This window comes from Oncorhynchus kisutch, linkage group LG23, assembly GCF_002021735.2.
Source record: "Oncorhynchus kisutch isolate 150728-3 linkage group LG23, Okis_V2, whole genome shotgun sequence".
In the NCBI taxonomy this organism is placed as follows: domain Eukaryota; kingdom Metazoa; phylum Chordata; class Actinopteri; order Salmoniformes; family Salmonidae; genus Oncorhynchus; species Oncorhynchus kisutch.
Genome location: NC_034196.2, coordinates 7,932,935 through 7,993,882, shown reverse-complemented (window position 1 = coordinate 7,993,882; position 60,948 = coordinate 7,932,935). Strand labels below are relative to the sequence as shown.

Genomic DNA, 60,948 nt, shown 5'->3' with positions numbered 1-60,948 from the left:
TGAAGGAGGGATAGCCCATAAATATGAGCAAAGGGACATTTAATTAAATAAGCACTTCTTAAGAGTCCTCCTGGGCCCAATGCTTTTGTTTAAGCATGATTGATTGACTGCTATCTCTCCTGACCAGAACCATTAGTTTCGCCACTCCCCCTCCCTCCCCTCTTTTCTCTCTCCATCCCTCTGCAGTCCCCTCCCCTCTTTTTCTCTCTCCATCCATTATTTTGTTACCTCTCCTCATGCTCTGTTTTTCCCCGTCTCCCTGTACCTCTCCCTCAGTCTCCCTGTACCTGAGCCTCTCTCCCTCTTTACTCTCCCACTCTCTATCTCACCCTCTCCCTGGGGACTAATATTTATCCTAACTGCTGACATGATAATGAGCCCGTAGTAAGTCCAGCCATGCCCTGGGGCTAGCAAAGGGCTGAGGGGCAGGGCACTCCTTTCTTCTGTGTGTGTGTGTGTATAAATATAAAGGTGCTGCTGTGACATATGTCACCCACTCTCAACTAACCGTAATCATGGTGTGCTGTCATTGATCACTGAAAAGCCTGCTTTAACAGGCAATATGTTCACAATCGTACCTTGGGCCAAAGCTCTAGTCTGTCATGCTCTGTTCTCTCCTTCCCAGTTCCCAACCCCTCTCCCACCTATGTATTTTTTAGTTTATTTCTCCCTCCCACCCTCCTATTTTTATTTATTTATTTCTCCCTCCCCCAGTCATGGTCTGCTATGCTCTGCTGAGTTCTAGCTGTGAGATGTTGAGCTGCAGGGGAGCTCAGTCTGACTGGGGGCAGCTGAGCCGTGGAGTCTGCACACAGACAGACAGATTAAGAGTAAGGGGAGAGAGAGTGTAAACATTTGAGGGGTTTGTGGTGTTACCGTTTCCCTCTGATCATGTTCAGTTCCTACAGTACGTGTGCAGCCTGTCCCATCCTAGTCGTCCATCCTCCCTCCACTGGGAGCTCTGGACACACAGTACAGCATGGGGTTCACAAGGGCAGCACATAGGCATGGACCGTGTGTGAGTCTGTGTGTGTGCACGTGGATGCGTGCTGGGGGAGCCAGGCAGGCTGGCAGACCCATTATAAATGCAGCGCTGGGGAGCAGGCCAGGGATTCACAGTAATTAGATGACAAAACGGTGTCGGCTGGAGATGAGAGAGAGGGGGTCATACACACACACACACACACACACACACACACACAGCTTCCACCGCAGGGCAATCTGTAAGTGTCAATCACCAGACTACCACGGGAAAAGAGAGGGAGAGGGAGGGAGGGCAAGAGAGGGGAAGAGGGAGCCAGAGAAAGAGAACACGAGTGGGACAGAAAGGGGAGAGAAAGTGAGGGGGAGGGAAGAGAGCAGGGGTGAAAGAGGCAAAGAGGGGGAAGGCGTGGGGTAGTAGGGAGTAAAAAAAAGGGGTGAGAGGAGCGATGGAGAGAGAAAGAGGGGCATGGATGTAGAGTAAAGTTTAAGGCAGAGAGACAAAACGAGAAGACAGAACATAGATATGTGGTGAAATCAGATAAGGAAACAGAGCTGAAGCCTGTACTAGTCAAGAATCAGGCCTTGTAATGTATTCTGCTTGTTTACTGTAGGGTCACAATACAACACATAAAGCCATGCAGCATTACATCATTGTAATAATCATCATTGTCGTAATCACCATTGTTCCAAAGTTAGAAATCGCTTTCAAGATACCCAAGGACACCCAAAATATAAGAAAATAACCATTATAAACATGACATCACTACAGCAAGTTCAAAAAGTAAATTACACAAAGAAAAATGATCACTCATACAGCAGGACAAAGAAATGATGCTGCTACTACTACTACCACCACCACCATTACACTACTACATAGAGCCACGACAACATGGAACTCTTTTCCACATGAAGTACCTGATGCAAGCAGTAAAATCTGATAAATAAAAAAAACTGATAAATACACACCACCACACCTATTACTACTACCACTACCACCACCACCACCACTACTACTACCACTACTATTATCTACTTTATAGGTCTAAATACATGTGGATAGCGTTAAGGTCACGTATGTGTTGGTGATGATGAAAGGTGAAGTGTGCTCCATTCCATCAGGTGATGGAAGAGGATCCTCAATGTCTGCATCTTCAAAGTCTACCCACACACACGCAGTGAGGATATAATAATAATATGAAGGATATATTTAAGTGATAATACCCTCGAAGCCGGTGCTTGGCGGATATATTGGCACGGGTGTCGTTAGGCCTGAGATGAAGTCGTGGGGCGGCAAACCGTGCCAATATATCCTCCAAACACTGGCTTTGAGGGTATTATCACTTTTATACAACGGGTTACCAACATATTCAAATAATGATTGACATATTTTCATTAAATGTTCCATTGCCATACTGGCTGGCAACGTTCTTATCCCTTGCTTGCAAGCTACCCAACTACGGCTACCTTACAGCCACGTCAAAAAGTGCAGCAAGATTAACAGCAAAGTAGCTGCATTTGCCTTTAAGCGGTTTTCTAGTGACATTAATTTGGATACATCCATAACAATGGGATAATGAGGCGAGATTCCGCCTGTCATAGAACATGTGCTCATTCGTCAGGACCCTGTAGTTCAGAGGAGCTAGCCAACAACACAGCTAACACAATTACTTCAAACTGAAGCTGGAAAGGCTGCAAACTAGCTGCACTTTGTTTCGTGGTATGTTTTTTTTCAATTGGCATGTGTGTGTGTGTGTGTGTGTGTATATATATATATACATATATACACACACACACACACACACACACACACACACACACACACACACACACACACACACACACACACACATATATATATATATATATGCTAGCTGATTCATGATTTCGATTGGCTGAGAAATGCTGCCTGTCTGTCTCCTCCCCCGATACGTTCACTACTATGGGACAGCTGGAGATGAAATTGAATATTGAAACAATGTTGCAAAAGTCTGCGAGACAGACAGTAAGGTTTAAATCTCCGCTGTTGAAAACTAAATGTTAGTCTAAAAGAAATGTGGGATAACGTTGAAATGCTTTTTATAGTGGAGATCACATTTATAAACTACCTGGCTGGGCTGATGAGACTGGATTGCGCAGTCAGATGGAACAGAGTAAATAGGCATTTTAACGTCATAGATTTAGCCGGTGGTAACTTATGGAAGACACACCAATCAGCATTAGACCCACCCGGTGTATAAATTAAGGACATATTTCAGCCCATGTTTAGATTGTTGCTCGTTTTGTGAGTTGTAAGACTGATTTTTGTTTTTCCTTTTCCCCAATTGTTTTCTCATTATCTGGGTTTATTGTTGGCCTTGTATATTTATTATGTTTTTACATTGTTGGCCTTGTAAATGTATTAGTCCATGATTGTTTTGTACACACCACACAAGCACTCATGCACAGCTCAAACCAGAAGTAAAATAGGACTTGCAATAGCTCCTCCCTTATGATAAGACACCTTCCTTTACATGATGTGTTTTCTTTTCACAATAGCAATGGCCGTTTCTTCTTACTTTTTGATAATGAGGCAAACAACTCAAACCACAAAACATTCTATACATCATTTGAAGAGGCTGGTCCTTGGTCCTCTCTTCAGCCTCCTGTTGTTTAGCATCTGGCAACACATATAAAGATATATATTTAACAGACAGATAAGATGCAGTGCATTTGGAAATTATTCAGACCCCTAGACTTTTTCCACATTTTGTTACGTTACAGCCTCGTTTTTTCCCTCATCTACACACAATACAAATGACAAAAAGAGTAATACCTTATTTACATAAGTATTCAGACCCTTTGCTTTGAGACTCGAAATTGAGCTCAAGTGCATCTTGTTTCCATCATCCTTAAGATGTTTCTACAACTTCAATAGAGTCCACCGGTGGTAAATTCAATTGATTGGAAAGGCTCACATTTTTTTGGTACCCTTACTCCCAGATCTGTTCCTTGACACAATCCTGTCTTGGAGCTCTATGGACAATTCTGACCTCATGGCTTGGTTTTTGCTCTGACATGCACTGTCAACTGTGGGACTATATATATAGTCCCAAGAACACAGTTTGGAACCACCAAGACTCTTCCTAGAGCTGGACGTCAGACCAAACTGAGCAATCAGGGGAGAAGGGCTTTGGTGAGGGAGGTGACCAAGAACCTGTTGGTCATTCTGACAGAGCTCCAGAGTTCCCAGGTGGCGCAGCGGTCTAAGGAACTGCATCTCAGTGCTAGAGGCGTCACTACAGACCCTTGTTCAATTCCAGGCTGTATCACAACCGGCTATGATTGGGAAGGTCGTATGGTTTAGCCAGGGTAGGCTGCCATTGTAAATAAGAATTTGTTCCTGACTTGCCTAGTAAAACAAAGGTTTAAAAAAAACATTTAAAAATAAATGACTCTTTGGCCTGAATGCTAAGTGTCACGTCTGGATCAAACCTGGCATCATCCCAACGGTGAAGCATGATGATGGCAGTATCATGCTGTGAGGATGTTTTTCAGCGGCAGGAACTGGGAGACTAGTGAGGATCGAGGGATAGACGAACGGAGCAAAGTACAGAGGATCTTTGATGAAAGCACTCTGGAACAGGTTTAGGATGTCAGACTGGGGTGAAAGTTCACCTAACAGGACAACAACCCTAAGCGCACAGCCAAGACAACGCAGGAATGGCTTCGGGACAAATCTCTGTCCTCAAGTGGCCAAGCCAGAGCCCAGACTTGAAACCGATCGAACATCTCAGGAGAGACCTGAAAATAGCTACGCAGCGACGCTCCCCATCCAACCTGACAGAGTTTGAGAGGATCTGCAGAGAACTGGAGAAACTCCCCAAATACAGGTGTGCCAAAACTTGTAGCTTAAAACCCAAGAAGACTTGAGGCTGAAAGATTTATGAGGAGATTTGAAGGAAAACAACTATTTAATCCATTTTAGAATAAGGCTGTCATGTACCAAAATGTGGAAAATGAAAGGGTCTGAATACTTTCCGAAAGCACTGTAGATAGATAGAAGTAGCAGAAACACACACACTAGACGTACTTTGCTGCAGGCGGTCAATGAACGGACTTGCTAACAGGACACCCAGCAGGGTGAACAGCAGTATCACACTCAAGGTCGTCATTCTTTACTACAGCACATAAACACAATTTTCATTCATTATCAATAAGACAGTGAATATTCAGATTTCAGATTCAGACACCTGCCACATATCAGGTGGAGTAGAGTAGACTATAGTTAAATTAAAAGGCAAACTTACCTCAAGAGTTTGAGGTTTCGGTTGATAGCTGACTAGGATGGCGTTTCTGAACCTTTCCGGAGATCAAGTTGGATGTCTTCTACTTTATATAGTGGGGTTTCATCCTCCCTATCTGCAGCCAACTGCCACACCCCTTACACACACCTTGCTATGTGACGCTCGCTATGTGTACTTACCTATACAATAAAAAAAATTTTTTAAATCAACAAGTTCATTTACAACTGCGACCTGGCCAAGATAAAGCAAAGCAGTTCGACACATACAACATGGAGTAAAACAAACATACAGTCAATAATACAGTATAAAACAAGTCTATATACGATGTGAGCAAATGAGGTGAGATAAGGGAGGTAAAGGCAAAAAAAGGCCATGGTGGCAAAGTAAATACAATATAGCAAATAAAACACTGGAATGGTAGATTTGCAATGGAAGAATGTGCAAAGTAGAAATAAAAATAATGGGGTGCAAAGGAGCAAAATAAATAAATTAATTAAATACAGTAGGGAAAGAGGTAGTTGTTTGGGCTAAATTATAGGTGGGCTATGTACAGGTGCAGTAATCTGTGAGCTGCTCTGAAAGCTGGTGCTTAAAGCTAGTGAGGGAGATAAGTGTTTCCAGTTTCAGAGAATTTTGTAGTTCGTTCCAGTCATTGGCAGCAGAGAACTGGAAGGAGAGGCGGCCAAAGAAAGACTTAGTTTTGGGGGTGACTAGAGAGATATACCTGCTGGAGTGTGTGCTACAGGTGGGAGATGCTATGGTGACCAGCGAGCTGAGATAAGGGGGGACTTTACCTAGCAGGGTCTTGTAGATGACATGGAGCCAGTGGGTTTGGCGACGAGTATGAAGCGAGGGCCAGCCAACGAGAGCGTACAGGTCGCAATGGTGGGTAGTATATGGGGCTTTGGTGACAAAACGGATTGCAGTGTGATATACTGCATCCAATTTGTTGAGTAGGGTATTGGAGGCTATTTTGTAAATTACATCGCCAAAGTCGAGGATTGGTAGGAAGGTCAGTTTTACAAGGGTATGTTTGGCAGCATGAGTGAAGGATGCTTTGTTGCGAAATAGGAAGCCAATTCTAGATTTAACTTTGGATTGGAGATGTTTGATGTGGGTCTGGAAGGAGAGTTTACAGTCTATTTAAGAGCAATTGGAGGCCACGGAAGGAGAGTTGTATGGCATTGAAGCTTGCCTGGAGGGTTGTTAACACAGTGTCCAAAGAAGGGTCAGAAGTATACAGAATGGTGTCGTCTGCGTAGAGGTGGATCAGAGACTCACCAGCAGCAAGAGCGACCTCATTGATGTATACAGAGAAGAGAGTCGGTCCAAGAATTGAACCCTGTGGCACCCCCATAGAGACTGCCAGAGGTCCGGACAGCAGACCCTCCGATTTGACACACTGAACTCTATCAGAGAAGTAGTTGGTGAACCAGGCGAGGCAATCATTTGAGAAACCAAGGCTGTCGAGTCTGCCGATGAGGATGTGGTGATTGACAGAGTCGAAAGCCTTGGCCAGATCAATCAATACGGCTGCACAGTAATGTTTCTTATCGATGGCGGTTAAGATATCATTTAGGACCTTGACCGTGGCTGAGGTGCACCCATGACCAGCTCTGAAACCAGATTGCATAGCAGAGAAGGTATGGTGAGATTCGAAATGGTCGGTAATCTGTTTGTTGACTTGGCTTTCGAAGACCTTAGAGGATAGATATAGGTCTGTAGCAGTTTGGGTCAAGAGTGTGAAGAGGGGGATGACCACTTGAAGACCCCTCTTCAAGCGATGACCCCTCTTCCCCTTTGAAGAGGGGGATGACCGCAGCTGCTTTCCAATCTTTGGGAATCTCAGACGACACGAAAGAGAGGTTGAACAGGCTAGTAATAGGGGTGGCAACAATTTCGGCAGATAATTTTAGAAAGAAAGGGTCCAGATTGTCTAGCCCGGCTGATTTGTAGGGGTCCAGATTTTGCAGCTCTTTCAGAACATCAGCTGAACGGATTTGGGAGAAGGAGAAATGGGGAAGGCTTGGGCGAGTTGCTGTTGGGGGTGCAGTGCTGTTGACCGGGGTAGGAGTAGCCAGGTGGAAAGCATGGCCAGCCGTAGAGAAATGCTTATTGAAATTCTCAATTATGGTGGATTTATCAGTGGTGACAGTGTTTCCTATCTTCAGTGCAGTGGGCAGCTGGGAGGTGTTCTTATTCTCCATGGACTTTACAGTGTCCCAGAACTTTTTTGAGTTAGTGTTGCAGGAAGCAAATTTCTGCTTGCCTTAGCTTTTCTAACTGCCTGCGTATAATGGTTTCTAGCTTCCCTGAACAGCTGCATATCACGGGGGCTGTTCAATGCTAATGCAGAACGCCATAGGATGTTTTTGTGTTGGTTAAGGGCAGTCAGGTCTGGGGAGAACCAAGGGCTATATCTGTTCCTGGTTTCTTGAATGGGGCATGTTTGAGATGGTTAGGAAGGCATTAAAAAAAATATCCAGGCATCCTCTACTGACGGGATCCTTCCCGGATACCCCGGCCAGGTCGATTAGAAAGGCCTGCTCGCTGAAGTGTTTCAGGGAGCGTTTGACAGTGATGAGTGGAGGTCGTTTGACCGCTGACCCATTACGGATGCAGGCAATGAGGCAGTGATCGCTGAGATCTTGGTTGAAGACAACAGAGGTTTATTTAGAGGGCAAGTTGGTTAGGATGATATCTATGAGGGTGCCCGTGTTTAAGGCTTTGCGGAGGTACCTGGTAGGTTCATTGATAATTTGTGTGAGATTGAGGGCATCAAGTTTAGATTGTAGGATGGCTGGGGTGTTAAGCATGTTCCAGTTTAGGTCGCCTAGCAGCACGAGCTCTGAAGATAGATGGGGGGCAATCAGTTCACATATGGTGTCCAGAGCACAGCTGGGGGCAGAGGGTGGTCTATAGCAGGCGGCAATGGTGAGAGACTTGTTTTTATAGAGGTGTATTTCTAAAAGTAGAAGTTCAAATGGTTTGGGTACAGACCTGGATAGTAGGACAGAACTCTGCAGGCTATCTTTGCAGTAGATTGCAACACCGCCCCCTTTGGCAGTTCTATCATGTCTGAAATGTTGTAGTTTGGGATTCAAATTTCAGAATTCTTGGTGGTCTTCCTAAACCAGGATTCAGACACAGCTTGAACATCCGGGTTGGCAGAGTGTGCTAAAGCAGTGAATAGAACACACTTAGGGAGGAGGCTTCTAATGTTAACATGCATGAAACCAAGGCTATTACGGTTACAGAAGTCATCAAAAGAGAGCGCCTGGGGAATAGGAGTGGAGCTAGGCACTGCAGGGCCTGGATTCACCTCTACATCGCCAGAGGAACAGAGGAGGAGTAAAATAAGGGTACGGCTAAAAGCAATAAGAATTGGTCGTCTAGAACGTCTGGAACAAAGAGTAAAAGGAGGTTTCTGGGGCGATAAAATAGCATCAAGGTATAATGTACAGACAAAGGTATGGTAGGATGTGAATACAGTGGAGGTAAACCTAGGTATTGAGTGATGGAGAGAGATATTGTCTCTAGAAACATCATTGAAGCCAGGAGATGTCATTGCATGTGTGGGTGGTGGAACGAATAGGTTGGATAAGGTATAGTGAGCAGGACTAGAGGCTCTACAGTGAAATAAGCCAATAAACACTAACCAGAACAGCAATGGACAAGGCATATTGACATTAAGGAGAGGCATGCTTAGTCGAGTGATCAAAAGGGTCCAGTGAGTAGAGAGGTTGGTTGGGGGTCACGGCGATTTAGACAGCTATAGCCAGGCCATCGGTAGCAAGCTAGCATGGGATGGAGGTCTGTTAGCCACCTCTTGCGTTCCGTCAGTAGATTAGTGGGGTTCCGTGTGGTAGAGGGGATTAATCCAAATCACACAAAAAAAAAAAAACAATAGATATAGTTATAGAGGCCCAAGAAGAAAAATAAATAATAATAAAAATAAATAAATTGTCCGATAAGACAGCTAACGGTTAGCCGGATAATGTCACGACGGAGGAGCCAGCCGGATAACTCCTTCGGGTAGATAACGTCGGCAGTCCAGTTGTGAAGGCCCGGTGGGGCTCCGCGTAGGCAGTAAAACGGGTCCGGATAGGTGATTGTAGCCCAGGAGTGATTGATGGAACTCCTCAGCTGGCTAGCTCCGGAATAATTGATGTTTGCTCTGGAATCGACGAAAGCCGATAGTCACACGGATAGCAGCTAGTTAGCTGTGAGATCCAGGTATGAATGTCCAGAGTTAGCGGTTGAAATCCAGGGACATGGAGAGAAAAATTGGTCCGGTATGTTCCGTTCCGAGCCACGCTGCGCCGTACAAAACTGGCGATAGATTTTCGAGATAAAGGATAGCTGACCACAAACCGTGGTTAGCTGAATACTAACGATTAGCCAGTAAAGAAGCTAACTAGCTTCTGATTAGCTTCTGGCTAGCTTCTTGGAGGATTACAGATTTGAGGTAAATAACACTTTTTTAATAAATATAAATTGGTGAGGCGGATTGCAGGAGAGTGTTTTGAAGAGGAGTTTATGGAAAATTAAAAAATATATATAAAAAGGTATGTGAAAAAAGTTGTGTGTGTGTGTAATATATATATATATATATATATATATATATATATATATATATATATATATAGGACACGACAAGACGAGGACAAAAGACGTCTGAACTGCTATGCCATCTTGGAAACCAGTCTTGAATATGTAGTCAGGCTCATCATGTTGCATGCATCTTGTTATTTTTATTACAGTTGAAGGGAAAAACAGAACACTACCATATATTTGTCACATCTCCCATTGACATTTATGAATGATTAACATGAAAGTCAAGAGTTGTGCACGCTAATGTCAACTCTGAACCGGCCCTTTAGGACCACATATCTGACCCAAACTAAATAACATGACTTGTTATTCTTGCCATAAAGGACCAGTGCCATCAAAAATATGATTTGCCCGTGTTTTATATATTTCCATACTATGAGGTTGGAATAAGACTGTGAAATTGTGAAAATTATGATAATGAAATTTTAATGTACGAGCTGTTTGAAAAGACCGCCTGAAATTTCAGCGGGATGGAGTTTTTGCCTGCCTGGTGACATCACCAGTTAGTTAATAGTTCCAAAACCTCTCTGCCAATAACAGCTAGTTTTCTGTTTTCCCCTCCCGGACCACCCACAGACAGTCCTAGCAAATTTCTTTTTTGAGAAATTGCTCTTTTCTAATAAGCTATTTTTGTGTATTATTGACCATTTTAATTGAAATCAAATCACAGTAAGGTACTTAATTGTTACCCAGAAATAATTTAAATATTGAGAAAAACAGCTGCATTGGACCTTTCTCTAACATGAACCCTAAATGAAACCATATGACAACCAAAGATTGACAGTCATGTCAATAGCAAAATAGCAAAATGTCAATAATGTGAAAGAAATCACAAGATCAGGTTTTGGTTCAACTTGCTCAACCAGTGGAGACTGCTCAGACGAAGGGGAGGACCAAAAATATTGCGAAACATTAAAAACAAACAGCACTCTGTAGGGTAGCACCGTGTTGTAGCCAGAGGACAGCTAACTTCCGTCCTCCTCTTGGTACATTGACTTCAATACAAAACCTAGGAGGCTCATGGTTATCACCCCTTACATAGACTTACACAGTAATTCTAACAACTTCCGGAGGACCAGTCTCTATAATGCTCTTGCATTATAAACTGAGATGTTGACCACCCATTCAAAGTAAATAAATCTGGTACTGAAAGCATAAGCTACAGTTAGCTAGCACTGCAGTGCATAAAAAAAAATGTGGTGAGTAGACTCAAAGATAGACAATAGTTGAACACTTTAAGAAATTAAGGAGAAGCGAGAGAGAGAGATCTAACTTTCACTTAGCTAGTGAATGCAGCTAGCTAGTTTAGCCTACTCAAACACCCGGCTCAAACACAGGGATGCCATGTTAGCTAGCTGCCTATGGCTATCCAGCACTGGAACTTTTCTAAGTCAAGGTAAGCTTTGGTTTTATTAATTTATTGCCATCAGGGCCCGCCGGTGTAACCTCTAAACTGCTTGCTGTACACTGTACGATTGTAGAGGGTTTAGTAACGCATTAGTTCTAGTAGCTATGTTAACCATGACATCAGCTAATATGGTGACAACGATGTAGGCTGTGTGTAGCGGTTAGGGGTTATGATACGAAGGTTTGGCTTGGAAAGGTTCTCGCCTGGTCAGACAGCTGATGTGTTGTGCACTGAAGTCCACAAGCGAAAGGAAATGGTGAGAGGAGAGCGCATAGATGCTAGAAGGAATTAATGAGCAAAGTGATCTCAATGCTTATATGTGGCTGCTATGAAAGTGATTTCGTGTGATCATGGGTGTGTTCATTCTGCCGATTCTGTTGAAAAACGTGTCATAAAAGGAAGCAAACGGAACAGTGAAAAACATACCGGAGTTTGTCCTATAGAAACTTTTGTTTGCAATTGTTGGACTAATGATTACAGCCTAGATCAGCTAGTTGCCTTGTGCACCTACGTTGTAAACGTCCATTCATAGGCTAGGTTGAAGCAACGTTATGATGGGTATAGGGAAAATATTAGTATCATGTAGTAGCCTAAACCTATCGATGTTACATTGAGCTGGATGAACAGAATATGAATGACAGCTGTGGTCATGGCCTTATTTCTATTACAGCATATTAATGCTGTAATAGAAATAAGGCAATGACCACAACTACAAAAAACAATCGTCCTCCCTCATCTTCAAAACGGCACAGACCGCCACTGTGCTCAACATTTCTAAAAACAAGAAAAGATTTAAAGATAAAACAGTCGATCAGGTGAGTCTTCTCCTCTAACACAGGAGAAAATAAACAAACAGTTCCTGGTAGAGATCCCATCCCGTCAGGCTGTTTACCTATCAACCTCCTCCCAGATCCCCCTTGGCATGGAATAAGCCTACCAAATGGAAACGCGAATAGAGTAATGGGTCCACAGTTTTCGATAACAATTAGATGTGACAATAAGTCAGTCAGCAGGAATGTGCAGTATTTTAGTCTGTTGGCTGTTCAGTATCCACAGAGTGTAGAACCTGTATCAGATGCTTGAGGCCTGGGGCTGTATCTGAAATGGCACCCCTGCAGTATATAGTACACTACCTTTGTCCAGAACCCCATAGGATCTGATCCAAAGTAGTGCACTATACTCCCTATGCATTGTATATGGACAGTGAAACATTTGTTAATTTGGCTCTATACTCCAGCATTTTGGATTTAAGATTTTTTAAAATTCATACGAGGCAACAGTACAGAATGTCACTTTATTTGCAGATATTTTGTTATACCCATCTGTTTTACTGCTTAGAAACAAAAGCATTTGATGTATCATGACATACGTAGGAAGACGTGTGCTGAAAGATTGGGGGGAAAAACAGGATACAAAATGTGAATTTGATTCCAAACCCCAATTTACAGCACTTCTGTAGAATGGCCCATAATAGGGAATAGTGTGCCATTTCAGACGCAGGTATTCAAATACTACAGTACCACCTATTGATAAACGCATGACTAAGCGAAACTGGAAGTTAGGATTTTGCCCCAGAGTGATGTACCATGGGAGGATGCCTGATACTGTAGGGGGCCCCGAGGGTTGGACCTCTACCAGGATCTAACAGTTGATTTTTCTTTGTTTGTGAGGAAACCTGATCTACTGTTTGTCTTCAAGTATTTACTTGTTAGGTGAAAAGCTAAAAACATTGTCTTGTTCTTACCCACAGTGTCTTCAAGAAGTAATCGCCCACCTTGATTTTTCCCACATTCTGTGTTACAAGGTGAGATTTAAATTGTAGTATTCAATCACCTGAGTCAACACATGTTAGAACCACCTTTGGCAGCAATTACAGCTGTGAGTATTTCAGAACTTCGCAAACCTGGATTGTACAATATTTGCCCATTATTTTTGAAATTCTTCAAGCTCTGTCAAGGTAGTTGTTGACCATTGCTAGAAAGCCATTTTCTAGTCTTTCCATATATTTTCAAACTGATTCAAGTCAAAACTGTAACTAGGCCACTTAGGAACATACATGTCATCTTGATAAGTAACTCCAGTGTATATTTGGCCTTGTGTTTTAGGTTATTGTTCTGCTAAAAGGTGGATTTGTCTCCCAGTGTTTGGAAACCAGACTGAAACAGGGTTTCCTCTGGGAAACCATGCTGATGACAAGCATACCCATATTGCAGCCACCACCAAACTTGAACATTTTATTAAGAGTGGTACTCAGTGATGTTGTGTTGGATTTTCCTCAAACAAAAGGTTTGTATTCAGGACACAGAGTTCATTTCTTTGCCACATTTTTTGCAGTATTACTTTAGTGCCTTATTGCAAACAGGAGGCATGTTCTGGAATATTTGTATTCTGTACAGGCTTCCTTCATTTAGGTTAGAATCGTGGAGTAAGTTACAATGTTGTTGATCCATCCTCAGCTTTCTTTCACAGTCATTTAACTCTAACTGGTTTAAAATCACTATTGGCCTCATGGTGAAATCTGAGAAGTTTCCTTCCTCTCCGGCAAATGAGTTACGAAGGACGCCTATATCTTTCTGAATACTTTCCGAAGGCCCTGTACCTTTAATAAAATAATAAAATGACCCATGTACTGTATATTGATTTCCAAAGCAGCGATTCTAACTAGTGGGTTTCTGCATGCATCTCTGGTAGATCAGCGTGGTTAGATCGTCAGGTAGGCAGGCCTGTGTGTGTCTGTTCTATTGAGTGGGCACAATGTGGAGCTCTGTTGGCATATCTCCAGCAAGCAGTGTGTGTGTGTGTGTGTGTGTGTAGGGACATGAGTCCAGACAATGGGTGAGCAGAGCTTCCCCGTGTTTGTGCACAGAGCCAACACACATTGAGCATGCTGACAAAACATAACCCTCTGTATGTACTGTAACACACAGACACAGGAGCACAGGACAGGGACATACACTGCTTTTCTCAAGAGACCGCTGTCTTGCGTCATCTACGCACACACAGCATTCGTATCTAAATAGTACACGTAGTCTTTAAAAATCAGTATTTTCCTTTAGTGCTGGTTAATTTGTTCTCCATAAAGAAGTGGATTATTGAAATGAACTATGAAACAAAGGAATGTAAAGGCTTCACAAGCTCATAAAGTTTACCCTCTACTGCACCACAACTGAAAGTTTGTGTGTAACAATGTAATTAAATCCCACAAAAGGCAAATTTATAAAATATCACTCGGGTAATTGAACATGCACACTCGTATGCACTCACACCCTTTGAAATGTGTTTTAATTGGAAAGTCAAATTCTACTCGCTATCCTACCTTCCACAAACAGTAATCCACGGAAAACAGTATATAAGGTGGATAAAGTCAGACGGTGACAAACAGACACCTTCTTTACGTGACATTCAAGCTAATTCTAAATCCAAACGAGGCAGGCAGCTAGGTGCCACATTAATGGAAAAACACATGCTTGTGTGTATGTTTGCAACCTGACAGCCCGCCACACGGCAGGGGTCTCAGTGAGTGTGAACTCTGTACACCACAGCTGCAGACAGCAGACGGAACCAACAGCTTCCTGCTAATAAAGAGAATAAATAAATACTGCTTAAGACTGCGTGTTTACCCCGCCAGTCCACGTTTATCGATGCTCTCCGATCGAAAGCTGCAAAAGAGCTCCAATGTCACTGATGAGGAGACAGAGTTTGAGTATGGGTAGAGGTGTGTAACCCCAAAACCACACAAGGGTCATTCGAGACTCAATAGTACCTTAGCCCACTGAACTGATTCCCAGGCATTAGCTCTGGTAGTGCTAACACAAATCTAAGGTGAAGTTACTCAACACCAAAACATTGTTCACCAAACCCTCTTGCTTATACATTGGCTATACTGGTCACTCCCTAGCAGTGAACAGAACACATTAGCAACAAGATTGTCAGATTAGCATTTGTTTATTCTTCCCTATCATATTAACCATATTGCTGTGAGTGAAGTCAAAAATCAATCACTGATAGTTATCAATAAGTCTAAATACCTAAGAGTTTCTCTATAGAGCATTATTTCAAGATAATGTATGCCTCACGGTTTAGATAAAACAAGAAGTTCTAGAGAGAGAGAGAGAGAGAAACAACTGTGGCAATAACACTGTGTGTGTGTGTGTGTGTGTGTGTGTGAGTCTCGAGCAGGTTCCGAAGGTCGAGACAAACGACAGAGAGAGGAGGATGAGGGATGGGTGGTGGGTTTGGATGAGAGTGGGGCCAGAGAGGGGAGGAGAGAGAGAGAGAGAGAGAAAAAGAGTGAAAATGAAGATAGAGGGGGAGGGGGGAGGAGGAGGGGGGGGGGGGGTAAAGAGATGGAGAGAGACTGCCTGCATACACTGTCAAGACAGTTAATATAAGGTTTGGAGATAAGGTCCTGCAGACAAACATTGACCAAATCAGCCATTTCAGTGTGCGAGCCTGAACTGCCAGTCACAATGACAGACAACGCAACAATCAGCACTCACTCTCCGATAAGAGCTCCACTGGGCGCGTGCAGCAAACAGCCAATCTACTGCGTGCCTGGCAAGGAGGGCGATAGAGAGGAGGGAGGGAGAGCAGACAGCAAGAGAGAGAGATGGGCAATAAATCTACAGAGAAGATGTGGACAAAGAATGAACAGCACAGTGAAGGAGGGAAGAAGAGCAGAGAAAGAGAGAGAATGAAAAGGCAAAGAAAATCTTTCCAACAACCATCCAGAGAGAGGGAAAATAAAATAGGTAAAACAGGAACGGTGTGAGATCGGATCTTAAAATAGGGCCTCTCCTTGGTCTCTTGTCACCTGGGCACAGCAGACATTTATGATCCTATAGTTGACTTGTTCATTCTTTAATAATCAAGTCTACTTTGCCGTACACAATGGCGTCATTTTATTGCCTCAACTGATTAATGGTGCGTGCATGTGTGTGTGTGCGCGTGCGGAAGGGTGGGATAACACTCCCTATCTATTGATAGTCTCATACAGTATGCCAGAGAAATCCACACATAAAATAAACACATATTGAATGCCAGGGTGGATGCCTGAGGGAAGCCAAGTGAACTACCCACTGGGTTGTGTTGTGTTCTGGGACCTTGGAACCAGACTGACCCCTTCTGGTTGGAGCAGGAACTACAGCTGAGATCCCCACAGAGGGTTGGGAAACACTCCTAGTCATTTACCTCCGTCAGACACACTTAGACTCAGTCGAGCAAAACAGTGGACAATAACTACCGCTGCCTGGAAGAACTATCTGTGTTCCCTTCGAGTCAGAGAGAGCGAGCGAGAGGGGCCTCGGTGTCTCAATCACACACACCTAATGCTATTTTTCTGTCTACTGATAACAGTATAAGAAAACAACATATTGATGTTACTACCATTGTGTGTGCGTGGTGAGAGAAAGACAAAAAATAAAGGAGAATGAAAGAAGTGTGAATTTGTATACTGCATGCGTGTGTGTGTGTGTGTGTGTATATAGAGTGGTAGGTTAAAGGGTTAAGTCCTGTCCCAGGCTGCATGCGGCTTTCCCTTGCTGTGTCAAGCCCCATTAAACCAGCTACACCACAGCAATATGGTGCTATCAATTACACACACCAGACCAGCAATGAAGAGAGAGCGGCTGGGAGAGAGGGAAGAGGAGTCGGTGAGAGAGGCAGGAACACACAAACAGGAGAAAACAGCCACATAGAAGACCTGCAGCTTGGCTCGCAAACATCCCGTACACACCAGTGGAGGCTGCTGAGGGGAGGATGGGCTCATAATGTCTGGAACGAAGCGAATGGAATGGCATCCAAAACACACGTGTTTGATACCATTCCACCTATTCCGCTCCAGCCAGTACCAATGAGCCAGTCCTCCCCAATTAAGGTGCCACCAACCTCCTGTGGTACACACGGACATCCCTCTCGCTGCTGCACTCTAGACAGCTGACGATAAGGCTCTGCTGGGCTTATCTGATGGCAAACACACACAGGGCTGTGCTCCAGTGGGGAATAGGACAGGCTGCGGGGAGAGGAAGCAGAGTTGAGATCACTCAGAGAGATGTGGGTCCAACACTACAGGGACAAGGCAGATCTGGAGCAATCACTCTGGCACACACATTTTTTATTTTACACAGGCCACTCTACAAGGTTTACTTGATATACAGATACAATCAAATGATGCACGCCTTCGATAAAAAAACTAAACGGGGGAAAAGGTAAGTGTTTGCCAGTCTGAGATTTCACAGTCAAGCCACTCTGGCTACTAGATACACACCGAGGAAATCCAAAGTGTAATTTCAGAAAAACTTTAAATTTTTTATTAAGAAGGAAATCATAAATTGAAATATGTTCTGCAAGATATAAGATGAAGAGTAGCCTGTGATAATACAGCTGAGAAACCAACAGGTCCAGTAACATCACAAGAGGCAGATTATGTGGAAGTGACAAGATGCAGGAATGAGTTGTAATCTATTATAACTCAGCGAATTCAGGTGATTTGAAATCATAGTGATTATAACATCACATGTAAAACTCATTGGGGGGGGGGGGGGGGTCCCTTACACAGGCAGGGACCATTCAAAAAAAGGCACACATCTTTCTTTTGAAATCGACATCTTTCCAATTCAAATGTGGATTCATCTCCTGAATTGAGACCCTGATAGTACCTGTGACTAAACATAGGTGTCAGCGGTGAAATGGTTAATCTCTCCAACCACAAACCGTACACGTTACAGTGCAAACTAAATCAACAGAACACCACCCTAAAGGGCACCCTGTACTCCCTTTGACCAGTGCCAATAGGGCTTTGGTCAAAAGCGTGCACTATATAGGGCATCATTTACCATTCAGGACTGTCTAAAGTCTATTGGTTGCAAACGAGGCCAATAAGGATGCCTGATTTAGAGTAGTACGAGGTACATTCAGGAAGGTGCAATGTTCTGAACGTTGCAAATACCTGGCTAACAAACCATTTCTGACGTTGCACCCTACTGAACACGGCCCCTGGGGCAAGCCAGCCTTCATTTTTGGAGAGCACCAGCACAAACCCAGTCAGACATATCTACGAAGCATGCATGTACAAAACCACAAGACACAGAGGGAACCACAGCAGCCGAATGTGGCAGAATGTGAGTGCCACCAAGTGGTGGACTTCCATTTTCAACCCACATCTGAAAACGCTACAACAGGGTCAAGACAGGCAATATACTATACTCGACGCCGCAGCTCAACGACACCTACTCTGGCTCCCTCTGCTGTTGCAGCATATCTAGAACACATTCCAACAGAAAACGAACAGAACTAACATGGCTGTGGAGTATTCTGTACATCAGTTTCATGGCGTCACAATAAGCCTTTAAAACACTTTGGGGGAACCAGAATAGAGTAGCAACAAGACCTAATGGAACCCATCCACAAGTATAGCAGTGGTTGAAAGAACAGGTATTTCAGCAACAACCACATGGTGAGCATCTCAAGAGTACAGAGTGGCATCCTCTCCTCGCCTCCTTTCCTTCCCCTGCACTGATCTAGAAGTGGAGAGGTGAAAGCAAAATCCCCTGGTAGGTTTCTGCCACATTGCCTTCACTTACCCCTAGTTCTCAGACCAGTGCAGATTAGGGAGAGGAAGCCGCTCCACCAGGTGTTGTACGCTGTAGCTCATTGTATGTGACATATCCCGGACACAGCGAACACACATCAGTCATACAAAAATTGATATATTTCTGCCTTTTACAATAGATGTTATGAAGGCAATTAGATTAACAGAGGCAGCGTTGGTGATAATTTTTTTTTGTACTAGGGAGAAACCAAAAACTCATGTCGCCCAAAACACCATCTGTGAGACTGACATTCTGACATCAAGGTTTACATTATAGAAACATAATTACTAGAATGGGGAGACCCTATTTCAAGTCAATTACTAATTATATACACGTCTACGGTTTACATCAAACAGTTGCATTGACACGATCTGCCAAGGCTAGAACAGGTTTCCTTCCATACAGAGGGAAAACACCTTTACAGTCAATGCAACTGCCTAGAACCATCTCGTAAACGCTGGGGAGCACCATCCAATCCTTTAGCACGGGTCATATTCATTAGTGCACAGCGGAGTGTTTTTTACATTTTATCGAACAAGTTCAGGTCGTCCGTTTGGTGCCTAGTGAAGACGGCCCTAGTTAAGGTTCTATAGATTGTTGTACCATGGTTATAGGTCAATAGCCCATTTGATGCATTCTGCTTCACGTCTTTGGATCAATGTGCCCTCTACTAGTGAATCAACACTCAATGACAGCATACGATTCACATTGTATTAACGGAATTTGGGTTGCAACTTTTTTTTCTCCCAATAGTGAAAGTTGTCATTTTACAAAATGTTTATATCAAAAATATCGATGGTACATAAACTCAGTTACTTCAAAATTCTGGTATAATCTAGTTGTAATAATCTATTGTAATATACATATTTTATCCAATTGCAATTAAACACGCCATGAATTATATTACAAAGTATAAATCGGCATCTTAAATTATGAATGGGAAAGACAATTAGGATATCAGAAACGTTTTATTTTATTCCTAAATTAAAGACCAATAATGTCCAAATCGATTGTTCCTATTCAAAACACATTCTATGGATATATTCACTGTAGTATCTGTGTGTACATATCAATATGCATGTGTGTGCATGTGCGCGAGTACATGCCGTGCAACCTGAAGATCATGATTTGACGTTCATTCACAGCTTTTCGAAAGGCGCATCGGAAAATATCATTTCATCACTCCAAGAGATACGATAGCTAGGTGGCGTGCACCACGGAGAAAACTGAAGGCATTCTTTCAAAGTTTCCTTCCTTAAGAGTTCCATATAGTCATAAAAAAAAGGTTTATTAGCAAAACTGGTCTTCGGAAGCTAATTGGTCTTGCTGGCTTTCATTGGAACAGAACTTTAAATGACTTTTTTTAGAAAATACCTCCTGCAAGAACTAAACTAAAGAGGTGCCTTTCGACCAAAACTATTTAAATATTGTAACGACTATAAATATAACAGTGGCACGTCAAGACGAGTATGGGACCAGGCTATAGGAGAACATGGAACTGGGTTTGACCGTGAAAATCTTTGAGTGACAATCACATTCAAACCACAACAGACCTGTTAAACTCAATGTCAGTCCTATAGAACAAGGCAGTAAAAACAAGATTACAATGACATATGAACAACATTAAAAGACTTCACATTGACGAATTACAACAGCGAGTGCTGCGTTTTCCTGTACAAACACTTTCTTTGTCGTTTTCTGTAAAGATAAATGAACTACCTAAAGTAAATGCATCTAAACATCATACTGAGATAATACAAGTAAACTTTAGACCCCTTACAAACCCTAAAACCAGACAGAAAACATCCCCGTGTGTGTGTGTGTGTGTGTGTGTGTGTGTGTGTGTGTGTGTGTGTGTTGTGCATGCCTGGTGTTCTTAGATCTTGCCGTGTCGTTTCCCTCTGGCTTTATTTGGAGTCTGGACCGGTCGGCTCTTCCTTCTCAATGCCCTCTGGTCAATCACTTGTGGCTGCTCCTCTTCCTCCACCTCTTCCTCAGCCCAACTCTTCTCTACAGCCTCTTCTTCCTCCTCCTCTGTAGTTGTAGCTTTCTCCTCCTCTTCCACTGTGACCTCTGGCTGCTCGATGAGTCTCTTAGATTTACGTTCAGGCGCCGCCGGGCCACTGCCCCCAACTCTCCTCCAAAGGGCCTGACCCTTGCCTCCCTCGTCGGAGCTCTCACTTCCCTCCTCAAACTTCTCTGTAGTCGTAGCATTCTCCATCTCCTCTACCCCTTTATTTTCCTCATTCGCGACCAGGACCTCTTCCTTCGCCACCTCCTCCTCCTCTCCTTCCTCCAGAGGCTGGTAGGACAGGTCTCCTCCCAGCACCTGGACCACCGTTTCCTGGCTACTGCGGTCCACCGCTATGACCTCCACCGATTTCTTCTTCGCTTCTGGTTCCTCCATTGTGCTCTCCTCCACCTCTTCTCTCTTTACCTCCTCTCCTTCCACGGGCGAGGGGGCCTCCTCTGGAGCGGAGGCCGGCTCTTTTACTAACGGGAGAGGAGCCTCCTCCTCCACCACAGCCAACCCCTCCGACGCCACAGGAGTTGCTACTACAGTGTCCTGCGCCGTAGAGGACAAAAAGAGAACAATTTGCATTTGTTAAAAATGTATTCCCAAATTCCCTTTGTACACAGTACAAATCCACTGCTTTCCCCAGCTTTCCTCCCTCTACCTCCTCTCCTTCTTCCATGGGTGTAGCCTCCTCACGCACATCCCCAGAGAGTGAGGGCTCTGCTGGGGATGGTTCTGCAGGTGAGGGGGCCTCCTCTGAAACAGACGCTGGACCGTCTACTAACGGGAGAGGATCCTGCTCCTCCACAGCTTCAGCCAACCCCTCTGGCGCCACAGGAGCTGCTTCTAATATGTCCTGTAGGGGACAAAAAAAGACAGAAAAAGGTGCATTTGTTAAAAACGACCCAATTCCCTTTCGAACACATACCATAGAAAGAAACATGTCCACGGTGCAAAAATTAAAAACTGTCCAACAATGAAAGGCTCCCATCGTCTCATCTGTGAACCCCTTGCTCCAATAATGGCCTCATCCCACACATTCCAACTGTCATACAAGGTTAATCCTCCTGAGGAATTGAACCACATACTTCAGCCTCGATGGACTCTTCCTCCTTTGCTGCCGCCTCCTCCACGTCTTCCTCTGTCGTTCTATTCTCCAGTACAGCCTCTCCCTCCACCTCCACTCCATCCTTTACCTCCTCCCTCTGGCCATCAGTCAGTTCTCCGTTCATCTTGACTATCTGTTTTTCCCATGTCTGAATCTGTTATTCAATGTGTTTTTATGGGATAATTGAATTAAAGCCAAATCAATGCGGTCTGAAATGGGACTCTATTCACTATATAGTGCACTAATTTTGGCCATAGGGAATAGGGGGTGCCATTTGACACAACAAGTGTGACAATCTATGAGTGACTGGTTATTCTCTAACAGTAACCATAGTAACACAACACAATGATGACAATCAAAACAGCCAAATGAACCTTTGTTTTCTAATGCTGTATTCATATATTGACCCCCCCTCCCCCATATCTTCTCACCTGAGCTTTGGTCGTCGCCGTCTCCTCCTCCTCCTGGGCCACAGCAGCCTCTGCCTCTCCAGACTCCTCCCCCTCTCTTCCTTCCGCCTCCTCCTGTCCTCCGTCCTCTACAGCCGTGTTGGTGGGCTCGGACTTTGCATCCACCATTCTAAACGCATTGACAAGTGGTATTATTATAATTTTAGAGCCAAAAGGAAGCTTTCATACTTGAAAACCATATATAGGTTGGGTTACAACCTGAAAGAAAAGGTCACATTTCAGTGTTGAAAATACTATGGGTATGAGTCTTGATTGACTGACTTGACTGATGAGTAAAATAGTCACTGAATTTATGAGAATTAAGGAGCACTTCTGCCCTGGAAAAAAAGGCTGTATACATTGAATTCTACACGTGTCATGAATACTTTAATGTAGGTTTCTATTTCACTGAGACTCCTTGTCTAACCTGTTCATCTTCAGAGGCTGGCTCTCCTCCGTGGAGTCTTCCGTCTCTTCTCTGCCACGCTTTTTATGTCCGCTACTCCTGCTACGCGTTGACACGGGTGAGCCATCCAGCGCTAGAGAAAGAGTAGCCATTTTCATTCCAATGTGTAGTCACACACACACACAAAAAAAAACTATACAATTCTCTGTATTCAGAAAATCTCAAATTGTTCTGATTGGTTATTTATTTCAGGACTCCATGGAGATCCTAAAGTCTTCTGAGCAACTTACCTTCTATTAACTTCAGGGGAGTATTTACCACCAAAACATCCTCCTATAAAACAAGAAATAAAGACCAAAATCAACTCCCCCCTCATTACTTGATTATAATGTCCCTACACTACAGAACTGAGGTTGGAAGATATTCTTAAATTAGGAACAAATACATTCAAAGAGCTGTTGGAGGAGACCCAAAGAGAAAGTATAGCAAAGGAGGAGATTTTTAAAAAAAGAGGAAGAAACAAGAGACCAAGTTGGATAGATAAGAGATAGAGAGCCGGAGACGTACGGTGATGTCCAGAAAGTTGTCCTCCTCCATGCTGACGTCTGTGTGGTCCAGGGAGGCTGCTCGTCGGTCTCCGTTAGAAGTCACCGCGTGGAGCACCGCTTTATGGGAATCGGCACAACAATCATAAGTCAATTAGCTGCCCGTCATGTGAGTCTGACCACTGTCTGTCTGATGTCACCAAGTCCCCAGCCCACATCACAGCGGAGCTAATCTGGGTCTCCTGCCATCATCCTGCTATGGTCCCGATGGATCAACTGGTTGTATTCAGTGAGGTCGCAGATAGAAATGTAGCTGGATGGAAATGTGAATGAATAGAGCTGACGTCGCGATTCCCTACTCTATATGACGATCATATCAGTTCTACATTACTAATTTCTATCTGAAGGTACTGTAACTTCACATCTTCCTGAACAGGCCATTGGTGTTAGAGCATGGTGTTGAAAGTGCATCCCTGTGTACCTTTCAGTGCTAGGGCTTTCATCTTGCTGGCCACATTCTCTCTTTGGTAAGGTCCTCCCACTCCCTCTACCACCCACAGCAGATCCTGGTCAGCTGGGTACCGACACAGGTACCGGCCACACACTGCAGGTCAGGGAGAGATGACACACTGATTCACCGGTTTATCTTGGGGACGGAAAGTTGTACAGCTCTAGAGTGTAGTGGAAAATTACTACCACCCTGTGTACCTGTTGAGAGAGAGACTAATACCACCCTTTATACCTGGTTAGACTACTACCACCCCCCTTTATACCTGTTTAGAGAGAGACGACTACCCTGTATACCTGTTTAGAGGGACTACTACTACCACCCTTTATACCTGTTTAGAGAGAGACTACTAACACCACCCTTTATACCTGTTTAGAGAGAGACTACTACCACCACCCTTTATACCTGTTTAGAGAGAGACTACTACCACCACCCTTTATACCTGTTTAGAGAGAGACTACTACCCTTTATACCTGTTTAGAGGGACTACTACTACCACCCTTTATACCTGTTTAGAGAGAGACTACTAACACCACCCTTTATACCTGTTTAGAGAGAGACGACTACCCTGTATACCTGTTTAGAGAGAGAGTAATACTACCACCACCCTGTATACCTGGTTAGAGAGAGACTACTACTACCCTTTATACCTGGTTAGAGAGAGAGACTACTACCACCCTGTATACCTGTTTAGAGAGAGAGTAATACTACTATCCCTTATACCTGTTTAGAGAGAGACTACTACCACCACCCTGTATACCTGGTTAGAGAGAGACTACTACTACCCTTTATACCTGGTTAGAGAGAGAGACTACTACCACCCTGTATACCTGTTTAGAGAGAGAGTAATACTACTATCCCTTATACCTGTTTAGAGAGAGACTACTACCACCACCCTGTGTACCTGGTTAGAGAGAGACTACTACCACCCCCATTTATACCTGTTTAGAGAGACGACTACCCTGTATACCTGGTTAGAGAGAGAGTAATACTACCACCACCCTTTATAGCTGGTTAGAGAGAGAGAGAGAGAGACTACCACCACCCTGTATACCTGGTTAGAGAGAGACTATTACCACCCTGTATACCTGTTTAGAGAGAGAGTAATACTACTATCCCTTATACCTGTTTAGAGAGAGAGACTACTACCACCCCCCATTTATACCTGTTTAGAGAGAGACTACTACCACCACCCTGTATACCTGTTTAGAGAGAGACTACTACCACCACCCTGTATACCTGTTTAGAGAGAGACTACTACCACCACCCTGTATACCTGTTTAGAGAGAGACTACTACCACCACCCTGTATACCTGTTTAGAGAGAGACTACTACCACCACCCTGTATACCTGTTTAGAGAGAGACTACTACCACCACCCTGTATACCTGTTTAGAGAGAGAGTAATACTACTACCACCCTGTATACCTGTTTAGAGAGAGAGTAATACTACTACCACCCTGTATACCTGTTTAGAGAGAGAGTAATACTACTATCCCTTATACCTGTTTAGAGAGAGAGTAATACTACTACCACCCTGTATACCTGTTTAGAGAGAGAGTAATACTACCACCACCCTGTATACCTGGTTAGAGAGAGACTACTACTACCACCCTGTATACCTGTTTAGAGAGAGAGTAATACTACTATCCCTTATACCTGTTTAGAGAGAGAGTAATACTACTATCCCTTATACCTGTTTAGAGAGAGACTACTACTACCACCCTGTATACCTGTTTAGAGAGAGAGTAATACTACTATCCCTTATACCTGTTTAGCGAGAGAGTAATACTACTATCCCTTATACCTGTTTAGAGAGAGAGTAATACTACTATCCCTTATACCTGTTTAGAGAGAGAGTAATACTACTATCCCTTATACCTGTTTAGAGAGAAATACTACTATCCCTTATACCTGTTTAGAGACAGACTACTACCACCACCCTGTATACCTGTTTAGAGAGAGAGTAATACTACTATCCTTTATACCTGTTTAGAGAGAGAGAGTAATACTACTATCCTGTATACCCGTTTCGAGAGAGAGAGAGAGTAATACTACTGCCCTGTATACCTGTTTCGAGAGAGAGAGTAATACTACTATCCTGTATACCTGTTTCGAGAGAGAGACTACTACTACCACCACCCTGTATACCTGTTTAGAGAGAGAAATACTACCATCCTTTATACCTGTTTAGAGAGAGACTACTACCACCACCCTTTATAACTGTTTCGAGAGTGAGTAATACTACTATCCTTTATACCTGTTTAGAGAGAGACTACTACCACCACCCGTATACCTGTTTAGAGAGAGACTACCAGCACCCTTTATACCTGGTTAGAGAGAGAGCGTAATACATGGTTAGAGAGTACAACTACTACCACCAACCTTTATACATGGTTATAGAAAGAGACTACTACGACCCTTTATAGACGGTTAGAGAAAGAGAGTACTACTACTACTACTACCAACCTTTATACATGGTTAGAGAGAGAGGGTACTTCAGGCCAAGCTGGTTGTCTTTGAAAGAGTCCACAAAGTCCTCCAGCATCTGCAGGCCATGGCCGTTTCCACGGTGACACTTCCTGACAAATATGGAGTCCATGACAGGAAGCTGGTAGCGCTGGGTCACAAAGTTATTACACAAGCTGTCTGGAGAGTGAGAGGTAGAGAGATTTACTGTTAGTTCATGACTAAGGTATGTTATAATTGATTGATACATTGATTGTCATATAAAAACACAGGATAATCAAACGAGACATTGCAAGAGATCAAAACTGAAGTCTGTACTTGCTCAAAAAGCAGGGATCTTTTAATGTTGACTGTAATATACTGACACGGTTTTACAAATCTTTTATTGAGAGTATTTTAACTTTTTGTATTGTTTGTTGGTTTGGCAATGCCACTGTCAGCCAGAGAAATATGTTGAGAAGGATTGTCACCATAGCAAGCAAGGTACTTGGAGTCAAACAGACAGGCCTGGATGAGATTTTTAAGGTCAGGGCCCGCCGCAAGGCTCACAAAATCCTTTTAGACCCAAGCCACCCCATGTACCCAGACTTTGAACTCCTCCCCTTGGCAGGAAAAACAGAACTAAATCATTTGTGCCAGGTGTGATATCCCTCCTAAATAGCTTGGACTAAATGTTCCTATCGACCCAGGAAGGCCAGCAGGCTAGTCTCTTTTTTTATTGGTATGTAACTGTTATGGAAGTTGTGTTAACAAATTTGTTTTGTATTTAAAACATGTATATGACACTGCAACAAAATGTCCCCATGGGGACAATAAAGTCAGTAAAGTGAAGTCTGGATTCTTAATACACTGCTGGAACACTTCTCCGATTAGAGAACATTAAAGTCAAACAAAAGTGGAAAAACATCTTCTGGCGATCTGCCCGTCTCAATGTGGATCTAATGAAAATGTTGGACAAATTAATTCCAGCTCATCGGTTGTACTACGATGTCCTGCTCTGCAGTGGTCCTGTGTCTTCACTGAGCATCACTAAAAACACAGGGAATGATACTTCGTACCAATAATACTGAACATTGTGATGGGTTCTGACTTGTATTTTTTTTTTAAACAGAACAATTTAAACTATGTGCAACTATATTTCTGGTATAGTATAAAGTCTATATCTTGGCCATTACAGAAATCATCTTCAGGAGGTTGAAGCTAACGAATAGCCTTGTGTAAGTTGGGGATACTGTCCAGTCTCCACTAACTAGCTAACGTCACCGATCAAATAAGAGCGGTTTTGGTTTAAACAAAAACTTGACAGTTTGACCAGACAGAGACCGCTCACCTCTGGGTTTGACTGAGTAGAACCCGACAGCGTTTCCGTCCTTCCAGAGGAGCTTGGCGAAGTCGTGCTGGCCGTGGCACAGGAAGGGCACCTCAGGTTTGTCCATCTCACCCACGCGGTACACGATACGGTTCAGAATGTACAGGACGAGCCGCTCACCAAGACTCCTCACCTGGGGTGGGGACAGAGAGACAGAATGACACAAAAAAAAAAAGGTAGCACACACACCTCTCCCCAGGAGTTTCCCAACAGCAACAATGCACAATCCTCACTACTCAATCTACATACACTGTAGTAGGACAAGATTCAGAATGGACTTCAGTACATGGCATTATCGTCTTTCACCTCCCACTAAAATGGTTGTGACAGCATTTACTGCTCCGTAGCTCTGCTAACCCCTTGTAAACATAAAAGTTATTTCTAACTGTAGGGTTTAAATCATGGCCCTGAACAGTATACCGCTCCTAGTTTCAAATGTGTGTGTCTCTCTCTCTTAGGGTTAAGACAGCATCGTCTATCGAGGACGATTGACAGGCATTGTCGACGGTGACGACATCGTGATGTGACATAGATATAGATATCCTAGCCTATTTGAACATGACTGGCAACTAAGTAAATAGCGGAGTTGGGCAGTGCACAGCAGGGCCATGTTGAGAGGCCTATTCCTTTGCAATAACCTGCATAATATATATATATATATTAATATATATATAATATTATAAACCATTTACAGAATGCACACGAACAATGTTCAAGGAGAGAGATTCACCAATGTGGAGTAAAATGTCAAGTCAGGATTTATTTATTTTTCTCCCTTGACTATTAGAGTTTCTGGGCCTAAAAGCCAAAGACATTGTTATTTTGTATAGCAGACACACACATGGTCTAATTGTTAAAGCCTACCTTCCTCTTTTCTCTCCAATTGATAGGAGGATGACTTGACATATCAAGCTTCTCTTTCAGGTTATGCACCCTGGATTTCTCTAATCTATTTCATGATTAAACAATTACGTTAATCTAACAGAATTTAAAATAGTCTAAAAGTTCTCAGTTGTTTTTGAATGACCTTTAACATGGTAGGCCCGAGGAAATAACGAGCAAGATAGAAGAAAAAAAACTAGTAGTTCAAACAAACCTTACAGTTGAGCAAAGCTTAGGCTTTTATGAGACAAGAAAATCCTCTGTGCCGTTACAACACCAAAACGGCCAAAAGCATAGACTAATCCTACTGAAATATCATAAAAGAGACGAGATAGTTATGAGTATTTCCCATATATTACAAGAATTTGTCAAATGTTTTTAAGTTAAAAAAAAATAAAAAAATTGGTCTGGCCACATTGTCTAAATGGGCGATTTTATAAGTATAGAATCACGCTAGAACAGTTGATTTTGCGCACACACACACTGTGTTTCTCCATTGTTCCATGCTAATCATAACAAGTTGCAGCGTAAAGCCAGGCAGCGAGCCATGAGTTTGTTCTGACTGGTGTCTTTGTGCTTGGTCCTCTACACAAACACACCAGAAATGCAGTGCTTGGCATTCTGTCCAAAACAACGTTATTATGCATCTGATGGGGTAGATAAACATGCCAAGGGTAATGTGTGTGTGTGTCATCCATCATGTTGTTGTAGTATCCTGTGTAGGGTTGAACCCAAGTACAGTCGTGGCCAAAAGTTTTGAGAATGACACAAATATAAATTCAAAGTCTGCTGCCTCAGTTTGTATGATGGCAATTTGCATATACTCCAGAACGTTATGAAGAGTGATGAGATGAATTGCCAAAAACTGTGTGTGTGTGATATATATATATATATATATAAAAAATTAAAAAAATCACACACACAGTTGAAGTCAGAAGTTTACATACACCTTAGCCAAATACATTTCAACTAAGTTTCACAATTCCTGGCATTTAATCCTAGTACAAATTCCTTGTCTTTATGTTAGTTAGGATCACCACATTATTTTAAGAATGTGAAATGTCAGAATAATAGTAGAGAATGATTTCATTCCAGCTTTTATTTCTTTCATCACATTCACAGAGGGTAATACGTTTACATAAGCTCAATTAGTATTTGGTAGCATTGCCTTTATATTGTTTAACTTGGGTCAAATGTTTCAGGTAGCCTTCCACAAGCTTCCCACAATAAGTTGGGTGAATTTTGGCCCGTTCCTACTGATTGAGCTGGTGTAAAGGAGTCAGGTTTGTCAGCCTCCTTGCTCGCACAAGCTTTTTCAGTTCTGCCCATAAATGTTCTATAGGATTGAGGTCAGGGCTTGGGGTCATTGTCCATTTGGAAGACCCATTTGCGACCAAGCTTTAACTGATGTCTTGAGATGTTGCTTCAATATATACACACAATTTTCCTCCCTCATAATGCCATCTATTTTGTGAAGTGCACCAGTCCCTCCTGCAGCAAAGCACCCCCACAACATGATGCTGCCACTACCGTGCATCACAGTTGGGATGGTGTTATTCGGCTTGCAAGCCTCCCCCTTTTTACTCCAAACATAACGATGTACATTACGGCCAAACAGTTCTGTTTTTGTTTCATCAGACCAGAGGACATTTCTGAAAAAGTACGATCTTTGTCCCCATGTGCAGTTGCAAACCGTAGTCTGGCTTTTTTTTTTTTATGGTGGTTTTGGCGCAGTGGCTTCTTCCTTGCTGAGCGGCCTTTCAGGTTATGTCCATATAGGACTCATTTTACTGTGGATATACAGTGCCTTGCGAAAGTATTCGGCCCCCTTGAACTTTGCGACCTTTTGCCACATTTCAGGCTTCAAACAAAGATATAAAACTGTATTCTTTTGTGAAGAATCAACAACAAGTGGGACACAATCATGAAGTGGAACGACATTTATTGGATATTTCAAACTTTTTTAACAAATCAAACTGAAAAATTGGGCGTGCAAAATTATTCAGCCCCCTTAAGTTAATACTTTGTAGCGCCACCTTTTGCTGCGATTACAGCTGTAAGTCGCTTGGGGTATGTCTCTATCAGTTTTGCACATCGGGAGACTGACATTTTTTCCCATTCCTCCTTGCAAAACAGCTCGAGCTCAGTGAGGTTGGATGGAGAGCATTTGTGAACAGCAGTTCAGTTCTTTCCACAGATTCTCGATTGGATTCAGGTCTGGACTTTGACTTGGCCATTCTAACACCTGGATATGTTTATTTTTGAACCATTCCATTGTAGATTTTGCTTTATGTTTTGGATCATTGTCTTGTTGGAAGACAAATCTCCATCCCAGTCTCAGGTCTTTTGCAGACTCCATCAGGTTTTCTTCCAGAATGGTCCTGTATTTGGCTCCATCCATCTTCCCCGGGTACACCTCCAATTGACTCAAATGATGTCAATTAGCCTATCAGAAGCTACTAAAGCCATGACATCATTTTCTGGAATTTTCCAAGCTGTTTAAAGGCACAGTGAACTTAGTGTATGTACACTTCTGACCTACTTGAAATGTAATAGTGAATTATTAAGTGAAATAATCTGTCTGTAAACAATTGTTGGAAAAATTACTTGTGTCATGCACAAAGTAGATGTCCTAACCGACTTGCCAAAACTATAGTTTGTTAACAAGAAATTTGTGGAGTGGTTGAAAAACGAGTTTTAATGACTCCTATGTGTATGTAAACTTCCGACTTCAACTGTACACGCACTACCAGTCAAAAGTTTAGACACCTACTCATTCAAGGGTTCTTCTTTATTTTTACTATTTTCTACATTGTAGAATAATAGTGAAGACATCAAAAATATGAACACACATATGGATTCACGTATTAACCAAAACAAAGGGTTAAACAAATAAAAAATATCTATTTTAGATTCTTCAAAGTAGCCACCCTTTGCCTTGACAGCTTTACACACTATTTGCATTCTCTCAACCAGCCTCATGAAGTAGTCACCTGGAATGCATTTAAATTAAAACTGTGCCTTGTTAAAACGTTCACTGCACCTCAGATTGCTTCCCAAGTAAATGCATCAGAGTTCAAGTAACAGACACATTTCAACATAAACTGTTCAGAGGAGACGTGAATCAAGCCTTCATGGTCGAATTTCTGCAAAGAAACCTTGACTAAAAAGGAACCAATAAGAGACTTGCTTGAGCCAAGAAACGAGCACTGGAAATTAGACCGGTGGAAATCTGTCCTTTGGTCTGATGAGTCCAAATTGGAGATTTTTGGTTCCAACCGCTCAGACTCAAAATTGAGATCAGATACATCTGGTTTCCATTGATCATGCTTGAGATGTTTCTTCAACTTGCTCGGAGTCCACCTGTAGTAAATTCAATTGATTGGACATGATTTGGAAAGACATCTGTCTATATTAGGTCCTACAGTTGACAGTGCACATCAGAGCAAAAAACTGAACCCAATCAAACCTCTCTGAAGAGACCTGAAAATAGCTGTGCAGCAACACTCCCCATCCAACCTGACCGAGCTTGAGAGGATCTGCAGAGAAGAATGGGAGAAACTCTCCAAATACAGGTGGTCCTAGCTTGTAGTGTCATACCCAAGAAGACTCAAGGCTGTAATCGCTGCAAAAAGGTGCATCTACAAATTACTGAGTAAAGGGTCTGAATACTTAATTAAATTTTATATTTTTGGGGGCAAACATTTCTAAAAACCTGTTTTTGGCTTGTCATTAAGGGATAGTGTGTACATGGATGAGGGAAAAAAACAATGTTATCCATTTTAGAATAATACTAACGTAAGAAAATGTGGAAGAGGTCAAGGGGCCTGAATACGTTCCGAATGCACTGTACGACCTATGTCAATTTAGTCATCGTCTTTTGTTTGGAGCGCTCCTGTCAATTAATTAACGACGCGCGAATAATTATGGATAGAATTAGGCCTATAGGCTACCTGGCCTGCATATCAAATGTGCTTATTGGGGATCTGATAGTATTTTGAATTGGTTTAACGCACCACCACTAATGAGCTGTGGAGCTTCAAAGTAATGTTGTTTTCTTCCCATCAAACAGCAAGCAAACTAAGTCTGTTTTACATCCATTGAGATTAACAATAGTTCCTCAATGCGTTTGAAAAATCTTTCCAGTTCTCTCCGTTTCCATAACCACCTAGCGTGAAAGGGAAAAATGTCATGCTCCGATTCAGTGGAAACATCATAAAAAAGACCTACCTGATGATTTCTTATCCCTTGCGCAAATAGCCTACAGCTGTGGCTGGCACAGGAAACAGAGTTTTGTTATTTAGACCAATTGATTGGACAGACTACTTCCGGTCGACCAAGGTGTTTTTTTTTGTGGGGGGGGGGCAGCCCTAATCCTGTGTGTCCTCTCATATTGTGTCAGATTCAGAGCTTTTCCTTACACCAGACATAACCGAGATCCTACCTCAACAGAGTGTGTTTGTGTGTTTCAATGTGCTAGCTTTACATTAATCTTGTAGTGTGTGTGTGTGTGTGTGTGTACCTTGACCAGGCCAGTTCTGGAGGAGTCGGAGGTTCTGAGGATGTCCTCTACTGACCACCACTGTCCTGCCAGGTACAGAGCTACCGCTGGAGACATTGAGAATAGAGTTCGATGAGTATGACATATGGTTAGAATCCAAACTTAAGCTGTAGGAAATATAAACCCCCAGGCCATAACCTAAACTCTAGTAGATCTGAATGGATCGGCTGTGTGTATGCTGGTCGTTTCAAACCAAATAGCTTACACCAACAGTATCTATCTGGGGTAAACTATCAGCTTACACTGACTTTATCAAAGGATAGGGGTGCTCGGGATGGGTTTTCAGACTGTGCTGAGGTTGTGTGTAAAAGTGTTGTGTGTACCTGTGAGCTGATCATCTGGGGAGAACAGGGCCATAACCTTGTGCTTCAGGTCTCCTCCATAGATGGGAACAAAACCAACGTTACACAGACCGATACTGATCTGAGAGGGAGAGAGAGAGAGAGAGAGAAAGTGTGACATGGTGTTAGAGTTGACTAAACTAACAGTGTGTGTGTGTGTGTGTGTGTGTACACCTTTCTGTGGCTGGGCAGGGTAAAGCTCTCGGTCTTGTCGGGGCTGACATATCGTAGCTGGTTCATGTAGCCCTCTGCTGCCTGCTCCACCTCCTCTTGCCTCACTGAATCCAACACGTCCACAGGGAACTCCATCCCTACAGGGCAAAGGTCAGGAGTCACAGGGTCACTCATGCCAAATAAAATATATAATGTCTGGTCCCGTTGATGAAAACACTGGGAACGGATTATTTTAAAACAAGCCTAACTTTACACCTGTATTCTGTCTTCCCCTAGGCCCAACGTAAAACCACCTTCTCTTCATATCCAAAATAAACCAAAATCAATGAAAATGGAGTCGCACAATGTATAAAGTGCTGAAATACTAACTCTGTGGCTCAGTCATCAGACAAGGCCTACACAATAAAAGCCATGCTATTCTGATGTTACCACGACATCAACAATTGTTATTTTATTCGTCACATGCATCGTAAACGGGTGTAGACTAACAGTGAAATGCTTACTTCAGTGACACACTTCCAATGCTGCCCTCCCTTGAAGGACGAAACATCCCCACCTATAAAACACCTATGTATAGAGCCCTCAACATGGACAACAATAGAGAATAGGCTACTTCCATCTGGCCACTACACAACCAACCACATGCACACTGAAGAGGATGGGAGGAAAAACGCTGACATTTTGTCAGCAAATTAATCGTACTGTTTATAGTATTTAGAAATTACAGTCACCACGGTCTCATTGCAGAAAGGTCCCTCACATGATAATTATTAATATGAAGGAGATCAAGACTATGATATAGATGAATAGTCAGCTATTGAATTAAGGGACAAACAAAAGAACATTCAAATAATCAGATATGGAAATTGAAAACAAAAGGGTCCATTGTGCTAAATGTTATGAGGCAATACTTTCCCTTCAGGATAAGTTAGATATTACTGCACAGTATGTTTTACGAGCAAAAGAGAGAGGGTGTGTGTGTGTGTGCTTTCTACCGATGCTGGTTCACTGGTTTCTTATTAGACACTGGAAGGACCACGTCCCCGGAGGAGACTTTACAATGGGACTCAGGGTCTGTTCCGTGAGCCGAAGTAGACACACACACACATCAGCACTAATGAAAACCAGTTCATGTCTTCTGTGACGCTGGCCTGTTGCCAGTTTACAGACTGACCTCTCTCACACTGTCACAACTCGGACACACGCACAAACCAGAGAGAGACACACACACACACAGGTTCCGCCCGTCCCAGAGAGTTGGCAGTAGTCCCAGCCATCCTGAGATGTTCTGTGACTGTCTGGCACCCCCGATCTGAGTCAGCCTCACACCACCAGGACGACACAGAGAAACGACAGAAAAAGAGGACAGAAGACTGAGAACTAAAAGGAGGGGTCACACAACCAACAGGCTACTATAACCCCCATTCAGACATACTTTTTGTTGCCAGAGCCCCCCCCCCCACACAAATTCCATTTCGTTTTTCCATGTTTTTGTTTCCCCCAGTTTCAGGTTCAGTCAACAAAGATCACTGCTGCTAGACACCTAATTGACCTGAGTGCTTTCATACGTTAAGGGAACATTTTGACAGTCGCCATATGGTTAGTGAGAAAGTCCATATTGCAAATGTACGGTCCCTTACTAGACGTCTGAAAACGCTTGTAAAATTCGCAGACGGCGTCGGGCCGTGCGGCAGGGCCGGCTCTACCGGGAAGTCAAACAAACTCTTTTGGTCATTTCTCCACTGTCCCGATAAATCCCACAAGAATGGAATCATATTGCAAATGTACAAAACATCACGAATCACGACGTGGCCTTATCTCCAAAACAGAAAAGACTTTGAAGATGAAACTTGGTGAGCCTAGGTTTGGCATAATGGGCAGTTGGCCCCGAACAAGATGGCGTCTAGGCCTCAACAGTTTGAGTTATGGCCATTTTTCTGGGATTAAAGGTCCAAAATGAAAATAGAGCAATAATTTTTCCACTTCACGTCAAAGTCAAGGAGCCTCCGGTGTCAATAAAAAAAAGAACCAGCCATTTATCTATCGTCATTTAAGAGAAATCGTACAATGTCAAATTGGTGATGTTCAAAAAAAAAAAATCTCTGCGAGATTTGTGATTTTCTTAAATAACACACACTCACTAAACCCTCCGTAAATAAGTCAGACTTAACTCAAAATTCTATAATTGCCTACCCCAAGGAGGATATGTGTTCACTTTCAGCTTCCTGTGTAAACCGGAAGTGCCTTAAAATGGTGTCATAGGTGCTGTTTCCAAGGGTTAAACATCATGTGTGATTAGGCAACCCCCATGAACTGTAAGTCAGTCATTTCTCCCAACAGATGTCAAAGAAAAGCTCTCTCACTCACACACACACACAGCAAGGAAGGAGTGACAAAGTGGGGTGCTTAAAGACACACAGAGCCTGCAATGGCATTTCCATATTTTCTAGGCCGTGCCGAGTTCAACGAGATGCCCCGCATGACCGTAGGTCGCTCTGAGTGCAGCGACCGTGAAAAAAAGTAGGCCCAAAATAAAGCCTGGCCCTAAATGGTCATTTGCTTTTGGGTGACAGTGAGAGAACAGTTAGGGTGAGAAGCACAATTCGACCTTGGGTACAATCCTGAGGTCCTCCCGATCTGTGCAAGCCTAACCTTGACCGTGTGGCATTAACCCTTAACAGTAAAACAGGGTTTTTTGATCTCTCCCCATAGGAATACATTGCCTGCACCCCTAAATTCAACCTGAAGCCTGTGTGGGTTATGAATGCCGTATGAACCGGTCTTCGGTGACAGTCCATCAGGCCACTATGAGGTTTACCTGTGTTAATTCTAAGCTTCCTGGACCAACCGGAAGTGGTTTAAAAAAAAAATCACCCTAAAAAAGTGTATATCCATACCCTACCTGCAGTTTGACAGAAATAGTGCATTCAACCCTGTGTAAATCAGTCAGTTCTTAACGTAAAGACTTAAAACTCAGGATTCTGTAAGGTCATACCCCAATGAGGATATGTGTTTACTTATAGCTTCCTGTGCCAACCGTAAGTGCCATAATTGGTGTCACAGGGGCTGTTTCGAAGGGTTAAAAAAGTCAGATCTTTCCAAAACTTCATGTGTGATTAGGCAACCCCCATGAACTGTAAATCAGTCATTTCTCCCATAAAATTTCAAAGAAAAACTAAAATCACACACACAGCTTGGAAGGAGGGACACATTGGGGTGCGTAGAGACATACACTGCCTGCATTAGTTAACCTTGTTCGAACTATTAAAAGAACCGTCAGACCTAGAGTTCTGAAACTTTAGAAACCTGTTCTAGACCTCAGGTCGATGGTGCGTGGTGAGTTACGTGGCTCTAGAAGGTTCTCGGACCGAGAAACAGCCTCGTACATTTGCAATAACTTCAATTCATTTTTGCATCATGAAAATTACGACATTTAGAAATGTCCCAGAGTCGCAAGACTAGGTGCATTGCGACCGTCTCAGCCCATAAAGACAGACCTGTTTCTGTCCGATAGCTCATTCAAGGACCCCGTAGCAAGGCATGGAAAATAGTGGATTTTCAGCGCCAATTAGGGTCTTGCTCGGGCACCAAATGACCTATCGAGCCGAAACTTGGGATTCGGGGTCGCCTCAGCTAGGCCTACACATATCATCAGAACTGGACACGCAACTAGAACGTAACTACGTGTTTCACGTTTTTATTATGGTTTGAACAGAAGGCGTTGTGAATTTTGGGCCAGCTCTGAAGTATGTGATAGTTGGCTACTAAACGAGTTGGAAAAAGTGGGTTTGGTGTCAGAATGATATCTAATTGACTGATGGACGGTGACTTGCTGGTGACTCTTGTCCATTTGCAATATGTTTAAACAGTGAGGTACCATCACTAAAGTGACATTCTGAAATCAACCCTAACGAGCCATGGAGAGGAACCAGAATCACTGCCCAGCCATCCCGAGTTCATCGGGGCAGTCAATTTTGCATTTCTGCAGGATTTTTGAGCATGTCAAATTTCTTATGGCATTTGGCCCCAAAAAAGTGACTTTTGACTTCCTATGAAATCACATTGCAAATGGACAAAACACATGCCTTATGCGCAGGTAAAAGGAAAAAAAAAAAGTATATTCATACAGTTTACACATGTGTAATTCTCTGCCACCAGAGATTCTGGGTTTGAGCCCAGGCTCTGTCGCAGCTGGCCGCAACCGGGAGGCCCATGGGGCGGTGCAAAATTGGCCCAGTATCTTCCGGGTTAGGGAGGGTTTGGCCGGCAGGGATATCCTTGTCTCATCGCGTGCTAGCGACTCCTGTGGCAGGCCGGGCGCAGTGCACGCTGACCAGGTCGCCAAGTGTACAGTGTTTCCTCCGACACATTGGTGCGGCTGGCTTCCGGGTTGGATGTGCATTGTGTCAAGAAGCAGTGCGGCTTGGTTGGGTTGTGTTTCGGAGGACACATGGCTCTCGACCTTCGCCTCTCCCGAGTCCGTACAGGAGTTGCAGCGATGAGACAAGACTGTAACTACTACCAATTGGATACCATGAAATTGGGGAGAAAAAAGGGGTAACATTTTTTTTTTTTAATGGGTAAAAAAAAATAAAAGTAGACATTGAATAGCCCTTTGAGCATGGTGAAGTTATTAATTACACTTTGGATGGTGTATCAATACAACCAGTATTGATACAGGTGTCCTTCCTAACTCAGTTGATGTAGAGGAAGGAAAACGCACAGGGATTTCACTGAATGAGGCAAACAGTGATTTGAAACCAGTTAGAGTTAAATGGCTGTGATAGAAGAAAACTGAGGATGGATCAACATTGTAGTTACTCCACAAATACTAACCTAAACGGACAGGGTGAAAAGGAAGCCTGAACAGAACACAAATATTCCAATATATGCACTAACAGCACTAAAGTGATAAGTAACTTTTTTTGCAGTAACTTTGTCATGAATACAAAGCATTATGTTTGGGGCAAATCCAACACGTCACCGAGTACCACGCCCCATATTTTTAAGCATGATGGTGACTACATCATGTTATGGGTATGCTGGTCATCAGCAAGGACTAGAGTCAAAAAGAAAAGCGCTAAGCACAGGCAAAGTCCGAAAGGAAAACCTGGTTCAGTCTGGTTTCCAATAGACACTGGGAGACAACTACCTTCCAGCAGGACAATAACCTAAAACACAAGGCCAAATATACACTGGGGTTACTTACCAAGACAACATTGAACGTTCCTGAGTGGTCTAGTTCGTGTTTACTTAAATCTACTTGAAAATCTATGGCAAGTCTTGAAAATGGTTGTCTAGCAATGATCGACAACTTGACAGAGCTTGAAGCTGTAATTTCTGCCAAAAGGTGGTACTAACATGTATTGACTCAGGGGGTTGAAAACGTATCAAATAAAGTGTTAATTTTTTGTCTATTGACAAAAGTAAATATTATATCGCTTTTAATTCCACTTTGTAACAACATAATGTGGAAAAAGTCAAGGGGTGTGAACACTTTCTGAAGGCCCTGTATGAGTGACTATTTACTAGTTGTGCACTCATTCTCAGAGACTTTTTGTTTGGGGGATAATCTGTAGACCGGCGGCGACTCGTCAAATTTGTATTTTGTGGGTGGGGCAGCTCTAAAATGCAGGTGTTTCAGCCTGGCTCAGTGCTTTTTGTGGTGGTTTTGGCAAGCCAGCAGAAAATAGAGCGCTGCACCGTGATTGGCTCAGTGTTCTGTCACTCATGGGGACACTACGTCACTGCCAAGTCCAAGGGAAGAGCTACAACATTCTAACCCCTTGGGTGCTACCTTTGATGGGCACTTCTAATGTAACTCTAAGAAAGCTCAAGGTCATTGGCCACAGAACATGATTTGACATCATTTTAGGTCTACAGTAGCTTTGATTAGACTGATCATGTTCAAGAGAGCACAGCAAGGTGAGCCCAAAAATGTATTATGCTGCTTTATAAATTATATATTCTCAAATCAAATGTATTTATATAGCCCTTCGTACATCAGCTGATATCTCAAAGTGCTGTACAGAAACCCAGCCTAAAAGCAAGCAATGCAGGTGTAGCAGCACAGTGGCTAGGAAAAACTCCATAGAAAGGGCCAAAACCTAGGAAGAAACCTAGAGAGAAACCAGGCTGTGGGGTGGCCAGTCCTCTTCTGGCTGTGCCGGGTGAAGATTATAACAGAACATGGCCAAGATGTTCAAATGTTTATAAATGACCAGCATGGCCCAATAATAATAATAATATTATTATTATTATTATTATTATTATTATTAAAGACAGAACAGTTGAAACTGGAGCAGCAGCACGGTCAGGTGGACTGGGGACAGCAAGGAGTCATCATGTCAGGTAGTCCTGAGGCATGGTCCTAGGGCTCAGGTCCTCAGAGAGAGAGAAAGAGAATTAGAGAGAGCACACTTAAATTCACACAGGACACCGAATAGGACATGAGAAGTCCAGATATAACAAACTGACCCTAGCCCCCCGACACAAACTACTGCAGCATAAATACTGGAGGCTGAGACAGGAGGGGTCAGGAGACACTGTGGCCCCATCCGAGGACACCCCCGGACAGGGTCAAACAAGAAGGATATAACCCCACCCACTTTGCCAAAGCACAGCCCCCACACCACTAGAGGGATATCTTCAACCACCAACTTACCATCCTGAGACAAGGCCGAGTATAGCCCACAAATCTCCGCCACGGCACAACCAAAGGTGACTCAACCCACTCAAGTGACGCACCCCTCCTAGGGACGATATGAAAGAGCCCCAGTAAGCCAGTGACTCAGCCCCTGTAATAGGGTTAGAGGCAGAGAATCCCAGGGAGATATGTATACTGAAGCTAAGAAAGTAATACTCAGTCTATGTTGTGCAGTAAGATGTTAGTAGCCCATGTGCCTATAACATGTAGCCTATACCCTGTTTTAGGGAAATGTAATCCATGAGCTGTCATTGTCTGCTTATACACCACCCTTTATTCATCCTTGGGGTAGAAGGAGAACAGTAAAAACGGCCCATGTCCCGAATTATTTTGGTGTACATTTCAAAGGTCTAAAATGGGTGACTATGTCCATCCTAGCTCGCTCATTCATGTCTTAATCGAAATTACAAATTGCCTCTTATCCGCTTGCTGTCCCCTTATGCAATAGTTTGTACATCTCAATTGCCATTAGAAACCACATTTGTTTAAGCAAGTCATCCATATCAGCTGTTTACCATAATTTTTTTTTTTAAGGTAGCAAATGAGGCTGAATGAACTGTTTCGCTGCCAGACAAGGCTCTGCTGATAGCCAGGTGTAGCAGTGTTAAGATGTTGGGACAGCTTTATGTAGGCAGTTTGTGGGCACCGCTCGTCACCGTTATAGTGCAATTAATGTATTGTTTAGTGTTGTGGGATGCATGCCAGCAAAGCCACAACTCTACAGCAGTGCTGAAATCGCCACTGCTGTAGACACTGCAGGAGTCGTGGGACGGTTTTAAAATGGCCTTTTGTCTGGCATCTCGCCAACAGACTGTCAGCAGCGTCTCTAGTTGCCCAATTGAGCCATCCCGAGCTGGGTTAGTTCGTTTCATGTCTCAGGCACTCGGCCTGTGCCACGAGAGAGCAGAATTAGCCGTTTGGGAGAATGGTGAATGTGCTGCTCAGGCAAATCTGGGGGATGCAGGTGAGCAAACCCGTTCATGATTCTACTCATTAACCAAAGAGGCAGAAACGATTAAAACTCAGTCCGATCAAGAATATAAGCTTTCTGAGTTTTGATCCACTCTGGGTGTAATATTTTTAGATGTTGACCTGTAATTGATTGTGTCCACATTTATCCTTTTCTTTTCAAATTTGAAGGGAAAAAAATGACAGAAGTCCAGACCTTGGGGTCCTCATGTAATTACAGCCCTTATGACATGTTCGTTACTTTGGGTGAATGCGTTTCCCTTACAGGCATCTCTCAACTTGAGGCAGCCCCCTACTGCCTTTCTTTCAGCTAGCACTACAACTATGCTCCCCCTCACATGCTGACCACAACGCTCGCGTTGCAAAATACATTTACACATACATGTTATCCAATCATTGCACGGGTCAGCCAACGTCTGCGTGGACAGGCGCTAAAATAGAACTTGGTTCCATTCGTGACGCTCCACACGCTGCAAGTCCAGCCTCTCCAATCTACTCATTGGTTTTTAGGAGCATATACCCACGTGTGAGATTGAAAGAAACTGGAGGTCCACACTCCAGTCGGTTGTGGTAATGCACCTAAAGTTGGTTGCCAACCGCCATTATAAAGTCCAAAATAAGAAGATGAGGCCTGAAGGACAGAGGAGAGATGACTAGAAACAAATTTGGTTTACTGTTAATTGTGCATTTCCGGACCTTGTGCATTTCAGGTAAAATAACGACCCAATGTTTATATCCCAGGACAAGTGAGCTAGCAACAGCAAGCTAGCTAAATAGGACAAGTGAGCTAACAGCAAGCTAGCTAAATAGGACAAAATGAGCTAGCAATAGCAAGCTAGCTGGCTAAATTGCCATATATGTTTAATGCTTTTCAACCAGTCACCAAATTAATACAATTGGTTCAGAGTTTGTTTTGATACTTCAACCTGCGTGTCCTGATGTGGGTGGACAAAATCAACTTGCGTGCAGTCTGGTCAGCATGTTAGCCCATTTCTTGACCAGAATGATTTGGTTCCAACTGCTTTCAGCCGAACATGTTGGGGTTGCGCTGACACGGGTCACTATACCTATAACCTCGGGGGACGCAGCACCCCGCCAACATGGGGCAGCAGGTAGCCTAGTGGTTAGAGCACTGGGCCAGTAACCGAAAGTTTGCTGGATCGAATCCCCGAGCTGCCAAGGTAAAAATCTGTCGTTCTGCCCCTAAACAAGCCCGTTAACCCACTGTTCCCCGGTAGGCCATCATTGTAACTAAGAATTTGTTCTTAACTGACTTGCCTAGTTAAATAAAAATATGATCCAGGTTTGGGGGTAGGTCTCTTTTGCACAGACACACATCAACCCTCTCCCCAACATCAGAAACCCACACTCTCTGAATAGCCCCCCCACCCGCATAACTCTACCATAGCATTCCAGAGTTTTGCTGTGTGCTCCATTAGGCCAGGGAGTGTGGCGTTTAAAAAAAATCTGCCCTGTTCCCTGCTGACATTTTGTGCTGCTCCTTGTGAACCATATATGGTTGCTCACATGTTACACACTACTGTCACACACTACTGTCACACTGGGGAAATGAGTTATTATATCCCCCTGCTTATTATCAGCGTAACTATAGTAGGTTATTAATTTCTGAATAGTTTGAGGGAAACCTACTGCTGTTATTGCTTGGAAATGGAGAAGTCTGTGTGTAAGTGATCTTATGTAGTGTGTCTATGTGCAGTGGATATGTGAATTCACGTTAAACTTTCATCTCCACTAAACCTCTCTCTGTAACTGGATCCTGGACTTCCTGAAGGGCCGCCCCCATGTGGTAAGGATAGATAACAACTAGCTGAATTTTCCCGGAAATTTTCCATGGGGAGTTAAGACGGGAAATTTAGCTTAAATTCATCCAAAAAGGTTAGCTTATAACAGTGAACCTTTTTTTGTGTGAGACACAAAGCAATTCTAGGTATTGTGGTGTATTTTGGTTAAACTATCCCAAAGTCAATGGAATTGCAACCCTCTGCATGCACAGTGCATTCTTTCATCACATGTACAGCTGAATCTCAAGATCTTGCACACTAATGAGATGCTATTGAATCCACACTGTCTGAGCCAAGGACTACATGCTTTCTGGTAAGTTTTGATTACAATACTGGGTGGGGTGACATGATTTCTTGTTAACTAGTAAATAGTAGCCTACAGCAAAGTCTGTTTAAAATCATTTCTAACCATTTCTAATAGTTAGTTTTTGCTACCATGTGGGTTTTTCGCTTGCTTGAGCCTGCTAACTGAGCAGTGTTAATTCACCTGTTTCCATACAAGTTTCATTTAAAAACATTACAAAAGTTGTTTAATCTAACTGCTTAACTATTTCTGTACATGGAACTGTATTTGTTTTTACTCTTTTCTAATCTTTACAGGAAAATGCCACGGGCACTATCTGATGTGGAGACATTTCACTGCAGCTAATGTAGAAGGAAGAGCTGTGTACATTTGCAAATACTATGCCAAATCATGTGTGAAGAATGCAACAAAGATGCAGCATCATCTGGCCAAGTGCATAAAGTTCCCTAAGCACTCACAAGCAACATCTGACAAAAGTCCCTCTACTTCATGTCGAGGTGAAAATGATGAATCAAACACCTTATCGATAACAGCTCATGGTCCTCCTGGAATCATACGTTTTTTGACTCAATGGAGGAACGTAGTCAGAGAAATGCTGATGAATGTCTTGCTCAAGCTGTGTATGCAACTGGTTCACCTCTGATGCTCACAGGCAATGAGTATTGGAAAAGATTTCTGAACGTTCTTTGCCCAGCATATACCCCTTCAACCAGACATGCTTTATCTACTAATTTGCTGGATGCAGAGTTCAATGTAAAAGTCAAGCAAATCATAGAGAAAGCAGACTGTATTGCAATCATCTCCGATGGGTGGTCGAATGTTCATGGGCATGGAATAATTAACTACATCTCCACCCCTCAACCAGTATTCTACAAGAGCACAGACAAGGGAAAATAGACACACACATTGCAGATGAGCTGAAGGCAGTCATCAATGAGCATGGACCACAGAAGCTACAGTTGAAGTCGAAAGTATACCTACACCTTAGCCAAATACATTTAAACTCAGTTTCACAATTCTTGACATTTAATCCTAGTAAAAATTCCCTGTCTTAGGTCAGGTAGGATCACCACTTTATTTTAAGAATTTGAAATGTCAGAATAATTGTAGAGAGAATGATATTTCACCTTTATTTTCTTTCATCACATTCCCAGTGGGTCAGAAGTTTACATAAGCTCAATTAGTATTTGGTAGCATTGCCTTTAAATTGTTTAACTTGTGTCAAATGTTTCAGGTAGCCTTCCACAAGCTTCCCACAATAAGTAGGGTGAATTTTGACCCATTCCTCTTGACAGAGCTGGTGTAACTGGGTCAGGTTTGTAGCACTCCTTGCTCGCACACGCTTTTTCAGTTCTGCCCACAAATTCTGTAGGCTTGAGGTCAGGGCGTTGTGATGGCCACTCCAATACCTTGACTTGGTTGTCCTGAAGCCATTTTGTCACAACTTTGGAAGTATGCATGGGGTCATTGTCCATTTGGAAGACCCATTTGCAACCAAGCTTTAACTTAACTGATGTCTTGAGATGTTGCTTCAATATGCCTCATGATGCCATCTATTTTGTGAAGTGCACCAGTCCCTCCTGCAGCAAAGCACCCCCACAACATGATGCTGCCACCCCCTTGCTTCACAGATGGGATGGTGTTCTTCGGCGTGCAAGCCACCCCCTTTTTCCTCCAAATGTAACGATGGTCATTATGGCGAAACAGTTCTATTTTTGTTTCATCAGACCAGAGGACATTTCTCCAAAAAGTACAATCATTGTCCCCATGTGCAGTTGCAAACCGTAGTCTAGCTTTTGTAATGGCGGTTTTGGAGCAGTGGATTCTTCCTTGCGGACGGGCCTTTCAGGTTATGTCCATATAGGACTCGTTTTACTGTGGATATAGATACTTTTGTACCCGTTTCCTCCAGCATCTTCACAAGGTCCTTTGCTGTTGTTCTGGGATTGATTTGCACTTTTCTTACCAAAGTATGTTCATCTCTAGGAGACAAAACACATCTCCTTCCTGAGCGGTTTCATGGCTGCGTGGTCCCATGGTGTTTATACTTGCATACTATTGTTTGTACAGATGAACGTGGTACCTTCAGGCGTTTGGAAATTGCTCCCAAGGATGTACCAGACTTGTGGAGGTCTACATTGTTTTCCCATGGGGTCTTGGCTGATTTCTTTTGATTTTCCCATGATGTCAAGCAAAGAGGCACTGAGTTTGAAGGTAGGCCTTGAAATACATCCACATGTACACCTCCAATTGACTCAAATGATGTCAATTAGCCTATCAGAAGCTTCTAAAGCCATAACATCATTTTCTGTAATTTTCCAAGCTGTTTAAAGGCACAGTCATCTTAGTGCATTGTAAACTTCTGACCCACTGGAATTATGATACAGTGAATTAAAAGTGAAATAAGCTGTCAGTAAACAATTGTTGTAAAAATTACTTGTGCTTTGCACAAAGTAGATGTCCTAATCGACTTGCCAAAACTAACAAGAAATGTGTGGAGTGGTTGAAAAACGAATTTTAAACGATTCCAACCTAAGTGTATGTAAACTTCCGACTTCAACTGTACATGTTGGGCCCCAAGTATGCTGGCAAAAGCATCCTGTCTGGTGCAGAGATCAACAAGGCCTATGGTGTCATCACTACCGTGTCTCGCCACGTTGGCCTGGATGAGGGCAAGGTTCTTGGCAGTCTGGTGAAGTCCACTTCCAAGCAAGGGCTTTGGGATGGAGATGCAATATGGCAGTCGTGCTAACATATCTCATCAGCCACCTGGTGCAAGGGACTTTGTGGCTCCGAGGCTCTTTCCCTGTGGCCTCCATCATCCTCCAAATCCCACCATCAGCCACCTCAGAGGTCCTTCTTTGGAACACACACACACCAAAGCACGCAACAGGCTGACCAATACAAGGGTTGAAAAATTGCCATCCGGGCAAATTTGAGGCTTTTTGAGCCTGACAATGAGCCATCCTCAACAAGGTTAGAAAGTGACAGTGAAGATGAGGCCTCAGAGTCTGATGTTCAAGAGGTGGACATTGAGGAGGTCCAGGGAGAAGACATGGAAGCCTGAGGAAGACAACCAAAGCTTTAGTTTCTAGATTATCATTTTACAGATGCATGTTGAAATCATTTTGGGAGATGAATGATCCCCCAATGATCCGTCTCAATTTTCCATTGTTGTTCAGTGAAATCATCCCATGTGAAGAGTCAACTCATTTAATTAAAGTTCAATCTGTAACTAAATAGTTTTTTTATTACTTATTTTGGAAGGATGTCTAATTATGATAAGGTAAAAGGTTTGTTTCTGTCTCCATATGATATGGTGAATATATTCAATGCAAAAAACATTACATTTAAATGGTGTTAATATTCATTCCCATATATTCCCACCTCTGAATATAAAAAAAGTGCAACCCAAGTAACACATCAGCCCTGCTGATCCTCAACACAGGTGCCCCTCAGGGGTGCGTGCTCAGTCCCTTCATGTACTCCCTGATCACTCATGACTGCAGGGCCAGGCACAACTCCAACACCATCATTAAGTTCACTGATGACAACAGTGGTAGGCCTGATCACCGAAAACAATGAGGCAGCCTATAGGGAGGAGGTCAGAGACCTGGCAGTGGGTGCCAGGACAACAACCTCTACCTCAATGTGAGCAATACAAAGGAGACGATTGTGGACTACAGGAAAAGGAGGACCGAGCACGCCCCCATTCTCATCGATGGGGCTGTAGTGGAGCAGGTTGAGAGCTTCAAGTTCATTGGTGTCCACATCACCAACAAACTATCATGGTCCAAGCACACCAAGACAGTCGTGAAGAGGGCACAATAAAACCTTTTCCCCCTCAGGAGACTGAACAGATTTGGCATGGGTCCCCAGATCCTCAAAAGCTGCACCATAAAAAAACATCCTGACTGGTTGCATCACTGCCTGGTATGACAACTGCTCGGCCTCCGACCGCAAGGCACTACAGAGGTTAGGGCGTACGACCCAGTACATCTATGGGGCCAAGCTTCCTACCATCCTGGACCTCTATACCAAGTGGTGTCAGAGAAAGGCCCAAAACAATTGTCCAAGACTCCAGCCACCCTAGTCAGACTTCTCTACTGCACGACAAACGGTACTGGAGCACCAAGTCTAGGTCCAAAAGGTTCTCGACAGCTTCTACCCCCAAGCCATAAGACTCCTGAACATCTAATCAAATGACTACCCAGTCTATTTACATTGCCTGCCTCCCTTATGCTATTCTGTTTATTTATTATGCACAGTCACTTTAACTCTACATGAATATTTTACCTCGACTAACCTGTGACTCTGTACATAGCCTCGCTATTGTATATAGCCTCGCTATTGTATATAGCCTCGCTATTGTATATAGCCTCGCTATTGTATATAGCCTCGCTATTGTATATAGCCTCGCTATTGTATATAGCCTCGCTATTGTTATTTTACTGCTGCTCTTTAATTGTTACTTTTATTTCTTACCACGCATTTGTCTTAAATGCATTATTTCATTAAGGGCTTGTAAGTAAGCATTTCACTGTAAGGTCTACACCTATTGTATTCGGAGCATGTTACAAATACTATTTCATTTGATAAAAGCCAAAAAGAGCTCCACACTAATTGCACTAAAAACATCTAATCCAAACTGACCATCAAACAACCAAATAGAAACAAAAGCACAACCTACACCTATCCACTGCACACACAGTAAATACCTGATGTAGTCGACTCTCGACTGCAAGTTTGTGTGCATGCCCGGCTGTGCACTTGTGTGTAGCATGTTACATAACACTGGTCTATAGGGGCAGAGCAGGAAACAGACACCCAGTCGGGGCCTCAGAGCTTGCTCATAGGTACATATAGGATGTCACACAGCAGATGTAGCCACCACACAAAGTTAATAGTGTGTGCACTCAGACAAATACCAATGTCGAAGTGGAAGATCTTGAGCAGTTTTGCTTGTTTTAACACACACACACGTTATAGAAACATTGTTTTGCTCGCTGTAACATAATGGATTGCTTTCCTTACATACCCTCACACATCCCCGCTCTCTGGGAGATTGATATATAAAAACACACCTCTCTGAAGTTACATAACATTCCTTAACCAGACCTTCACTCTGTGTTCACGTTTCTAAGTAGCCTAGCCCTATCTGGTGGCAATAATGTTAAACGTCAGAAGAGGGACCTATCTCCTATACTATAATTTAGCCTTGGTGAACGAGAAGAGTACAATACACACACGCACATCAACTTTACGATCTCTCGTAGGTTATAGGAGAGGCGTGGCAGTGTTAGGGCCGATTCAGCAAAAACGAGCCACTATGTAGGCCTATCGAAGTTCCTCAAACACTATGCGAAATGCAATTAGATCTAGTAACCCAGGTGAACGAACAATAACTTCGGACCTAATCTTCTGCGAATCCTGATTTCCCACAGCACGTCACCTGATACTTATGATTCGATTTTCAAATTCCTTACAGTGCTCTTGGATGCCGCCACTTGTGAAAACACCGGCCCTATCCAAACGTATCCATCCAGCACAGTCCTAAATTCAAAATCACCCCATACGTACATTTAAAATTCGAAAACGGTAGCTTTTCTCAGTTATCCATTCTGTAATCCTGTCTAAAGTGATGCTTCCCCTCATCAGCAGGGCCGAAACAGCGGACACACCAACCATCTCATCCCGGCGCGTTTCAGGACTCCAAACACTCCCGCAACAATCTACAAATGTCTCCAATTTAAAATACATTGTGTTGTTCGTGAAATAATCGGAAACCCACCTTAATCCTGCCGATGACACGTAGGCAGTTTCTTTTACTTCTATTGCACAAACTACACGGTTTATTTCTTGAATCTTTTTTTTAAACCCACGAACGCCTCGGGTGCTAATAGCTTGTAGCCTGCGCCACAGTGCATACGCTCCCCATGATGCGCGCGTTCCGTTCTTTGGCTGCTGGGAATGATGTCTCAAATATTTATTTAAAACATAAGGGCAAAGTGCAAGATTGTTTTTTTATAGTGGCCTATATCCTCTAAATTCTTTCCAAGTTAGAACTTGATTTTCACTGTTTCTCTATCATAAAAGCATTTATTTGAAGTAATCCTAGACTAGGCGACATATTAATATATTCACAACATGTGTGTGTGATACTGGTGCTTTACAATTACACAGAGATGATGTGAAAAGATCTGATGTGATTGGTCGAAATACCAATTAGTGGAACAAAAAAGATCAGAATTGGGCTGCCTGTGTAGACGCAGCCTTTGAACAGTAGATGGAGTCAAATCACTGAGAGATGCTTCTCTTTTCAGCCCAGCAACAATCATGGGCATAGTAGGCTGCATTTACACAGCCAGACAGATCACATCAGATCTTTTCACGTCAAAGCTCTTTTTCAGAGCTGATCTGATTGGTCGAAAGACCAATTAGTGAGAAAATATCCGAATTGGCTGCCTGTGTAAACCAGGGGCCTCTTTTATAACCAATGCGTAGCCTACATTTCACACTAAATATCTGTGTGTGCCATTTCTGAATAAACCTGCGCAAATTCAAAAATATTGAGATTTATCTACTTGGGGCACACCACACATAAGCATGTTTTCTGTTATAAATCAGACCCATCCTGAAACTGTGCAATAACACCTGAAAAACGCCCATTATTCACCTTTTATACTGAACAAAACTATAAAGCAACATTTAAAGTCTTGGTCCCATTTTTCATGAGCTGAAATAAAAGATCACAGAAATGCTTTTTTTCTCTCATATTCTGTGCACAAATTTGTTTACAACCCTGTTAGTGAGCATTTCTCCTTTCCAAGACAATCCATCCACCTGACACGTGTGGCATATCAAGAAGCTGATTAAACAGCATTACACAGGTGCACCTTGTGCTGGTGAAAATAAAAGGACACTAATATGTGCCATTTTGTCACACAACTCAATGCCACTGATGTCTCAAGTTCTGAGGGAATGTGCAATTGGCATGCTGACAGCAGGGATGTCCAACAGAGCTGTTGCCAGAGAATCCACCCCAGTGGGTGGGCCTAGCCCTCCCAGGCCCACCCATGGCTGCGCCCCTGCCCTGTCATGTGAAATCTATAGATTAGGGCCCAATGAATTTATTTAAATTGACTGATTTCCTTCTATGAAATGTAACTCAGGACAATCTTTAAAACTGTTGCATGTTGCGTTTGCATTTTTGTTCAGCATGTTGACAATAAAGCCCCTATTTGCTGTATACTTTGGAAGTATTGAAATTAGGGCAAGACGGTTTCGAAAGGAAATAGCAATTGCGAACTTGATCAAATGTCTCTGGAGGTGTTGGCAGAATGTTTTTAACTTTTAAAGGGACATTTGCTGTAGCTTATCTGACCATTTCTGGAGAAACAAAATATTGCAAATTGTTGTGTAACTGTAAACAGATAGTTTGAATTCAATAGCGTTTTTTATTAACTTTTTCCCGAACCTAAATATGCGGCATTGCCCAGGAATTTTGAAAACGTATCTAGTATGTCTATTAAAAAATGGTAAACTACAGTGGTTGCTAGCCTAAAAACTTCAAAGCAAAATATAAACTGCCTCTTCATCTGTTAAATTCTACTGTATGTTATAAACCTTACTCTCTCGTAAATGGATCTGACCACAGAGCAAAATACTTTAAATAGTTTATCTATTTACTATTGTAAAGTGGGTCCAATTAAATGAGAGATGGGATGTTGTAGGCCTATAGGCTACTTTGTGAGCATGAAACCATCACAGTCAGACAAGGTGAGGAATTTATTCTGAAATGATAATGGAAATGAATTAGGAAATAGCCCAGCTAGCGCATACAATTCTAAGGACCATGAGTTTTGTGAGAGCATGATTGTCCCATGGTTGTTTTGCATACAACCTTCCCACAACATTCTGGGAATGGTGCAGGATAGATGCTTGGCTTTGGAACATCCTCAGCACATTTAAGGAACTTGACCAAAAAATATATATATTAGTATTAAAAAATATTTAATTACTTAGTTACATTTCATTTCAATTTTGGTAATTTTCTAGGAACATTCTCCAACTGATTTGACATTGGGAATGTTCTCAAATAGTTCAGAGAACGCTAAGAAACAACATTCCTCTGTGGGAAGTTGTCGCGACTTCTGCCGAAGTTGGTCCCTCTCCTTGTTCGGGTGGCGTTCGGCGGTCGAAGTCACCGACTTTCTAGCCATCGCTGATCCTCTTTTCATTTTCCTTTGGTTTTGTCTCGTCTTCCATCACACCTGGTTCCAATCCCATCATTACATGTTGTGTATTTAACCCTCTGTTTCCTCTCATGTCCTTGTCGGTGATTGTTTATTGTAAATGCTTGTGCACGGCTGTCCTGGTGTGCGGTGGGTTATGTACCCATTTGTTTTATTATTCTGTTTTCCAGTGTGTTTTGTTAAATAAACTGCGCCGTTGGAAACACAGTTATTTCTCTCCTGCGTCTGACTTCTCTGCCGCCAGTTCGCACCCCTTACAGAATTTCAGTACTTCAGTGTAACAGTTCTTACAGGTTTCCTCATGGTTCTATTTATATTACTGTTCTCAAATGAATCCAAGAACATGGTGGCACGGTGGACTAATTCCGTGGATAGAGAACAGACGATTATAGGGTTGAATGTCACTGATGCTGTCGCAATAAATAAATCAATATGTTTGCATGATTAACGCCTAAGGAAATGCATTTCCATGTGTACTATCTGTGCTTGGAGTTTTAAAAAAGTGAATCAAAATAAGATAGCAGTGTTAGTAAAAGTCTTATTGAAAGTCTTAAGGAAATGATTAAAGGGATGGGCAACTTGCGGCCTGCAGATTAATTTCACATTTAGTTTTAAATAATAACTCAGGGTCTCAACTTACTGTTGATTGTTAGAATAATAGAATGAATACACAAGGTGCAATTTCGAAATTCGGTTGTGCATCAGCAGTCATTCAATTAGCCCATGACGGCTAAATGTTTTTAGATTGGTAAATTAGTCTCGTGGCTTGCTGTCTAAACTTAGTGAGCATGGTTGAATTACTGACCGGGGTGGGGCCCATTGATCATCAGTTATCATATTACAAACCGCAAACATTTGCCTCCACGCTATGGCAGAATGAGTATAATTGCAGAACATTTGTGGTAAAACTGCACCATTTTTCTCTACGCCCCACGGCAAAATGAGTAGAATTGCAGCAAACTTTAAAACTTCGCTGTCACAAGGGGTGCCGCTAAAATATTTTGCTCATGAGTCACTACAGGCACCACTTGAGATTCAGTTTTTATGTTGCCCCCACCCCCATCAAAGTTGCCCATCCCTGTTCTAACTATTTCGAATGCAAAGATGCAAAACTTTTTTAACTTCACTCTTCTCACCAATAGCAAATGTGTCACACCTTGATCTTTTCAACTGTCTTTGTGCTCGTCTCCACCCACATCACTGGATTATTGACCCCTGCTTGCCCTGACCCTGAGCCTGCCTGCCGTTTTGGACCCTTTGCACCCTCTTTGGATTCCTGACCCTTGCCTGCCTTTGACCTGTTGTTTGTCTGCCCTTGTATTAGAAATACACTTTTGTTTCTTCGACACTGTCTGCATCTGATTGATACCTTAAACCAAATAAAATGATTATATCTGGTTATTATATTTATGTTTAGTCTTTTTTATGAATAAGTGTGTCATCATATCACCCATTTGCACAAACACAATACTAGGCTATTTCCCTGATTGAAATGCAGAACTTTAACCACTCAAAACTAGAAATCTAAAGTTTGTGAAAAGCTAAGCACATTCTCATGTCAAGTTCAGTTTTTATAAATGCCAACTTTGTGAAAACTGGCGCGCATGCATGGTTTAGCAGATATTTTGTACTTACACAACGTTTATAAATGAGGCCACTGGTACATGCAACTGTAAAAGCCAAATAAAAGTGGTTCTGAAAGACACACACACACAACCCCCCCCTCCCCAAATACACACACCCCAACCTATACCTTCTCCCAGCCACAAAATAAAGAATGAACTGCTACCCTAACCCTACACTCCACCACATCGTCACATTACCCAGCCAGCCAGACAATCAATAGTGTTGTGTTCGGTCTTCCTTAATTACTTAAATCTCTTCCAGGAGTGAGCAGCAGCGACAGAGGCCAGGACTTAATAATAACAGCGCTAATATGATACGGAGGTGCTCACAAACACCCTAGTGTGTAGGCCAAAGACAGGACAGAGAGGTGGACTGACAGGGTTCTGTTGCAAGGTGGCCGGAATGTCTAGTGTACAATGGTATTATCGTAGTGTTTTTCGGGCTGGGGCCTCCTAACTCTCAGCCAGGGTAAATCTACCTGAATTACTCTGCAGATTCCAGAGGAGACTCTCCACCTTCACTGCATTTACTGGAAGGAATTTAATTAAGTGATAAGAGCAAGGAGAAACCTAAGGGAGTCCAATATCAACATGCACAGGGCTTTCGGAAAGTATTCAGATCCCTTGACTTTTTCCAAAACATTTTACGTTACAGCCTTATTCTAAAATATATGAAATATTTTTTACTCTCATCCATCTCAACACACTAACCCATAATTACAAAGCAAAAAATATATTTTAAATTATTTCGCAAATGTATAAAAAATAACAATATCCCATTTACATAAGTATTCAGACCCTTTACTCAGTTGAAGCACCTTAGGCAATGATTACAGTCTCGAGTCTTCTTGGGTATGACGCTAAAAGTTTGGTACACCTGTATTTGGGGAGATAATTATTCTCTGCAGATCCTCTCAAACTCTGTCAGGTTGGATGGGGAGCATCACTGCACAGCTATTTTCAGGTCTCTCCAGAGATGTTAGATCGGGTTCAAGTCCGGGCTCTGGTTGGGCCACTCAAGGTCCCAATGCCAGTCCTGCATTGTCTTGGCTGTGTGCGTAGGGTCGTTGTCCTGTTGGAAGGTGAACCTTTGCCCCAGTCTGATGTCCTGAGCGCTCTGGAGCAGGTTGTCATCAATGATCTCTCTTCATCTTTCCCTCGATCCTGACTAGTCTCCCAGTCCCTGCTGCTGAAAAACATCCCTGCAGCAAAATGCATCCTCCAGATGTGACGCTTGGCATTCAGGCCAAAGAGTTCAACCTTGGTTTCGTCAGACCAGAGACTCTTGTTTCTCATGGTCTGAGAGTCCTTTAGGTGCCTTTTGGCAAACTCAGGGAGGTGACCAACATCCATTGGGTTCTTGGTCACCTCCCTGACCAAGGCCCTTCTCCCCCGATTTCTCAGTTTGGCTGGGCAGCCAGCTCAGAATGTTGGTGGTTCCAAACTTCTTCCATTTAAGAATGATGGAGGCCACTGTGTTCTTTGAGAAATAAACCATTTTGAAAACGCAATTAAGGGAATTAACTGGAATGATATCTTGTCCTATACAGACGTGGAAGTTGATAGTCAGGTTTTTCTATCCACAATCCAGACTACAATAAATGGTTTCCTAAAGAAAATCAAATCCAAACCTGGCCAAAAGAGCACTCTTCCTTGGCTAAATGGAGAAATTTGGAAATTGATGAAAGAACTAGATGATGCTCTAAAAATAGCCCTAAAATCCAAATTGGAGCATGACAGACGTAGGTTTAACATGTTGAGAAATAAGGTGATGAAAGAAATCAGACAGGCCAAGGCAAACCTTTTATTAACATAATTGTTGAAGCAAAGGGAAATTCTAAATTGATTTGGGAGAATCTAAAAAGGTTAACAGGGAAAGACCATAGTAACACTGCAAAAAGACTAGAAATAACAATAGAATAGAATAACAATCTAACATAGGATGCAGTCAAAATAGCAATAGCCTTCAATTCCTACTTTATTGACTCTGTCAGGGTACTGTCACAGAACCCCTCCACTGGTTTCTTGGGCTCAGTGATAGTGAATGACGCTCAACCTGTCTTCATCATAAGGGAGGTTTCTGAGTCAAAGGTGAACACGGTGATTAGCTCACTAAAGAACTCTAAAGCCACAAATGTGTTTGGGCTGGACTCTACCTTTCTTAAAAACTACAAAGAGTCACTCATTGGCCCCATTACTAAGGTCACCAACACATCTATTGGTCTCGGGGTGTTTCCAAGGGTATGGAAGTCGGCCACAATAACGGCCATCTTTAAATCGGGCGACCCTGCTGACGTGATTAACTACAGGCCCATTAGTATACTACCTGTGGTGTCAAAGGTTGTTGAAAAGTGTGTAGTAGAACAACTGATTGCCCACCTCAACAACAGCCCCTTCACATTACACTCCATGCAGTTTGGCTTTAGAGCGAAACACTCCACAGAAACAACCAACTGCTTTCTTCTGGAAAATGTGAAGTCCAAGATGGACAAAGGGGGCGTTGTTGGGGCTGTGTTTCTGGACCTAAGGAAGGCTTTTGATACTGTTAACCATGAGATTCTCATCACAAAATTGTCCAAGTTCAACTTTTACCCCAATGCCTTGAGATGGATGAAATCATACCTTGTGAAGGCAGAACTCAGTGTGTCAGAGTGAGCAATGAGCTGCCCACTCTTAGCTATGATGTGGGCGTGCCCCAAGGGTCAATACTGGGGCCCCACCTGTTCAGCCTGTACATTAATGATCTGTCTTCTGTCTGTACTGGGTCTGAAGTTCAAATATATGCATATGAAACAGTGATATATGTGCATGCAAAGAGCAAACAACAAGCTGCACAAGAACTCCCTACTGTAATGGTCCAGGTTACAAAGTGGCTCAGTGACTCGTGTTTGCATCTCAATGTGAAAAAAACTGTTTGCATGTTCTTCACAAAGAAGGCAACAGATGCTACTGAGCCAGATGTCTATGTGTCAGGGGAGAAGCTCCAGGTGGTATCTGATTTTAAGCATTGGCATCATACTTGATTCCAACCTCTCTTTTAAAAGGCATGTTAAAAAGGTAATTCAGATAACCTATTTTAACCTAGCTCATTTTGAATTTATACTAAATTGTTTGACTACAGTGGTAGCAAAACTGTACTTCAAATCTATGATACTCCCCCACTTAACATACTGCTTGACTAGTTGGGCCCAAGCTTGCTGTACAACACTAAAACCTATTCAGTCTGTCAACAAACAGGCTCTCAAAGTGCTTGATAGGAAGCCCAATAGCCATCACCACTGTTAAATCCTCAGAAAGCATGAGCTCCTGAGTTGGGAAAATCTTGTGCAATACACCGACGCATGTCTTGTATTCAAGATCCTAAATGGCCTGGCTCCTCCTCCAACCAGTATTTTTGTTAAACAGAAAACCCAAACATATGGCAGCAGATCCACAAGGTCTGCCATGAGAGGTGACTGTATAGTGCCCTTAAGGATAAGCACCTTTTAGTAAATCCACTTTCTCTGTGAGAGCTTCCCATGTCTGGAATACACTGCCTTCAGACACACATAACTGCACCACCTATCACACTTTCACAAAATGTATGAATACATGGCTAAAGGTCAATCAGATTTGTGATCCTAATCCCTAGCTGTGTATTTCCGCTTTCCATGTTGTCTGTTGTCTGTAGCTTGTGAGGTGGGGAAACACTTTGTTGCTTTTATGCATTTTGTCTTGCTGCTTTTTGGTCTATGTTGCTCAGTCTGTATGCTACGTCTTGCTTGTCCTATGTTGCTCTGTCTGTATGCTATGTCTTGCTTGTCCCACGTTGCTCTGCGTGTGCTCACTGCTCAATGATTGTCTTTACTGTCCATGTAAAAATCAACTCAAACTCAAACCTTCAATGCTGTTCAATTGTTTTGGGGTTCCCGTCCTCCGATCTCTGCCTCGAGATAATCCTGTCTCGGAGCTCTAAGGACAATTCCTTTGACCTCATGGCTTGGTTTTTGTTCTGACATGCACTGTCAACTGTTGGACTTTATATAGACAGGCGTGTGCCTTTCCAAATCATTTCCAATCAATGGAATTTACCACAGGTGGACTCCAATCAAGTTGTAGAAACATCTCATAATAATAAAAAGAGACTTGCTTGGGCCAAGAAACATGATGGACATTAGACCAGTGGAAATCTGTATTTTGGTCTGATGAGTCCAAATTTGAGATTTTTGTTTCCAACCGCTGTGTTTTTATGAGACGCAGAGTAGGTGAGTAGATTATCTCTGCATTTGTGGTTCCCGCCGTGAAGCATGGAGGAGGAGGTGTGATGGTGTGGGGGTGCATGGTTGGTGACACTGTCTGTGACAGAGGGGCGGAACTGGACAGAGGGGCAGAAGCTCTGGACAGAGGGGCAGAAGCTCTGGCGCCTCTGGGCTGAGGGGCTCTGGCGCCTCAGACTCCGGCAGCGGCGCCGGACAGGCGGGAGACTCCGGCAGCAGCGCCGGACAGGCGGGAGACTCCGGCAGCAGCGCCGGACAGGCGGGAGACTCCGGCAGCAGCGCCGGACAGGCGGGAGGCTCCGGACAGGCGCCACTGCCGGAGCCTCCCGCCTGTCCGGCGCCGCTGCCGCTGCCGGACAGGCGGGAGACTCCGGCAGCAGCGCCGGACAGGCGGGAGACTCCGGCAGCGGCGCCGGACAGGCGGGAGGCTCCGGCAGTGGCGCCGGACAGGCGGGAGGCTCCGGCAGCAGCGCCGGACAGGCGGGAGGCTCCGGACAGGCGGGAGGCTCCGGCAGAGGCGCCGGACAGGCGGGACCACCTGCAGGGAGGAGACGGAGAGACAGCCTGGTGCGTGGGGCTGCCACAGGAACCACCAGGCTGGGGAGACCTTCAGGGGGCTTGGTGTTAGGAGGAGGCACCTGAAGGACCGGGCTGTGGGGAAGCACTGGAGCTCTTGTGCGCAACCTTGGCACCACTTCCCCAGGCTGGACAACTACTCTAGCCCGGACCCTCCAGAGTGCAGGCACAGGTTGAACCGGGCTGTGGATAAGCACGGGAGATCTAGTGCTCACTACACGCACCTCTCCCCTAGGCTCCACTCCCACATTTGCCCGGCACGAGCGGAGCGCAGGCAGAGGACGCACTGCACCCTCCCAGCGCCCCGGAGACACAGCACACAGAGCCGGCGCAGGATAACCTGGACCAAAACTGCGTACCGCCGACCAGACCCGCTGAGCAGGCACCATACGCCTTGGCTCAATGCCCACACTCGCATGGCACTTTCGGGGGCTGCCCTATAGCGCACCGGGCTATGGACACGCACTGGCGACACCGTGCGCTTAACCGCATAACACGGTGCCTGACCAGTAATGCGCTGCTTATCATAAGCACGAGGAGTGACCTCAGGTCTGCTACCTGGCTTAGTACCACACCTCGTCTGCCCCCCCAAATTTTTTGGGGGGGCTGCCTCTCGTACCTGTCGCACTGCCGTGCTGCCTCCTCATCTCGCCCCCACTCAGCTTTCGGGCGGTGATGTTCCCCAGCCTTTGCCCAGGGTCCCTCTCCGTTCAGTATCTCCTCCCATGTCCAGGAGTCCTGTGATGCTGGCCGCTGTTGTTGCTGTTGTTTCTGCTGCTGCTGCTGTCGTCGCTGCTGTTTACCACGCCGCTTGGTCTTTGGTTGGTGGGTGATTCTGTAAGGGATTTCCTCCTCTTCTTCCGAAGAGGAGAGGCGAAACGGATCAGAGGACCAATATGCGGCGTGGTAAGTGTCCATGGTTCTTTTAATATGAAAATTTACTCATGAACAACTGATACAACAAAAACAAGAAACGTGTGAAACCCTCAACAGCCCTATCTGGTGCAAAACACAAAGACAGGAACAATCACCCACAAACACACAGTGACACCCAGTCTACCTAAGTATGATTCTCAATCAGAGACAACTAATGACACCTGCCTCTGATTGAGAACCATACTAGGCCGAAACATAGAAAACCCCAAATCATAGAAAATCAAACATAGACTGCCCACCCAACTCACGCCCTGACCATACTAACTAAATACAAAACACAGGAAATAAAGGTCAGAACGTGACAGATTTATTTAGAATTCAAGGCACATTTAACCAGCATGGCTACCACAGCATTCTGCAAAAAAATGCCATCCCTTCTGCTTTGTGCTTACTGGGACTTAAATTTGTTTTTCAACAGAACAATGACCCAACACACCTCCAGGTTGTGTAAGGGCTATTTGACCAAGAAGGAGAGTGATGGAGTGCTGCATCAGATGACCTGGCCTCCACAATCATCTGACCTCAACCCAATTGAGATGGTTTGGGATGAGTTGGACTGCAGAGTGAAAGAAAAGCAGCCAACAAGTGCTCAGCATATGTGGGAACTCCTTCAAGACTGTTGTAAAAGCATTCGTGATGAAGCTGGTTGAGAGAATGCCAGGAGTGTGCAAAGCTGTCAACAAGGCTAAGGGTGGCTACTTTGAAGAATCTCAAATATAAAATATATTTTGATTTGTTTAAAAAACATTTGGTTACTAGATGATTCCATATGTGTTATTTCATAGTTTTGATGTCTTCACCATTATTCTATAATGTAGAAATTGTAAAAATAAAGAAAAACCCTTGAATGTGTATGTGTGTTCAAACTTTTGACTGGTGGTGTAGGAATTACAGACTCGGTCAGGGAGAGGTTGAAAATGTCAGAGAAGACACTTGTGAATGTTAACCTGTTTATAGGTCATACTCACATGCACTTATTGATAAAGCCGGTCACTGAGGAAGTATACTTCTCAATGAATCCCGGAACATATTCCAGTCTGCGCAAGCAAAACAGTTCTGTAGCGTAGCATTCGTGTCTTCTGACCAATTCCCCACTGAGCGAGTCACTGTTATTTCCTGCTTTAGTTTTTGCTTGTAAGCAGCAATCAGGAGGATAGAATTATGGTCAGATTTGCCAAATGTACAGCGAGGGAGAGCTTTGTACACATGTCTGTGTGTGGATTGAAGGTGGTCTCTATTTCTTTTCCTTTGGTTGTACATGTGACATGCTGGTAGAAATGAGGTTAACAGATTTACCTGGTTTGCCTGCATTAAAGTCCCCGGCCACGAGGAGCATCGCTTATGGATAAGCATTTTCTTGTTTGCTTATGGCCTTATACAGCTCATTGAGTGTGGTCTTAGTGCCAGCGTCAGTTTGTGGTGGTAAATAGATGGCTACGATAAATATAGGTGAAAACTCTCTTGGTAGATAGTGTGGTCTACAGCTTATCATGAGGTACTCTACCTCAGGTGAGCAATACCTCAGGACTACTTTAATATTAGACTGTGCAGACCAGCTGCTATTGACAAATAGACACACACCCCCACCCCTCTTCTTACCGGATGTAGCTGTTCTGTCCTGACGATGCACGGAAAACCCAGCCAACTGTATATTATCCATGTTGTCGTTCAACCACAACTCGGTGAAACATAAGATGTTACCATTTTTAGTGTCCCGTTGGTAGGATAGTCTTGAACGGAGCTCATCCAGTTTATTTTCCAATGATTGCACATTGGTCAATAGAACGGATTGTAGATGCGGGATTCTCACAAG

At 43.3% G+C, this 60,948-nt stretch overlaps 1 protein-coding gene across 3 annotated transcripts; it reads right to left on the bottom strand.

Annotated features, from left to right (window-relative positions):
• Positions 1 to 17,384: 17,384 nt before the first annotated feature.
• On the bottom strand, positions 17,385 to 49,450 carry LOC109868677 (soluble lamin-associated protein of 75 kDa). Of its 3 annotated transcripts, none has more exons than XM_020458403.2 (14): positions 49,279 to 49,450; positions 33,707 to 33,843; positions 33,515 to 33,614; positions 33,153 to 33,238; positions 27,710 to 27,881; positions 26,380 to 26,559; positions 23,885 to 24,007; positions 23,426 to 23,523; positions 23,149 to 23,191; positions 22,880 to 22,991; positions 22,435 to 22,582; positions 21,984 to 22,157; positions 21,557 to 21,751; positions 17,385 to 21,444 (listed from the first exon to the last, which is right to left on the bottom strand). In XM_020458403.2, exons 2-14 carry the CDS (start codon positions 33,839 to 33,841, stop codon positions 20,755 to 20,757), a joined length of 2,256 nt encoding a protein of 751 aa, XP_020313992.1. In that variant the 5' UTR covers positions 33,842 to 33,843; positions 49,279 to 49,450; the 3' UTR covers positions 17,385 to 20,754. The 3 variants fall into 3 exon arrangements, with proteins under 3 accessions (XP_020313992.1, XP_031659064.1, XP_020313993.1); XM_031803204.1 differs by having other exon boundaries at positions 21,984 to 22,151; XM_020458404.2 differs by having other exon boundaries at positions 21,984 to 22,136.
• Positions 49,451 to 60,948: the final 11,498 nt, after the last annotated feature.

Bases quoted from the DNA above. Each gene is read 5' to 3' on its own strand.
- LOC109868677 (XM_020458403.2), bottom strand. From the start codon at position 33,841: ATGGAGTTCCCTGTGGACGTGTTGGATTCAGTGAGGCAAGAGGAGGTG. The intron at 26,560-27,709 runs GTGAGCGGTCTC...CTCACTCTCCAG, and splicing joins CTACTCAGTCAAACCCAGAG to ACAGCTTGTGTAATAACTTT. The intron at 21,752-21,983 runs GTATGTGGTTCA...TGTCCCCTACAG, and splicing joins AAGAGTCCATCGAGGCTGAA to GACATATTAGAAGCAGCTCC.